This window comes from Lithobates pipiens, unplaced genomic scaffold (genome assembly GCF_037356315.1).
Source record: "Lithobates pipiens isolate NorthernLeopardFrog02 unplaced genomic scaffold, aLitPip1_a1.2 Scaffold_66, whole genome shotgun sequence".
In the NCBI taxonomy this organism is placed as follows: domain Eukaryota; kingdom Metazoa; phylum Chordata; class Amphibia; order Anura; family Ranidae; genus Lithobates; species Lithobates pipiens.
The window spans coordinates 1,777,895-1,839,472 of NW_027507888.1; the positions used below are offsets into that span (position 1 = coordinate 1,777,895).

A 61,578-nucleotide genomic window follows, 5' to 3' on the forward strand; every position below is an offset into this window, starting at 1 on the left:
GCCGACTATTGCCGCTGTTCGCCCGGCGGACTTACGTGTTTACTGTGTAAAAGAACTTTGACCTATGATGACACATCCATCATGGGGTACAGGACAGCCAATTGAGACATTACAGCACATGGACACTTGGACATTCCCCCTAACTTATTAATAGACCCGATCCGGTGGCCATTTTACATTCTTTCTTCTGTCACTATAGGGAGAGGTTGCTGTGTGGAGCAGGGAGAGACAGCAGTGACCCAAATCACTAGCTATTAGGTCCACAAAAGTTCTATTAAGGACTGGTATGGTATAGGTGTAGTTCAGGATATAGGTTTGAGGCACTGCTATTCAAGTCATTGTTGCTGCAGATTGTCTTTTGTCAGGGCTGAGAGAGGGACAGGATGCTGTGTGCAGCAGGGACAGTCAGTTTAATCATTAGCTGTTACTATTAGGTCCACAAAAGTCCTTTTCAGAACTGATATGGTAAAGTAGTACAGGATATAGTTTTGAGTGCTATTCAAGTTATTGTTGCAGGAGCCTGTGTTTTGTCAGTTTAAATAGGGACAGGCAGGAAGCTGTGTGTGGCAGTGAGGGACAGTCAGTTTAATCAGTAGCTGTTACTGTTAGGTCCACAAAGGTTCTTTTCAGGACTGGTATGGTAATAGGCTTGTACACGTATAATATTCTTTCTTCCAAATATAGAAAGAATATTATACTTGACTGCTGCCCTTCTGCTGCAGTAGTCCTTTATATATATTGTATAAATTCAGATATATCTGGAATCAATTCTCGAAGGACAAATAAAACCACACACACACCATGGCGTCCTTCAAGAACTAATTGTATTGAGTTATTACAAAGCGATTGATATAGTAAATTTCACGTCATACAGAATAAGACATGCGCAGAAGACATCAAGACGATTACAGCTGGTCAAGACAAAACGCTATTGTTCTTTGTTCTAAACTAGCTGAATTAATATAAGAAAAAGATACATAATTCCTTCTGTAGCTAAAAGAATGCTGAGAAACAGTGTGAAGGTTATAGATAAGTGTGTGAGAACACATGAGTTAGAAGAATCTCATGTTGAGACAGTTATCTGAGAAGTTAAAGGGGTGTTCAAACTGTACATATTGTAAAATGGAAGTTTGTGAATATTAAGATGGCTGACAGAAACAAGATGGATGCTTAACATAACCTTTCAACCCCCTCTTAAGTCATGGAATGACTTCTACAGATCCGCAGCCTCCTGAAATCTACGGTTCTTGCTACGTTTGTTATATTCATTTACATAAAGCTGCAGATATTGTGTATATGCGTGAGAAGGTTGGTCTGGTGTAGTACATTTGCTAATACAAAGTAGAATAAGCTTGAAAATCAGGTAGCCTATCAATCCTAACAATAGTACTATGATAATCATAATCACTATGTCCTTTAACCATGAAAACATTCCACCTAAACCCAAACTAGAAAAGGGGTTCCATCCATAATTACCTATGTCCCTTGCTTGTTTCATTAATTCATTTACCTGTGTTCGGTGTTGACTAATAACATCATAGTAGTCTGGGATTTCCAGGCTGGTATTGTGAAACCATGTACAACATTCATAATCTTGGGTCATTTCGCATAAACCTGTCAGAGCTGCACTCATGCTTTCAATAGCCAATTCGTGTAACTCTAGTTGTCTTCTAATTGCTTTGAGCTCGACATTGAGTAGTCCTATATCTTGGGAGTTTTTTTCCATAACATAATTTATTAAACTAGTGTAGTTATTTAATTTGTCCATCATAGTTATGCCCCATCCTGTCCAGGATGGAAACCATGTCCATGACTTATCTGAAGTAGAAAACATAGGTGGGGTTTCTCTCTTGTATTCATAAGTTAACCTATGTACTGGACTTGAAGTCACTTGTATGTGATGTTCCTGATTCTGGCCTAGGGCTGACATGACTGGTACCAACTGTGCTAAATAACACCATCCTTTCACTCCTGCGGGGATCCATGGGTAACAAATTTTAGCACAGCATACATATGTATTGTTTCCCAATGAAAAACTTCTTAGAGAACTACGTTGGGGCTCAGTTCCAGCCTCAAATGCAGCACTAACAAGTTTACTCACAAGTATCCCAGAGGTTGTGTTCCTGTATGTAGTAAGTTCACTAATGGTGTTGTTAAGGGATTGATTTTTGTAACTACACATATGATCCATGATAATGTTACTGGTGTGGAAGGGAATACCCTTTGAAATGTTAAATACAGACTTGGAACACATACCTATTCCGTTGGATGTATTGCCTAGCTGAACACACCACTCAGGTTCATGTGTCTTTCCTAAAGTGTAAAACATAATACTCTGATTGCGGTACCCTTCCGAGACATTCTTAATACTTAAGACTAGAGTATTTTCCAATAATGACTTGAGGTTTAGAGGGACAGCTAAAAGTGGGATTTTAGCAGTTTCTGGGTGCAACTTACTACAAATCCAGCATTTTTCATATCCTGACTTTCTAGCATAAGCATATTTAAATTTTAACAGTAACATTTTTCCAGAAAAACTTGTTTCTTTGATCAATTCATTAGAGACATCTCTTTTACTGCCATTTCTGAGGTGAAAGTCAGTATGGTTGGTGTGTATTTCGCTTTTACCACATATGAGTTTTAAGGCACCTAAGTCGTCAGGATGAAAGATACAGTTAGTTATTATCCACACTGGGACAAAGATCAGAAGTAGAAACATCCAGAAGGCAAAAGGCCTTCCCAGAAGTCTGTGGTGAAATGAGTGACATCACTGTCCTTTATGTCTGTGCTTGTCTTTTGAGGACTTAAAACACCTGCTTCACCTCTTTTCAGCCTTTCTTGAATTCCTGGGCTTAGATCAACCTTCTTTACTCTGCTGGCATGGATCCAAGTAGGACTTTCCTCTGTAAGGATGGCGGTCCTGGTGACGGCTACCACTTTGGTCACTGGTCCGAATGGAACCTCTTGCGGCTTTCGACCTTTCTGAAGCCTCTGGACCACAACTTGATCACCGACCTGGAACGGGTGGGTTGGTACCTGTGAAGAAGAAGGAGAGGTGCGAGCAACTCTTCTTTCAACAATATCAAGAGTTTCAATCAGTTTTTTTACATATTCCTCCTGTATTTGTTCCAAATCACCTTTCTCTACCATCAAGGGATGATTAGCCCACGGTGTGGGGAATGGCCTACCCATGAGTACCTCGAAGGGGGAATAACCCGTCACACTGTGAGGGGTCATTCTGATTTCAGCTAATACAGCTGGGAGAACTTTTTTCCACTTGCCAAAATTCCCCCCGTAGCTTTCCTTCTCCTGTCTTTAATTGTTCTATTCATTCTCTCTACAATTCCTGAACTCTGTGGATGGTAGGGGAGGTGAAATTTCCAGTCTATTTTTAGTACTTTTACAAGATCTTGGCAGATTTTAGCTGTGAAAGCTGGGCCATTGTCTGAATTTATTTGCAATGGACACCCCCATCAAGTCTGTATTTAACATTTCAAAGGGTATTCCCTTCCACACCAGTAACATTATCATGGATCATATGTGTAGTTACAAAAATCAATCCCTTAACAACACCATTAGTGAACTTACTACATACAGGAACACAACCTCTGGGATACTTGTGAGTAAACTTGTTAGTGCTGCATTTGAGGCTGGAACTGAGCCCCAACGTAGTTCTCTAAGAAGTTTTTCATTGGGAAACAATACATATGTATGCTGTGCTAAAATTTGTTACCCATGGATCCCCGCAGGAGTGAAAGGATGGTGTTATTTAGCACAGTTGGTACCAGTCATGTCAGCCCTAGGCCAGAATGAGGAACATCACATACAAGTGACTTCAAGTCCAGTACATAGGTTAACTTATAAATACAAGAGAGAAACCCCACCTATGTTTTCTACTTCAGATAAGTCATGGACATGGTTTCCATCCTGGACAGGATGGGGCATAACCATGATGGACAAATTAAATAACTACACTAGTTTAATAAATGATGTTATGGAAAAAAACTCCCAAGATATAGGACTACTCAATGTCGAGCTCAAAGCAATTAGAAGACAACTAGAGTTACACGAATTGGCTATTGAAAGCATGAGTGCAGCTCTGACAGGTTTATGCGAAATGACCCAAGATTATGAATGTTGTACATGGTTTCACAATACCAGCCTGGAAATCCCAGACTACTATGATGTTATTAGTCAACACCGAACACAGGTAAATGAATTAATGAAACAAGCAAGGGACATAGGTAATTATGGATGGAACCCCTTTTCTAGTTTGGGTTTAGGTGGAATGTTTTCATGGTTAAAGGACATAGTGATTATGATTATCATAGTACTATTGTTAGGATTGATAGGCTACCTGATTTTCAAGCTTATTCTACTTTGTATTAGCAAATGTACTACACCAGACCAACCTTCTCACGCATATACACAATATCTGCAGCTTTATGTAAATGAATATAACAAACGTAGCAAGAACCGTAGATTTCAGGAGGCTGCGGATCTGTAGAAGTCATTCCATGACTTAAGAGCGGGTTGAAAGGTTATGTTAAGCATCCATCTTGTTTCTGTCAGCCATCTTAATATTCACAAACTTCCATTTTACAATATGTACAGTTTGAACACCCCTTTAACTTCTCAGATAACTGTCTCAACATGAGATTCTTCTAACTCATGTGTTCTCACACACTTATCTATAATCTTCACACTGTTTCTCAGCATTCTTTTAGCTACAGAAGGAATTATGTATCTTTTTCTTATATTAATTCAGCAAGTTTAGAACAAAGAACAATAGCGTTTTGTCTTGACCAGCTGTAATCGTCTTGATGTCTACTGCGCATGTCTTATTCTGTATGACGTGAAATTTACTATATCAATCGCTTTGTAATAACTCAATACAATTAGTTGAAGGACGCCATGGTGTGTGTGTGGTTTTATTTGTCCTTCGAGAATTGATTCCAGATATATCTGAATTTATACAATACATTGGATCTAAGGTCTGAGAGGTTGAAGGGACCACCCTAGACACAGGATTAACTCTTTCAGTTTGGGCCTGGTTAGTACCTGGATGGGAGACCTTCTGGGAATACCAGGCGCCGTAGGCTTTATTTTAATATGTTGTTGGCGTGGACGACCTGTTTTAATTAAGCCTGGTTGCTAGGTTTACAAAAAGTTGTCACTAAATGATATATTGCTCACAAAAGCCATAGTTATATGTGGAATTGCACCCCAAAATATATTCTGCTGCTTCTCCTGAGTACGGGGATACCACATATGTGGGACTTTTTGGGAGTCTAGCCGCGTACGGCACCCCGAAATCCAATCACTGCCTTCAGGATTTCTAAGGGTGCAAATTTTTGATTTCACTCCTCACTACCTATAACAGTTCCGAAGGCCATAAAATGCCAAAAAAACACAACCCTCCCCCCCAAATGACCCCATTTTGGAAAGTAGACACCCCAAGGAAATTGTTGAGGGGCATGTTGAGCCCATTGAAAAAAAATATTTGTCCCAAGTGATTGAATAATGATACAAAAAAAAAAAGTTTACAAAAAAGTTGTCACTAAATGATATATTGCTCACACATGCCATAGTTATATGTAGAATTGCACCCCAAATATATATTCTGCTGCTTCTCCTGAGTACGGGGATACCACATATGTGGGACTCTTTGGGAGCCTAGCCACGTACGGGACCCTGAAAACCAAGCACTGCCTTCCGAATTTAAATATAAAACGCTACCAAAAAAAACTGTTACCAATCGCAGGGATCAGGCCTGACTCTGCGAACGCTGCAGTTATGTGTTTAGTGTTTTGTAAGTGACAATGATCGATCGATACTGCACTTGGGTGGGCTGGGCGGAGGGGCAAAACGCAGGTGCTAGCAGGTATCTGGGCTGATCCCGCTAACAATATGTTTTTTTGGAACCCTAAACTGCTGGGGACGTTAGTATAGATCTGATCAGTCAGATATTGATCTGTTCAGATTCTATACCACTACGGGAGGTTTATGCTGTGCGCGTGGGTGTTAGCGGTACTGGCACTAACCTAGCGCTACCTGGGGCGACGCAGACCCTGACCCTAAAACCTAATTGATATCACCCGCCGGGTGATCAGGGGCTTAAACCTTTATTAGGTAATAAATGGTGGGTGCCCTGATGCTATAAAAAGCAAACTAACTAACCAGATTCACCCATAACACTTATACGGAGATCACTGGTGAAAGGGTTAACTAGCGGCAACCAGGGGGTTAAAATCTTTATTAGGTAGTATATGGGGGTCCCTGGCGCTATATAAAAACCTGACGGGGAACCTAAATAAGTAACTGGCTAACCAGCGTCACCAGTGACACTTATACGGTGATCGCTGGTGAAAGGGTTAACTAGGGGCAATCAGGGGGTTAAAACCGTTATTGGGTAGTATATCGGGGTACCTAGCGCTATAAAAACCTGGCGGTGAACCAAAAAAAATAACTAGCTACTTAGCGGCACCAGTGACACTAATGCAGCGATCAGAAAAACGATTGCTTAGTGACACTGGCAAAAGGGGGTGAAAGGGTTAACTCTAGGGGCAATCAGGGGGTTAAACCTTTATTTGGGGGGGTAGGGGGCTACCCTGGACCTAACATTAACTGCCCTGACAGCTTTTACTGTCACAACTGACACTAAATGCAGTGATCAATAAATAAATGATCACTGCAATCAGTGACACTGTGACTGGGAGGGGGAGGGGGGGTTTGTGCGTCTATGTGTGCCTACATGTCAGTGTAGTGTTGGTGCACACTTACTTTCACTGTTCTCCTCGTAGTCTGGTAAATAAGACCGCCCCGAGGAGAATGACATCCCTGCCTGTGTTTACTATACACAGCGGGGGAAGCTTCTCATTCGCCAGGAGCGATCGAGAGGGGGTGGCCAGAAACCAACGACCATCCCCTCATCCCGGATCGCTCCTGAAGCGAAACGGACTGCCGCATCCAGTGGGAGGGGGGTTCCATCGGACCCCCCACCCGCTGGAAGGCGAGCATGTACATGTACGTGCTTTCATAGTTTCATAGTTAGTTAGGTTAAAAAAAAGACACCAGTCCATCCAGTTCAATCTGAGTGAGTGTCTACAATTGTCCCCATTCCTGTACATTGCACACTCACATTGGTCCCTACCCTCAAGGAGCCCACAATCCAAGGTCCCTATGCATATACTAGGGCCAATTTTGAACAGAGGCCAATTAACCTACCTGCATGTCTTTGGATTGTGGGAGAAAACTGGAGTACCTGGAGGAAACCCACGTAGGCACAGGGAGAACATGCAAACTCCAGGCAGGTAGTGTTGTGGTTGGGATTTGAACCAGTGACCCTTCTTACTGCTAGGTGAGAGTGCTAACCACTACACCACTGTGCTGCCCTTGTGCCTGTCGGTGCCATTGCACCGATGTACATTGCCATGCGGCGGTCCTTAAGTGGTTAAGGATGATAAAATAAATTGTCTAACATGCTATAGAAGCAGTGTCAGAGTTATGAGCTTTAATCATAACTCATTGCTTGGGTTCATCACTGAATTTTGTGGACCCAAAAATATTGCTTGACTGCGTTAGGAATGAAAAAGTATATAGCTCAATCAACTGCCTGAGTTATGAGCTTTAATCAGAACTCATTGCTTGGGTTTACCCACTGAATTTTGTGGATCCAAAAATATTGCTGGATGGAGTTAGGAATAAGAAAGAGAGCAGGGATTTCAGTCTGATCCCTCTTGGGAAAGTCTACAGAGAGCCCCCGCTCTCTGGAAGTAAAGGGCGGCTGTTGGAAGACCATCTTACATTTCAATTGTAAGCTATAATTAAGCCTCTAGTCTGGTTGCCAAGTTGTTCTGAAGTAGAAGGCTGAGGGACTGGGTCAATCTCAGTTCGTGCTGGACTTGCGGAAGAGTGCTCATTCCTCTGAGAAGGCCGGGCTAGATCTGATTCAGTCTCTCTTCCAACTGCTTCTAGGGCAACATGGCAGGCAGTCCAAATGTTTGGTTATGGCCTATGAAGTGAATGGCAGATCCTATTCTAACTATTCATCCTTTCTTCCTGGGAATTCGGTGTTTTGATCTTGGAATGGTTCTTAGCTTTTCTTGGTTAGAGTATGAGGGCACCATACTACAGCCAACAAACTTTGGCCAGGCCAAAATCAATGTGCCCTATTCTTGGTTCAGACTTTAGGGACTGGGTCAAGATGTCTTCTCCCCATAGGGGAAAAGGTATGACACATGCCATTCCCACACAAATAGGTTTAAACGTCCATAATTTAAACCATATGAAAGTTTTCAATTAAAACTATTCATTAATGTCCATGTATAGTGTAGCCAGTAGCAAGCAAAAACAGAGTAGGGTTCAGGCACAATGCACATAGATATCACTTGCTGCCCATTTGCTAGAGCGGGATTTAGACAGGACCCCCTCCCAAGCCCACTGTAGCATTGTTTGTATATAATGCTGTTAACTACCCGTTTGCTGCTCATTAGTATGCCCACCTTGGAGCAGTGTAGAATGCATTGCCAGTGATTTCCCCTTGCGCATATGCTCTGTGGTCCCAACAGAGCAGATTTCATAGGCAATGTAAATAGTAAATGGCTGCTCTACTAGAGCCGGCCTTTGGTTTATATGAAATTCAAATGATGTGTTGTGCAATCAAGCCCACTGAAGCATTGTTTGTTTACAATGCCATTATTTCCCCTCCACTACTCATTTATATGCCCAACTTGGAGCAGTGTAGAATGCATTGCAAATGATTTCACCTTGCGCATATGCTTTTTGTGGTCCCAACAAAGCAGCATTCATAAGCAATGCAGATAGTGATTGGCTGCTCTAGGGGAGCCAGTTATATGAAATGCAAATGATGTGTTGCACAATCAAGCCCACTGTAGCATTGGTTTAATACAATGCCATTAATTCGCCCTTTGCTGCTGATTCATACCCAGTCTGGCGCAGCATAGAATGTATTGCGCCTGATTTCCCTTTTCAGGCTCTCTGTGGTCCCAACAGAGCAGTGTTCAGATGCAATGCACATAGATTTCTTGCTGCCCATTTGTTGCAGCTAGGCTTTCGACAGGACCCCCTCCCAAGCCCATGGTAGCATTGTTTGTATACAATGCCATTAATTTGCCCTTTGCTGCTGATTCATGCCCAGCCTGGCGCAGCATAGAATGCATTGCGATTGATTTCCCGTTGGTTTCCAGCTCTTTGTGGTCCCAACAGAGGAGTATTCAGACACAATGCACATAATTGATTTATTTTTATTTTTTTGTTAGGCTTTAGTACGGTTATTAGTTAGCATTAGAACCATATTGTTTAACCACTTAATAACCGGCCTATAGCCGATTAACGGCTATAGGTCGGTTTGCTATCTCTGAGAGGCCGTTAATTAACGGCCTCCCGGAGAATCGTTCGTGCGCGCCCCCTGGGGCGTGCACGCCGGAACATCCGTGCTCGCCGAGTTCACGGGACCCGGCGCAACACGGATCGCGGTAAAGGACCAATGGCAGCGGTCCTTTACCACGTGATCGCTCCGTCCAATGACGGAGCGATCACAAATGTAAACAATTCGGCTTGCCGGGTCAAGCTAAGGTCATCAGTCTCCTCTCCTCACACCGATGCAGCGTGAGAGGAGAGGAGAACATTCCAGTGAAACTAAAAAATAACCGTGAGTGCCCAGCAGTGCCCAGCAGTGCCCAAATAGTGCCACAACAGTGCCAGAACAGTGCCAGACCAGTGCCAGACCAGTGCCATCTATCACCTGTGCCACATCTGTGCCACCTGTGCGACCTGTGCCACCTTTGCCACCTCTGTGCCACCTCTGTGCCACCTCTGTGCCAGCAGAGCCACCCCAGTGCCACCCCAGTGCATACCAGTGCATACCAGTGCCACTACAGTGCATACCAGTGTCATACCAGTGCCACACCAGTGCCACACCAGTGCCACCTGTGCCCATCAGTGCCACCTGTGCCCATCAGTGCCACCTGTGCCCATCAGTGCTCATCTGCGCCACTGCAGTGCCACATCAGTGCCGTCTGTGCCCACCAGTGCCGCCTGTGCCCACCAGTGCCGCCTGTGCCCACCAGTGCCGCCTGTGTGCTAATCAGTGCCACCAGAGCCACACCAGTGCCACCAAAGTCACTATAGTGCCCATCAGTGCCACCTGTGCCCATCAGTGCCACCTGCGCCCATCAGTGCCACCTGCGCCCATCAGTGCCACCTGTGCCACTGCAGTGCCCCATCAGTGCCGCCTGTGTCCATCAGTGGCGCCTGTGTCCATCAGTGCCCACCTGTGCCCATCAGTGCCCACCTGTGCCGCCTGTGTCCATCAGTGCCCACCTGTGCCGCCTGTGCCATGACAGTGCTCTGCAGTGCAGCCTCACCAGCCACAAGAATGGCAAAAAAATATTTTACTAGTGAGGAAGCCTACAAGCTTCTAGGTGGTTGAGGTATTAGATGTGTAATTTATGCTCCTAGAACGCCTGAAGTTGCTACTTCAATGTTGGACTTGTGTATGTGGCCAGGCTGTGTAAAAGTCTAACACATGTGGTATCACCGTACTCAGGAGGAGCAGCAGAATGTATTTTGGGGTTTAATTTGTGGAATGTATATGCCGTGTGAGAGAAATAGCCTGGTAAAATGACAATTTGGTGTGAAAAAAAATTAAAATAAAAAAAATCTTTATTTTGCAAAGAATTGTGGGAAAAAATTACAACTTCAAAAAACTAACCGTGCCACGTACTAAATACCTTGGAATGTCTACTTTCCAAAAAGGGGTCATTTGGGGGGTTTTTGTACATTACTGGCTTGTTAGGGTCTCCAGAAATGAGATAGACTGTCAGTACATCAGCTGTGATCAAATTGATACATTTTCAGTGATTGGCACCATAGCTTGTAGACCCTATAACTTTCACGCAGAATAAATAATATCCACTAATTTGGGTTATTTTTACTAAAGACATTTAGCAGTATACATTTTTGGCCAAATTTATGAAGAAAAATTACTTATTTGCAAAAAATTTTAATAGAAATGAAGAAAAATGCTTTTTTTTACAAAATTTTCGGTATTTTTTCATTAATAGCACAAAAAATAAAAAACGCAGAGGTGATCAAATACCACCAAAAGAAAGCTCTATTTGTGGGAAAAAAAGGACGAAAATTTCAGATGGGTACAGTGTTGCATGACCGAGTAATTGTCATTCAAATTGTGAGAGCACTGAAAGCTGAAAATTGGTCTGGTTATTAAGGGTGTTTAAGTGCCCAGTGGTCAAGTGGTTAATGTGAAAATGATGTATATTTTTACTGCTGAATGCTTTATTTTTTTAGAAGCCAGGAAAGCATTTTATTGTTTTAAAATGCCTAGCTTGTCAATATTACAATTGAGTGCAGTGTGTTTTAACCACTTGCTTACTGGGCACTTAAACCCCCCTCAGTCCCAGACCAATTTTCAGCTTTCAGCGCTGATGCACTTTGAATGACAATTGCGCGGGCATACAACACTGTACCCAAATGAAATTTTTATCATTTTTTTCCCACAAATAGAGCTTTCTTTTGGTGGTATTTAGTTACAGCTCGGAATTTTATTTTTTGCTAAACAAACAAAAAAAGATGCAAAAAAAAAAAAAAAAAAAATCATGTTTTAATAGTTTGTTATAAAATTTTGCAAACGGGTCATTTTTCTCCTTCATTGAAGTGCGCTGATTAGGCGGCACTGATGGCTGCATTGGTGGGCACTGATGGGCTGCATTGGTGGGCACTGATAGGCTGCACTGGTGGGCACTGATAGGCATAGTTAAGGCGGCACTAATAGGCACAGATAAGGCGGCACCGATGGGCACAGATAAGGCGGCACTGATGGGCAAAGATGGGCACAGATAAGATGGCATGGATGGGTGGCACGGATAAGTGGCATGGATGGGTGGCACGGATGGGCACTGATAGGTACCACTGATAGATGGGACTGATGGGCACTGATAGGTGGCACTGATAGGTGGCTCTGATAGGTGGCACTGCTGGGCACTGATGGGCGGCACTGCTGGGCACTGATGGGCGGCACTGCTGGGCACTGATGGGCGGCACTGGGTCGCAGCACCTTTGAGGCAGATTGTGGGCACTGTGGGTGGCACTGTTGGTGGCACTGCTGGATGGCACTGTGGGTGGCATTGTGGGTGGCACTGTAGGTGGCACTGTGGGCACTATGGGCACTGATGGGGGCACTGATGGGGGCACTGATGGGGGGCACTTACTTTTATTCAGGATGGCACGGCGGTGGGCAGGTGGGCACTGGCAGGGGGCAGGTGGTCAGCTGTATTGCTGGCCGTGATCGGGACTGATGTCCCGATCACGGCCGCCGGTGATCGGCTTTTTTTTTCTCTCCTCGCGCTGTCAGCGCGAGGAGGAATAATAGCCGATTACCGGCTCCGTTCTATCACATGATCAGCTGTCATTGGCTGACAGCTGATCACGTGATAAGGGGTCGGGATCGACCCCTTGCACGGATCGGTGATCAGGCGAGTCTCACGGACTCGCCGATCACAGAGCGCGCCGCGCGCGCCCCTCAGGGGGCGCGCAGGCCGCTCGTATCCGGGACGACGTCAATAGACGTAGTCCCGGAAATGTGGGTCCGCGCTGTTGCCGTCATTTGGCAATAGCGCGGTACCCAAGTGGTTAAAGGTTGTTAATGCAATAATTGGGCCCAAAGCCCCATATCATCCTCCTTGTGTTTTTTAATGTTACCAATATCTCGTTGCAGATGACTAGAATGAGCACAAGATGTATGTGTGAAATGCGTCCACATGACCATAGTTTGGTGTCTTTGGTGTTATCTTTGTGAAACAATATAAAAGGCAATCGGAAGTTCTGGATCTGCAGTCATTTCTTTCTTCCTTCTGACTGGAATGATCCAGTATGGCTGGGCTGCTGTTCGATCTAAAGTAAGTGAAGGGTACACATTTTTTTTTCATTTTATACATTTATTTTTCTTTAAAGATGCATTTAGCCTTTAACTCCAGGGCACGTTCATCCCATTGGTGGTCAATGGGCAGCATGTCTCCCCTTGGTGGTCAATGGGCAGCATGTCTCCCCTTGGTGGTCAATGATGGGCAGCATGTCTCCCCTTGGTGGTCAATGATGGGCAGCATGTCTCCCCTTGGTGGTCAATGATGGGCAGCACGTCTCCCCTTGGTGGTCAATGATGGGCAGCACGTCTCCCCTTGGTGGTCAATGATGGGCAGCACGTCTCCCCTTGGTGCTCAGTGATGGGCAGCACGTCTCCCCTTGGTGGTCAATGAGGATTCACTATTGAGTTGGCCCACCCTTTTACAGCTACAACAGCTTCAATTCTTCTGGGCAGGCTGACCACAAGGTTTAGGTGTGTGTCTTTGGGAATGTTTGACCATTCTTCTAGGAAGAGCATTTGTGAAGTCAGGCACTGATGTGGACGAGTAGGCTTGGCTCGGGATTCTCTGCTCTAATTCATCCCAAATGTGTTCTATTGGGTTGAGGTCAAGAATCTGTCCAGCCCAGTAAAGCTCCTCCATCCCAAACTCGCTCATCCATGTCTTTTATGGATTATGCTTTGTACACTGGTGCACAGTCATGTTGGAACAGAAAGGGGCCTTCCTCAAACTTCCCACAAAGTTGAGAGCATGAAATTGTCCAACATTTCTTGGTATGCTGACACCTTAAGTGTTACCTTCACTGGAATTTAGGGGCCAAGCCCAACCCCTGAAAAACAACACCACACCATAATCCCCCCTCCACCAAGTGATTTGGACCAGTGCACAAAGCAAGATCCATAAAGACATGGATGAGTGTGTTTGGGGTGAAGGAACGTGACTGGAATGCAGAGTCCTGACCTCAACCCAATAGAATACCTTTGGGGTGAAATAGAGTGAAGGCTGAGAGATGGGCCTTTCTCGTCCAACATCAGTGCCTGACCTCACAAATGTACTATTGGAAGAATGGTCAAATATTCCCATAGACACACTCCTAAAACTTGTAGACAGCCTTCCCAGAATAGTTGAAGCTGTTAGAACTGCAAAGAGTGTGCCAACTAAATATTGAACCCTATGGACGAAGACTGATATTCCATTAAAGTTTGTGTGTGTTCGTGTGTAAAGGCAGGTGTCCCAATACTTTTGACAATATAGTGTATGTGTAGGGGGCACTCTGCCACACTCTGATGCAAGGGGGCGATACTCTGCTATAAAGTGGGACTCTGATGTAAGGTGTTGTGGGTGATGCAATGGGCTTTGGGGAGATTCGATATTCTGGGGAGATGCGATTGGGCGATGGGATTCGATGTGTTGGGGCGAAGCGATTCGATGTGCTGATGTGATTCGATGTGATGCGATGTGCTGCGATGTGCTGGGGGCGATGCGATGTGATGTGCTGGGGGCGATTTGAAGTTCTGGGGATATGTGATGCGATTGGGCGATGGGATTCTAGGTGTTGGGGTGAAGCGATTCGATGTGCTGATGCAATTCGATGTGTTGGGGGTAATGCAATGTGCTTTGGGCGATGCAATGTGCTGGGGGTGATTCGATGTTCGTGGGAGATGTGATTCGATGTGCTGGGGGAGATGCAATTTGATGTGCTGAGGGTGATGCGATTTGATGTGCTGGGGGAGATGCGATCCTATGTGCTGGGAGCAATGTGGTGCGATGTGCTGGGGGGCGATGCGATGTGCTGGGGCGATGCGATTCGATGTGATGTGCTGGGGGCGATGCGTTTCGATGTGTTGCGGGTGATGCAATGTACTTTGGGAGATGCGATGTGCTGGGGGTGATTTGATGTGCTGGGGAGATGTGATTCGATGTGCTGGGGGAGATGCGATTCGATGTGCTGGGGGAGATGCAATTCGATGTGAGGCCAAGTGCTGGGGGGCGATGCGATGTGCTGGGGTGATGCGATTCGATGTGATGAACTGGGGCGATTCGATGTTCTGGGGAGATGTGATGCGATTGGGCAATGGGATTCGAGGTGTTGGGGTGAAGCGATTCGATGTGCTGATGCGATTCGATGTGTTGGGGGTGATGCAATGTGCTTTGGGCGATGCATTGTGCTGGGGGTGATTCAATGTGCTGGGGGAGATGCGATTCTATGTGCTGGGGGAGATGCGATTCTATGTGCTGGGGGCAATGTGATGTAATATGCTGGGGGCGATGCGATGTGATTTGATGTGATGTGCTGCGGGCGATGCGATTCGATGTGTTGCGGGTGATGCAATGTGCTTTGGGGAGAGTCGATGTTCTGGGGAGATGCGATGCGATTGGACGATGGGATTCGATGTGTTGGGGCGAAGCGATTCGATGTGCCGATGCGATTCAATGTTTTGGGGGTGATGCAATGTGCTTTGGGCGAAGCGATGTGCTGGGGAGATGCGATTCGATGTGCTGGGGCCAATATGATGTGCTGGGGGCGAATTGATGTGCTGGGGTGATGCAATGTGCTGGGGGTTATGCGATTCGATGTTCTGGGGAGATGCGATTCGATGTGCTGGGGCGATGCGATGTGCTTGGGTGATGTGTTTCGATGCGATGTGGTGGGGCAAAGCGATTTGATGTGCTGATGTGATTCGATGTGTTGGGGGTGATGCAATGTGCTTTGGGCGATTTGATGCGCTGGGGCGATTCGATGTGCTGGGGGAGATGCAATGTGCTGGGGGAGATGCGAATCGATTTGCTGGGGAGATGTGATGTGCTGGGGGCGATGAGATGTGCTGGGGCTATGCGATTCGATGTGCTGATGCAATTCGAAGTGTTGTGGGTGATACAATGTGCTGGGGTGATGCGATTCAATGTTCTGGGTGAGATGCAATTCGATGTGCTGGGGCGATTCAATGTGATGTGCTTGGGTGATGCGATTCGATGCGATGGGTGATGCGATTTGATGTGCTGGGGCGATGCGATGTGCTTGGGCAATGCGTTTTGATGCTATGTGGTGGGGCAAAGCGATTTGATGTGCTGATGCGATTCGATGTGCTGGGAGATGCAATGTGCTGGGGGAGATGTGATTCGATTTGCTGGGGCGATGCGATGTGCTGGGGCGATGCGATTCGATGTGATGATGCAATTCGATGATTCAATGCGATTCGATTTGCTGGGGTGATGCAATGTGCTGGGGTGATGTGATTCGATGTTCCGGGGAGATGCGATTCGATGTGCTGGGGCGATTCAATGCGATGTGCTTGGGTGATGTGATTCGATGCGATGTGTTGGGGGCGGCGCGATTCGATGTTCTGATGCGATTTGATGTGTTGGGGTGATGCAATGTGCTTTGGGCGATGCAATTTGCTGGGGGCGATTCAATGTGCTGGGGGAGATGCGATTCGATGTTCTGGGGAGATGCGATTCCATGTGCTTTGGGCATTTCGATGCGCTGGGGGTGATGCAATGTGCTGGGGAGATTCAATGTGATGGGGAGATGCGATTCGATTTGCTGGGGCGATGAGATGTGCTGGGGTGATGCGATTCGATGTACTGATACAATTCGAAGTGTTGAGGGTGATGCAATGTGCTGGGGGTGATGCGATTCGATGTTCTGGGGGAGATGTGATGCGATGTGCTTGGGTGTTGCGATTTGATGTTCTGGGAGAGATGCGATTCAATGTGCTGGGGCGATTCAATGCGATGTTCTTGGGTGATGCGATTTGATGCAATCTGTTGGGGGCGACGCGATTCGATGTTCTGATGCGATTTGATGTGTCGGGGTGATGCAATGTGCTTTGGGCGATGCGATGAGAAGTGTTGGGGGAGATGCGATTCGATGTGCTGGGGGCGTTGTGATGCAATGTGCTGGGGCGATGCGATTTTACGGGGGGGGTGATGCGATGTGCTGGGGGAATATTTTCTTATTTTTAACCCGATTATCTATGTAACCTAGAGAAAGTTGTTTGTGCAAATAGTTGTAAATAAGCAGTTTTTTTAAATACTCCCACCATCCCATCTAAGGCCCCATTCACACATGCGGACATTATGTGCGTATTTCATCCATCCGTTTACGGATGAAGTACGGACATGCATGCATTCCTATGGGATAGCGGGAGTCGGCGGATGAAAATCCGCAAACACCCGATATCGTCCACTTCCGCAATTGTCCGATTCTGCAGACGGAGGAAAATCTTATTTTTCTATCCGTCTGCAGAGCGGATCGGATGAACATGGACAGACGATCCCCCATAGAGGAGAGCGGAGAGCTGACAGGGCGGTCCATGCACAGTGTACTGGGACCGCCCTGTTATCCTCCGGCTCAGCGGGGACAACAGAGCGATCCCCGCTGAGCAAGCTGATCATCACGGGGCGGATCATTACTAAAACATCCCGTGTGAAAGGGGCCTAACACCAAAACACAAGCACAATTTTTCAAAATTAATATGCACAGTTTGAACTTCATAAAGTCGTCTTCAATACGTCTAGATGCATAAATGAATTGTGTTGCTGACATTATTATTTTTTTAATTTTTTTTTTCTTTTTAAATGAAAAGCTGTACAGAAAAAAGTATCAGCTGAGTGTAGATATGTGTGTGTGTGTATATGTACAGAACACGATATATATATATATATATATATATATATATATATATATATATATATATATATATATATATATATATAGTGTGTGTGTGTGTTTCTTGAATAATATTTCTTGTACATGCAGTATATTTACTGGTTCCTGGAGGGAGGAGGGGTTTGCATAGATATGGGTGGCAACTTCCTCTAACACTGCCGTTGCCATGGAAACCTGACCTGAAACTTATTTCACCGCTTGTGCAGCATTGAGCATGTGCGAGATCTGCAAGGCTGAAATCCAGGAAGAAATACAGTCTGGCTTCAGATGCCCACACCTAAGATGGCCACAGTCTGCTGCTAGTTTATAAACTTTCAAAATGCTGTAAAAACCTAACAAAGCGGACCTTGCGATGCCGAAAAGGCGTTCGATCGGGTGAACTGGATGTTTCTCCAGGCCTCCCTGCAGCAAATAGGTTTGGGTCCACGAATGCTCGCCAAAATTATGGCTCTTTACAAGAATCCATCTGCCAGGGTCCTGGCTAACGGGGAAACGTCGGAGGCTTTTGGGATCCGGAACGGCACCAGACAGGGGTGCCCCCTATCGCCTCTTTTGTTTGCGATTACTGTCGAACATTTGGCTCAAGCCATCAGAAATAATCATTCTATTCATGGGATCGACACCCCTTCGGCTCCCCGTAAGCTATCTCTCTACGCAGATGATTTACTATTGTATGTTACTCGACCCCGTCTTAGCCTCCCTGCCATACTCGAGGAGCTTGATCGGTTTGGAGCTTATAGTAATTTCAAACTGAATCTGCACAAAACGGAAGCTTTAAATGTATCTTTACCACCGGCTGACCTAAAATTTGTTCAGCAACGCTTCTCCTTTAAGTGGCAATCTCGGTCGATCAAATATCTCGGTACGGAAATCCCTGCTAACTTTCATGACGTGTACGCTCTCAACTTTAGCCCTTTGTTGACTTCCATTAAGCGCTCTCTTGAGAATTGGCACACTCTCAAGCTATCATGGTGGGGGAGGATGAGTGTCATTAAAATGGATGTCCTTCCGAGGGCGTTATATCTGTTCCAGACTCTTCCCATCCTTCTACCGACTTCCTTTTTTTTAGCTTTGCGAGCCATGGTGGGCAGGTTTGTGTGGCAACACCACCCCTCTAGACTTAAACATAAGGTTTTAAATGCCCCCAAACTCAGAGGGGGAGCAGGCCTCCCTGATTTCCGACTGTACCACACATCCGCGATACTATCCCGACTCTTGGACTGGTTCCCGAGACCTCGCATTAAACCCTCCACCTTAATTGAACAAGACATGGTCCCGGTGGACCTACGGGCCCTAATGTGGGGGCATCATGCCGGGTTCCGGATGATGCAGGGGATCTCCCCTCTGACAAGGGCGGCTCTCACATTGTGGTATGTTAAGGCTGTCACTTATGCTCTGTCCACAGATCCTGGTCCGTTAACACCCCTATTCGACAATCCGGTCCTCCCAGCCCTTGCTGCTAAGCAACATTGTGGGAACTATACCCGTGAACATTGGCCCACAGCCAATCAATTTGTTCATCCTACTACTGGTCAGTTCCGCCCCCCTCCACATCCCCAGTCCAATGTAAAGACTGACTGGCTCACTACTATCTCGCTGACCCAGATTTGCAGAGATCTCCATCTCTCCGGTAATACACATAGACCGCTCACACCATTTGAGGATCTCTGCAGTCTGGCTCAAACCCCAAGACATACCCTATCGTTCATCTATAAAGATGTCCAAACCCGATTGTATGCTACTCTCCCTGCATTCACAGACAACTGGTCCAGAGACCTGCACTTAGAGATCTCCCCCGCACAGTGGTCTACCTCCTTTACCCATACGCATCAATCCTCCAGGTCAGGATTTACACAGGAGAAGAATTATAAACTACTTTCGAGGTGGTACAGGGTCCCGGTCTCAGTACACAGGATGTTTCCGTCAACCACTGATGTGTGTTGGCGCTGTCACGGAGCACAGGGATCATACGTTCATATTTGGTGGGAGTGTGATAGAATACGCCCTTTTTGGGGTAAGATTTTTGCGATTTATAATGACATGTATCAGACCTCTTTGCCTCCATCGCCTCTGTCTGCACTTTTATCCATTCTCCCTGGGTCGATACGGTCGCAGAAACGCAGTCTCCTGAACTTTTTTCTCTCAGCGGCTCGTCATGCCATCTCCCTATACTGGAAAAAGGACTCCACCCCCCCTGTTTCAGCGTGGGTGGATATCCTTAATGACACTATGCTCATGGAGGAATTGGCGAAGGCGGATGACGCTTATGAAAGGTTTACCATGTTGTGGTCCATCTGGCGACACCACTCGCAGACGGAATTATTCCTAAACAACCTTACATTCTCATGAGCAGGCTGCCTGCCGTGATCGGATGGAGGAGGGTGTCGTTATTTTGACCATCGGTGGCCTAGCGGCCAAACCTTAACTGATTACCGCTAACTTTTGTGCTAAACATTTCTGATGTGAAGTGAGTGCATAACAATAATGCGTAATTTGTACATGTTTGTTTCTATTAATGCGGATGCTGTGCTGCCCCCTGTTCTTCCCCACCCTACTCTTCTCTCTTTCTACTCTTAATGGCTTTCTATGCCTCCCCCCTTGCCCCTTCTCTCCTTTTCCCTGATGTACCCGCTTCTTCTGCTTCCCCCCCCCCTTTTTTTTTCTTCATCCTGTTTATAATGCTGTGCCTTATTTGATGTCAAGGCGACGTATATGATGCAATTGCCTGTTTACAAATCTGTTATTTTTTCCTGTCTGGCACACAATAAAAATATATTCAACCTTAACAAAACGGACCTTAGTTTACAGACCAACTTTACTGAATACATTAAGCTTGTGTATTATAGGGGTATTTTTATTTAAAAAGTGTAATTTTGGCCTGAGCACCACTTTAACCACTTGCTTACTGGGCACTTAAAGCGGAGGTCCACCCTAAAGTGGACCTCCGCTCATCGGAACCCTCCCCCCCTCCGGCGCCACAATTGGCACCTTTCGGGGGGGAGGGGGGTGCAGATACCTGTACAGTACAGGTATTCTGCACCCACTTCCGGGATAGCTCTCTGCAGAAAGGGGCGTAGGTTACGCCCCTTTCCGCAAGTGCCCGCCCCTTTCCGCAAGTGCCCCGCTGCCTGCTGGGAAACACACAGATCACAGAGGCAGCGGGGACCATCCTTATTGCGCAGCGCGATTCGCGCATGCGCAGTAGGGAACCGGGAAATGAAGCCGAAAGGCTCCATTTCCTGATTCCCATACCCAAGATGGCGGCGGCAGCACCCGACAAGACGATCTAGAGATCGGCTTCGGGTGCCGACATCGCGGGCGCGCTGGGCAGGTAAATGTCCTTATTTTAAAAGTCAGCAGCTGCAGTATTTGTAGCTGCTGGCTTTTAACAAAAAAAATAAAACGCGGAGTCCCGGCGGACTCCCGCTTTAAACCCCCCTCCTGCCCAGACCAATTTTCAGCTTTCAGCGCTGATGCACTTTGAATGACAATTGCGCGGTCATACAACACCGTACCCAAATGAAATTTTTATAATTTTTTTCCCACAAATAGAGCTTTCTTTTGGTGGTATTTAATTACAGCTGGGAGTTTTATTTTTTGCTAAACAAACAAAAAAAGATGCAAAAAAAATAAAAAAATCATGTTTAATAGTGTTATAAAATTTTGCAAACAGGTCATTTTACTCCTTCATTGAAGTGCACTGATGAGGCGGCACTGGTGGGACTGATAGGCATAGTTAAGGCGACACTAATAGGCACAGATAAAGTGGCACCGATAGGCACAGATAAAGTGGCACCGATAGGCACAGATAAGGCAGTACTGAGGGGCACAGATAAGGCGGCACTGATGGGCAAAGATGGGCACAGATAAGATGGCACGGATGGTTGGCACTAATAGGTACCACTGATAGATGGGACTGATGGGCACTGATAGGTGGCACTGATAGGTGGCATTGCTGGGCACTGATGTGCAGCACTGATGGGCACTGGTAGATGACACTGATGGGCACGGATATGTGGCACTGGGGTGCAGCACCGTTGTTGAGGCAGATTGTGGGCACTGATGGGTGGCACTGTGGGCACTGATGTGTGGCACGGTGGGTACTGATGTGTGGCACTGTGGGCACTGCTGGGTGGCACTGTGGGCACTGCTGGGTGGCACTATGGGCACTGCTGGGTGGCACTGATGGAGGGCCCCTTTTTTATTACAGAGGTGGCACTGGCAGGGGGCAGGTGGGTACTGGTAAGCTGGCCGTGTTCGGGACTAATGTCCCGATCATGGCCACCGGTGATCGGCTCTTTTTTTTTCTCTTCGCGCTGTCAGCGCGAGGAAGAAAAATAGCCGATTACCGGCTCCGTTGTATCACATGATCAGCTGTCATTGGCTGACAGCTGATCACGTGGTAAGGGGTCGGGATCGACCCCTTGCTCGGATCCGTGATCAGGCGAGTCTTGTAGACTCGCCGATCACAGAGCGCGCCGCGTGCTCCCCTCAGGCTGCTCGTGCAGGGGACGACGTCAATAGACGTCGTCCCAGCAAAGGAGGTCCACGCTGTAGCCGTCATTTGGCTATAGTGCGGGTCTCTACTGGTTAAACTGAGCCGCAGATCTAAACCATTCTGCAGAAACTCCAAAACTACTGAGGTGGACGGAGTGGTGGGGTCCCACTGCTTACTTTCTGCAAATGTTTTAAATGTATTCCATATTTTAGAATAGATAAAGTTCGTGGAAGGTTTCCTAGCCTTTAGGAGAGTAGAAATCACCCCCACTGAGAATCCTAATGACTGGAAATTCTGCCGCTCAAGATCCAAAGATGTAGATTCAGTTTGTGAGGAGCTGGGTGCACCAATTTCCCCTGTGAGAGAAGCTGCGGGAACACTGGGATCTTGAACGGCGGGGCATACGCTGAGGTTTACTGCCCAAGAGAACCACGGCCTCTTCGGCCAGTACGGCAGAATAGCTATCACTCTGACTGGCTCCATTGATAATCTGATTAAAAACTTTGCGATCAAGGGTCTGGGGGGAAACGCATATGCGGTCTCGCATCGCCACGGACTCGAGAGGGCATCTACTGCTTCTGCACGGGGATGAGGCAGACGGGATGGAAATCTCGGCAGCTTCGCATTCATTGGAGAAGCAAAGAGATCTATTTCTGGTGGCTTCTGCAGACTCATGATCCAACTGAACTCTGATGGGTGCACTGCCCACTCGTTGCTGTCTGAAATGAGGTCTTCCTTTGACCCCCCAGAGGAGACTTCTCTTCATAGAAGCTGAAATTGATATTCTCTGACATAGGGACTTCTTCCTCCACTGCGTCAAAAAGCCCCATTGAAAAGTCCTCAGATGCCAATGAGCCCAAGGTAACATTGGAAGGCAAGCCGCCATGGTCCCGATTAAACTCAAGCAATTTGAGGCTGACAGGTGGGAGAGAGATCTGACGTGGACCATCTTCTGAACAATCGCCTTCACCTTCTGGGGAGGGAGGCGCACTGTACCAGCCTTGGTGCTGAATAGAGCACCCAGGTAAATCATCACCTGAGTAGGGGTTAGGAGGCTCTCTGTATTTACTAACCATCCAAACTCTCTCAGAGTCCTCAGAAGAATCTCCTTGTGGTCCCGTAGCTGGGCTTGATCGGACGCTAGCAGTAGAATGTCATCCAAAAAGTGAAAGACTCGAAGGTGCCAGGGCTGAAATTGCATAGGCCAAAAGGCAGGCATTGAAACTGGAGATGTGTTGAGCCTATTGCCACTCTCAAAAATCTTTGGAACGCTGGTAACACGGGAACATGGAAATAAGCATCTTGCGAGTCTACCTATACCATCCAGTCTCCTGGTTGGACCATCTGGATGATCGTCTGCAAGGATTCCATCTTGAACGAGTCGAGCTGTATGAAACGATTTAACCTCTTCAGATCCACCACTGGTCTCCACTCTCCACTCTTCTTGGGGATGAGGAAGAGAGGAGAATAGAATGCCATGAATCTCTCGGAGGGAGGGACCGGTAAAACTGCCTGTTGTACTACAAGAAGGTGAAGATATTTCTGCAGAGCTTCCGCTTTCTTTTTTTTTCTTTTTTTTTTAAACTTTCTTTATTCATATCACATGAGTCCAGAGGGGTGGAACAACAATTACGGGGAGCAAAGACATTCATTTCTCACATAAATATATCTTATATCCTATAGAGCATAATCCATTTTCCTCTTCTTTTATATAAATAAAACCAAATTATTTCATTTACACATTACATATTCCAATTTATATATATTATCTATCTATTCCATTCTTATCCATTATAATTCTTATTTCCCCCAGTTATAACTCCCCCAGACGTCCCTCATCTTTTATCTATTTTCCCGTTGCCCAACTAACGGAAAGGAAAAGAAAAAAAAAAATATATATATATATATAAAAAAAAAAAAAAAAAGAAATTATTATTATTGTTTACCCCCATCCCCCCCCCCTCCCTCCTCCCTCCTCCTCTCCCTCTCCTCTATCCCCTCACCCCCCCACAAGAGACAAGTACTTCCCAGCCCCCATAGGGGGGTTCAAACGCATTCAAGTACGTGCGGACTCACTCCTCTGCTATGTTCCCCATAAGATTCTTCCCTTCCTCAGAATTCATAAAAGAGTTCCAAGATCTCCAAGTTTCATTATATTGATCCTTTCTATCTTGGGCAGAGAGAATTAAGTCCTCTATGGCACCTACATTTCTTACTCTATTTAGCCACATTGCAATTGAAGGTGGTCTGGGGTCTTTCCATCTGAGTGCAATGCCTACCTTAGCTGCATTAACTAGATGGCATATCACCGATTTCCTATATGTTTGTAAAGGTATTTCTGTACAGTGAAGCAAAAAAAAGGCCGGATCTTCTGGGATCTGGTATGATGTAAATTTTTGAGAGATCTTTTGTACTTCTAGCCAATATTGTCTTATCTTAGGGCATTGCCAAAATATATGCATCAAAGTCCCCCGTTCCTTTTTACACCGCCAACAACAGTCAGAAGCCTCTGGAAAGAACTTACAGAGTTTTGACGGGGTATAATACCACTGCGTCAATATCTTATAATTAGATTCCTGAGTCCGCGAACAGATCGATGAGTTCAATGCCAGATATATAATCTTCTGCCGTTGTGTGGGTGAAAAAGTCTTTCCCAGGTCTTTCTCCCATTTCTCAATTCCAGGCATTTTAAAACCTTCTGGAGGGGCATTCAGCAATTCATATATCTTAGAGATTACCCGTGAAAGGGGCTCTTTCTCCTCAAAATATATCTCAAACTTTGTCAGTTGTCTTTGATAGTTCGTCGCTGGTCCTAGTGTTTGAAGAAAATGTCGCAACTGTAATGCCTCCCAAAAATGTATTTCATATCGACCTCCTTGTTGCGTCAATGTGGCGATCGAAGGCCATGTTTCCAATTGTAGAAAGTGCGATGCTTGTGTATAGCCCCTTTCTATAAGCCCCTGAAATGCTCCTGGTTCCATTCCCGGTAAAAAACTAGGGTTACCCAGAATGGGAAATAGTGGTGAATTTGTTGTAGAGAATTGAGGATTTCGACAGATCTTAGCCCCTATCCGCAACGTTGGACCTATAAGTGGGTGTTTTTTAAGCGATTCTGGTAATGTTGTATAACACCAGATTGCTCTGCGTAGGGGTATTGAACTGCATTTTTGTTCTATTTCTGTCCATAATTTAGATTCTGTATGTCTACACCAGTCTATCGCTCTGCCAATGTGTACTGCCTGGTAATATTTAAACATATCTGGTACTGCCAGGCCGCCGTAGCCTTTAGGAGCTCTCATGATGTTTCTATTGATCCTTGGACGTTTGTTTGCCCATATAAATTTAGTGAAAAGAGTATCTATCTGGCGGAAAAAAGGTGTTGGAATATCTATAGGTAAGGTCTGAAATAGATATAACAGTTTTGGCAGTATGTTCATTTTTATAATATTACATCTGGCGAACCACGAGTGTAATCCCTGTTTCCATTTGTCTAATAGTACCCGAATTTCCTGTAGTAACGGGGGGAAATTTACTTTAAAAGTCTTTTCCATCTTATCTGGTATATATGTACCTAAATACTTAAGTGCTACATTCACCCATTTAAAGCTATAATTAGGCCGTATAGTCTGTTGTACCCCTATAGGCAGAGCTACCCCCATTGCCTCCGATTTTGTATAATTTATTTTTAGATTTGATATCTCCCCATATCTTACGATTTCCTCCATAAGGTTTGGTAAGGAGATGTGTGGTCTGGATAGGGAAAACAAAAGGTCATCCGCATATGCTGATATTTTGTAGTTATGCCCCCCTATTTGGAGTCCCTGGATATCTGGGTTTTGTCGGATTTTATTCAATAGTGGTTCTAATGAAAGGACAAACAATAGGGGTGAGAGAGGGCAGCCCTGGCGGGTTCCATTTGAGATCTTAAATGGTTCTGAAAAAACTCCATTTACCTTCACTAAAGCCTGTGGGGAGGCATATATCCCAGCAATCCACCGTAGCATAACCTCTCCCACCCCCATGTGTCTTAATACCGCAAACATAAATCTCCAATTGACTCGGTCAAATGCCTTTTCTGCATCCGTACTTAAAAAGACACTCAGGGTTTTTGTTAGGTTGGAAAAATGTACCAAGTTTAATACTTTGATTACGTTATCTCTCGCTTCACGTGAGGGGATAAACCCTACTTGGTCCAAATGTACCAGCTGATGTAAGTGCGATTGTAGACGGGAGGCCAATATTTTAGTGAAAAGTTTTAAATCCACGTTTAGCAATGAGATCGGCCGGTAACTGCCGCACTCCGCCGGGTCCTTCCCTTCCTTTGGAATAACCGAAATATGTGCCCTAAGCATATCCGGAGGGGGTGCGGCAGTCCGGCCAAGCGCATTGAAAACCTTTACCATATGTGGGCCTAATATTGAAAAGAAGTTCCTATAATATTGTATTGTATATCCGTCCGGACCTGGTGTCTTCCCTTTTTTGACTGATTTTATTGCTACACTTAGTTCTTCAACAGTTATTGGGATTTCTAAGCTGTTACGGACCGGAGAGGGCAATCTATGAAGACCTGCTGAGGCTAAATAGTCCTCCACTTTGGCCATGGGGAAGGAAGGGGATGTCAGATTATAGAGGGCCGCATAGTATTCTTTGAACCTCTGCGCTATATCTTTGGGCATTGTAATTAGCTGTCCATTTCTTCCCTTTATATTGGGTACATAGATTGTCCTCCCCTTCTCCTTAAGCTTCCCCGCTAACACTCTACCACACTTATCTCCTAGTTCATACCCTGTTCTCTTCCCTGCCTGTATCACCGCTTTCGCCTTATAGCGGTGAAGGTCTGTCATCTGCCTCCTCAAATGTGCCAAATCTTTCCCTAGGAGTGGTGTCTGTACTTTCTTATGTTGCGTTTCAAGTTTTTGAATTTCTTCCGATATTTTTATTATCTGCGCTTCTCGTGCTTTTTTCATTTGGGAGCCATGTTTAATCAAAATCCCCCGCATGACCACCTTATGTGCCTCCCATATCATGCCCGGGTCGCTCCCCGGGGTGTCGTTGGTCTGAAAGTATGCCATCATTTCCTTTATAATATCCTCCTGTATATCTGCTTTCTGTAGCAGACTTTCATTCAAACGCCAACTACGTCCCGAGGAGCGAGCCGGGCTAGACAGGGAGATCTGCAATGTAACCGGTGCATGGTCTGACCAGGTTATATTTCCTATCGTCACCTCTATTACCGACGTGAGTAGATAGTGTGGCACAAGAAATAGATCAATACGGGAGTATTGTTGATGCGGGTTGGAAAAAAAAGTATAATCCTTTTCTCCTGCGTGGAAAATCCGCCATACATCTACCAACTGCATCTCCTGCATCTCCCGTTTGACCCTCTTCCTAACACCGTCTGGGGTTGAGGATGAGCCCATAGAGGTATCCATTCCGGGGTCCAAGGAGACATTAAAGTCTCCTCCCAGAATCAACTTTCCTTCTACAAATTCTGCTAGTTTTCTCAAAATTTTATTTAAGAAAGCATCTTGTTGTATGTTTGGTGCATATATCGTAGCCAAAGTTACTTTTACTCCATCAATATGGCCTTTAAGAAATAGGAAGCGTCCATTCCCATCCACTTGTTTGTCCAAAAGGGACCAAGATATCCGATTAGATATGAGAATGGACACCCCCTTAGATTTTGCTTCTTGATTGTGTGCGTGATAAACACAGGGAAAAAATCTGTTCTGAAGTAAGGGGAGTCCACCTGTCCTAAAATGCGTTTCCTGTACAAATGCTACATCTGTACGATGACGTTTCAAATCATTTAATAACATCCTTCTTTTTTCAGGGACATTAAGTCCCTTAACATTCATAGAGGTCACCCTTATCCCCTCCATCCTGGGGGAGGGGAGGAGAGAGAGGGAGAGAAGAAAAAAAAAAAAAAAAAAAAAAAAAACCCCACAGAAAAACAAAAACACACAAAAAAAAAAAAAGGGGGGAAATACCCCTAAGAGAGACACCCCCCTCTGAGCCTCCGACCGTCTGGCTCAGGTGGGTGTAAACCTAATTTGGGGTTCGGCCTGGATTTGGCACAGAACCGAGAGCTCTGTTCCCAGTCCCCTCCACCCAGTCCTATAGCCCCCATCTAGGGCTACCTTTCCATGTTACCTCGCCTTTTTACCTATACCTACATGCCTTCCTTCCTTCCCCTCCTCCCATTGCATCTTCCATCCCACCATCCCCCAAGGGGTAGTGATAATCTTCTCCCACATTCCTCATTCTTACCCTTTCCCCTTTCTAACTCTCTCTTGCTTCCTCCTAATTACCGTTACCGTGTGTTCCATCTTAGATTCCCTAAAGTTCCCATCTTGTTTAAGCTGTCGGTATGAACAGATCTGGTATGTTCTCCCCTCTTATTTATTATTTATATCTTCCCTCCAGATTTTCCTGTTTTTCCCGTTTATTCCATATATTTCAAAACTTTATCAGAATATTCCCCCCTAATATTCCATATACACATACCAAGTTGTATAGTGCCACCTAAATTATGCAAAAAATAAAATAAAATACAGTGCTAGTTTTCTTATTTCATAACATAATTACAATCTAATAATATAATTACAATAGAAACAATAATATCACTCCTCTTATATTTTTCCATTGCACTCTGTAATTTTTTCTTTCCCCGTGTATATAAACCAACCTATCCGTTCCTATAAACACACATCTGTGTGTGCGCACTCATTGACATAAAAAAAAAAAACCCACCACCCCTCTTTACCCATTGCCTTCTCCCCCCCCCACCTCCTAAACCCCCCCCCCCAAAAAAAACATGTGTTTTTAAATAGGGGTGCCATTTCTATTAGACACCATCGAATTGTACAGTGATACCACAGTAATATAATATTAATTTTCACGGCAAACAAACACAAAAAAAAAAAAAAAACATTCCTCAAATGTGTCCCTGTTATATCTTCCCCAAATACCCTATATACTCCCCCTTCCAGTGTAACCACCTCCCACCTCTCCCTCTTAAAAAACTCTCTGTGCGCCTACTACCTCCATTTTCCTGCCCCAAATGAACCAAACCCCCCATACCAAAAAAAAAAAAAACACACAACACACCAAAAAACCAACCCCCCCCCCCCCCAAAAAAAAGGGAATACAATGCTAGTTTCCTTATTTCATAACATAATTACAATCTAATAATATATTTACAATAGAAACAATAATACCACTCCTCTTATATTTTCCATTACACTCTGGAATTTTTTCTTTCCCCGTGTATATAAACCAACCTATTCATTCCTATAAACACACATCTGTGTGTGCGTACCCACTGACATCAATAATAAAAAAAAAAAAAGAAAAAAAAAGCGGGTTCCTTCCTTCATCTCGGGTATATAAAGGGGTGATATCTGAATTCAGGGAGAGCCCGGGTGAACACCCCGAGTGCCCCCCCGGGGGGGGGACAAAGGAGAGAAAAAATCCCCCCCTTAACCCCCCCCGAGACACCCGCTCCACCCAGCCCTCCCCAAGGGGAAAAAAAAACGGGGAAAGGGGAAGTCAAAAAAAATAAAAAAAGGGTGGGGTCCGGAGGGAGCAACCCCTTTTAGCTAAAAAAAAGGGGACCATAATAGAGAGGCATCCCGTCAGAATCCCATATCTTCCCTTCTATTTAAAGTGAGATTGTCCTTTCTCTTGTCAGTCCATCTTTTTCTGGAATACATGGTCTTCCTTCTCTACTAGCGACCTTATTTCTTAAAGTGTTTACTATTGGCTGCAGCCAGTTCTGTATCCCAAACGTCTCCACTTCAAGGAAGGCAAATAATTCCGGGAGTTCCGACGGGTATCGCAAGGTAAATGTCTTTGAATTTTTTTTTATAATTAACGCGATGGGGTAACCCCACCTATAGGACCCCCCCATCATCTTGATTTTATCCAAAAGTGGGCGCAACATTGCCCTGCGCTGCAGGGTGGCCCGTGAGAGATCAGGCAGTATTTTCACCAAGGCCCCGTTCTGTTCTAAATCTCCACTTTCCCAAGCCTTACGGCTTATTAACTCCTTCTGTGCAAAACGGAAAAAACGACATATCACATCCCTTGGTCTATTTGTGTTTGTCACCGGGGGACCCGGGGCTCTATGCACTCTTTCAAATTCCAAAGGTTGGGAGAGGGGACCAGCTAATTTTTCACATATTGAAGAAATTGTAGCCTGCAGCATATCCCGTCCTATAGCCTCCGGGACCCCCCTAAACCGTAAGTTCTGACGTCTACTGCGGTCTTCTAACTCTTCCAGCCGTAATTGCATAGCAGAGACCTGGGAGGATTGTACATTCTGTACCTGTTCTAGATGGTAAACTCGGTTTTCCAGGGAGGACCATGCGGTCTCCCCACTCACCAGTCTCTCTGTCAGCTGCTGAACTTCTGCCTGTACTGCCTTGAGCTCTCTGCAGTGCATCTCCTCCAAACGGGCCACCATCGCCTCCATGTCCGTTCGAGTTGGTAATGCCAGCAGGTCTGCACGGGTAGGGAGAGCTTGTAGTAATGTTCTCAGGTCCAGCTCTCCCACTCTCCCTCCTTTCTGTCCCTCGTGCTCAGCATGTTGTTCCTCCATGTCACACTCTGCTGATACAGTGGAGGAAGACCACACCGGCTCTCTCACTTCCTGGTGTGTCACGTGCACCACTCGTCCCTCAGCATTCTCTGTATCAGGCTCTGCTTGTCTCCGTGAGGCTCGTGTACGGGGGAAAAACAATTCAATCTCAGGCTGTGCTGTCTGTCTCCTCTGCCTCTCTCTTCTATTCATCCCTGTGCAGGTTACTGCATGTAGGCTACAGCCTCATGGCTTAGCACTCCAGGTAATCAATCACTGTCTAATGACCAGGTGGAGGGTCAGGGCTCCCAGAGCGTGTGTCTCACTCCTCCACCATCTCCAAGCTCCACCCTCGAGCTTCCGCTTTCTGCTGTGAAGTTGGACTTTTTGTTAGAACTAACGAGTCCTATGGGGGCACATCTTGGAAGGTCCAAAAATGGGTAAAACGGACTGTAGAAACCACCCACGGATCTTCGCAACGACTGCTTGATACCTCCGCAAACCTCTTCAACCTGGCTGCAGTGGCCTTTTGTCAAATGGACTTTGTCCCCTCCTGATTATTGGAGAGGCTTCTCTATTTGCCTTTAGAAACGTGGCCTGAGTACTCCTCCAATTCTTTTTGGGGTCTCTGCCTTGTCTAAAGTTGGAGAAATTCCTATTCCTGGAAGCTTGGAATTTTGTTGATACCACGTGTGAATGCCTCACCCTTCTATCCTGGGAAAGTAGCCCCAACTTCCCTCCTGTCACTAATCCATAAAAGACATGGATGAGCGAGTTTGGGATGGAGGAGCTTTACTGGGCTGGACAGATTCTTGACCTCAACCCAATAGAACACCTTTGGGATGAATTAGAGCAGAGAATCCCGAGCCAAGCCTACTCGTCCACATCAGTGCCTGACTTCACAAATGCTCTCCCTGGAAGAATGGTCAAACATTCCCAAAGACACACACCTACACCTTGTGGTCAGCCTGTCCAGAAGAATTGAAGCTGTTGTAGCTGCAAAAGGGTGGGCCAACTCAATAGTGATTGACCACCAAGGGGAGACGTGCTGCCCATCATTGAGCATCAAGGGGAGACATGCTGCCCATCATTGACCACCAAGGGGAGACGTGCTGCCTATCATTGACCACCAAGGGGAGACGTGCTGCCCATCATTGACCACCAAGGGGAGACATGCTGCCCATCATTGACCACCAAGGGGAGACATGCTGCCCATCATTGACCACCAAGGGGAGACATGCTGCCCATCATTGACCACCAAGGGGAGACATGCTGCCCATTGACCACCAAGGGGAGACATGCTGCCCATTGACCACCAATGGGATGAACGTGCCCTGGAGTTAAATAAATGTATAAAATGAAAAAAGAATGTGTACCCTTCACTTACTTTAGATCGAACAGCAGCCCAGCCATACTGGATCATTCCAGTCAAAAGGAAGAAAGAAATGACCACAGATCCAGAACTTCCAATTGCCTTTTATATTGTTTCACAAAGATAACACCAAAGACACCAAACTATGGTCATGTGGACGCATTTCACACATACATCTTGTGCTCATTCCAGTCATCTGCAACGAGATATTGGTAACATTAAAAAACACAAGGAGGATGATATGGGGCTTTGGGCCCCAATTATTGCATTAACAACCTTTAAAACACACTGCACTCAATTGTAATATTGACAAGCTAGGCATTTTAAAACAATAAAATGCTTTCCTGGCTTCTAAAAAAATAAAGCATTCAGCAGTAAAAATATACATCATTTTCACATTAAACAATATGGTTCTAATGCTAACTAATAACCGTACTAAAGCCTAACAAAAAAATAAAAATAAATCAATTATGTGCATTGTGTCTGAATACTCCTCTGTTGGGACCACAAAGAGCTGGAAACCAATGGGAAATCAATCGCAATGCATTCTATGCTGCGCCAGGCTGGGCATGAATCAGCAGCAAAGGGCAAATTAATGGCATTGTATACAAACAATGCTACCATGGGCTTGGGAGGGGGTCCTGTCGAAAGCCTAGCTGCAACAAATGGGCAGCAAGAAATCTATGTGCATTGCATCTGAACACTGCTCTGTTGGGACCACAGAGAGCCTGAAAAGGGAAATCAGGCGCAATACATTCTATGCTGCGCCAGACTGGGTATGAATCAGCAGCAAAGGGCGAATTAATGGCATTGTATAAAACCAATGCTACAGTGGGCTTGATTGTGCAACACATCATTTGCATTTCATATAACTGGCTCCCCTAGAGCAGCCAATCACTATCTGCATTGCTTATGAATGCTGCTTTGTTGGGACCACAAAAAGCATATGCGCAAGGTGAAATCATTTGCAATGCATTCTACACTGCTCCAAGTTGGGCATATAAATGAGTAGTGGAGGGGAAATAATGGCATTGTAAACAAACAATGCTTCAGTGGGCTTGATTGCACAACACATCATTTGAATTTCATATAAACCAAAGGCCGGCTCTAGTAGAGCAGCCATTTACTATTTACATTGCCTATGAAATCTGCTCTGTTGGGACCACAGAGCATATGTGCAAGGGGAAATCACTGGCAATGCATTCTACACTGCTCCAAGGTGGGCATACTAATGAGCAGCAAACGGGTAGTTAACAGCATTATATACAAACAATGCTACAGTGGGCTTGGGAGGGGGTCCTGTCTAAATCCCGCTCTAGCAAATGGGCAGCAAGTGATATCTATGTGCATTGAACCTGAACCCTACTCTGTTTTTGCTTGCTACTGGCTACACTATACATGGACATTAATGAATAGTTTTCATTGAAAACTTTCATATGGTTTAAATTATGGACGTTTAAACCTATTTGTGTGGGAATGGCATGTGTCATACCTTTTCCCCTATGGGGAGAAGACATCTTGACCCAGTCCCTAAAGTCTGAACCAAGAATAGGGCACATTGATTTTGGCCTGGCCAAAGTTTGTTGGCTGTAGTATGGTGCCCTCATACTCTAACCAAGAAAAGCTAAGAACCATTCCAAGATCAAAACACCGAATTCCCAGGAAGAAAGGATGAATAGTTAGAATAGGATCTGCCATTCACTTCATAGGCCATAACCAAACATTTGGACTGCCTGCCATGTTGCCCTAGAAGCAGTTGGAAGAGAGACTGAATCAGATCTAGCCCGGCCTTCTCAGAGGAATGAGCACTCTTCCGCAAGTCCAGCACGAACTGAGATTGACCCAGTCCCTCAGCCTTCTACTTCAGAACAACCTAGCAACCAGACTAGAGGCTTAATTATAGCTTACAATTGAAATGTAAGATGGTCTTCCAACAGCCGCCCTTTACTTCCAGAGAGCGGGGGCTCTCTGTAGACTTTCCCAAGAGGGATCAGACTGAAATCCCTGCTCTCTTTCTTATTCCTAACTCCATCCAGCAATATTTTTGGGTCCACAAAATTCAGTGGGTAAACCCAAGCAATGAGTTCTGATTAAAGCTCATAACTCAGGCAGTTAATTGAGCTATATACTTTTTCATTCCTAACGCAGTCAAGCAATATTTTTGGGTCCACAAAATTCAGTGATGAACCCAAGCAATGAGTTATGATTAAAGCTCATAACTCTGACACTGCTTCTATAGCATGTTAGACAATTTATTTTATCATCCTTAACCACTTAAGGACCGCCGCATGGCAATGTACGTCGGTGCAATGGCACCGACAGGCACAAGGGCAGCACAGTGGTGTAGTGGTTAGCACTCTCACCTAGGAATAAGATGGGTCACTGGTTCAAATCCCAACCACAACACTACCTGCTTGGAGTTTGCATGTTCTCCCTGTGTCTGCGTGGGTTTTCTCCGGGTACTCCGGTTTCCTCCCACAATCCAAAGACATGCAGGTAGGTTAATTGGCCTCTGTCCAAAGTTGGCCCTAGTATATGCATGGGGACCTTGGATTGTGGGCTCCTTGAGGGTAGGGACCAATGTGAGTGTGCAATGTACAGGAATAGGGACAATTGTAGACACTCACTTAGGTTGAACTGGATGGACTGGTGTCTTTTTTCAACCTAACTAACTATGAAACTATGAAAGCACGTACATGTACGTGCTTGCCTTCCAGTGGGTGGGGGGTCCGATCGGACCCCCCTCCCGCTGGATGCGGCGGTCCGTTTCGCTTCAGGAGCGATCCGGGATGAGGGGATGGCCGTTGGTTTCTGGCCATCCCCTCTCGATCGCTCCTGGCGAATGAGAAGCTTCCCCCGCTGTGTATAGTAAACACAGGCAGGGAGGAAGTGATGTCATTCTCCTCGGGGCGGTCTTATTGACCGGACTACGAGGAGAACAGTGAAAGTAAGTGTGCACCAACACTACACTGACATGTAGGTACACAACCCCCCCCCCCCATCTCCCCCCCTCCCAGTCACAGTGTCACTGATTGCAGTGATCATTTATTTATTGATCACTGCATTTAGTGTCAGTTGTGACAGTAAATACTGTCAGGGCAGTTAATGTTAGGTCCAGGGTAGCCCCCTACCCCCCCAATAAAGGTTTAACCCCCTGATTGCCCCTAGAGTTAACCCTTTCACCCCCTTTTGCCAGTGTCACTAAGCGATCGTTTTTCTGATCGCTCCATTAGTGTCACTGGTGCCGCTAAGTAGCTAGTTATTTTTTTTAGGTTACAAAAGAAATTAGAAATCTGCGCTTAGTAAAATAAAATAAAATAAAATGATATAAAAACAGCAGCTGAACACTATAACCTGGATACTGGGCACACAAAAGCAGAAAAAAGTAAAAGTGCTTTGCTTGGCCTCTTAAATATAAATGTGACTTAATAGGGAAAATGTGTGTGTATGGAAAATGTGAAAAACCTAAATAATGTGAAAAATCATTAGTGAAAAATACTTTGAAAACCCAAATTTCCAATGAAGTCAAAAGAAATGAATCTGTAATTCAAATGTCCATTAAAGTGAAAAACCAAATAATCATAAAAAATAATGTGACACAATATAAAGTCCCATGTGAAATATAAGACAAAAAATGATGATTGATCTTGTATGTTCAAAACAACAATAATAATGCTTGACCACGTGGACCCTTCACCTCTGTAAACCAATAATGAATGGAGGCTTACCAGATCTCCAGTGACCCCCTGTTAAGGGAGGTCAGTCTGCGCAGATACGATCACATAGACGTTTCGATAAGGAAGCCGAAAGCCGACCCAATCGTTTCGGTGCAAGAAGCCGGGAAACGACCCAATCCTTCGGATATCACGTAGTCTCCAAATACGCTCGGATCCTCTCTTAGGCCTCAAAACGTCATATCACTGGTGCTGCTCCTGGATAATGCTAATGCACCTGGGGTGATTAGGGTGTGTCCAGGCATGCTGCGTGCCTGGGCACACCCTAATCACCCCAGGTGCATTCATTATTGGTTTACAGAGGTGAAGGGTCCACGTGGTCAAGCATTATTATTGTTGTTTTGAACATACAAGATCAATCATCATTTTTTGTCTTATATTTCACATGGGACTTTATATTGTGTCACATTATTTTTTATGATTATTTGGTTTTTCACTTTAATGGACATTTGAGTTACAGATTCATTTCTTTTGACTTCATTGGACATTTGGGTTTTCAAAGTATTTTTCACTAATGATTTTTCACATTATTTAGGTTTTTCACATTTTCCATACACACACATTTTTTCTATTAAGTCACATTAATACACATTTATATTTAAGAGGCCAAGCACTGCACTTTTATTTTTTTTAGGTTCACCGCCAGGTTTTTATAGAGCTAGGTACCCCGATATACTGCCCAATAATGGTTTACGCTGCACTTAGGTCTAGGGACATTCAGGGTGACATGGTTAGCACCTGGATGGGAAACCGCCAGGGAATACCAGGTGCCGTATTCTTTTTTTTAATATGTTGTTGGCGTCGATGACCTGTTTTATTTTTCTGCTTGTTTGCCGAGGTGACCATCTTGGCATTTGTCAAGAGGGTTGAGAGTGGCCAGAAAGATCGCCTACGACCAAATCAGCCTGAATTTGCCAGATCTCATTTGATTTTGGATGCTAAGCAGGGTCGGGCCTGTTTAGTACCTGGGTGGGATTCCGCCTGGGAATTCCAGGTGCCGTAGACTTTTTCTTAATATGTTGTAGGCGTCGACGACCTGTTTTATTTTGCTGGTTGTTTGCCAAGGTGAATATGTTGGCGTTTGTCAAGAGGGTTGAGAGTGGTCAGAAAGATCGCTTACTGTACATCACCCTGAATGCGCCCGATCTCATCTGATCTCGGATGCTAAGCAGGGTCGAACCTGGTTAGTACCTGGATAGTACACCGCATGGGAATACCAGGAGCTGTAGGCTTTTTTTTAATATGTTGTTGATGTCGACAACCTCTTTTATTTTTCTGCTTTTTTGCCGAGGTGACCATCTTGGTGTTTTTCAAGAGGGTTGAGAGTGGCCAAAAAGATCGCCTACGGCCACATCACCCTGAATGCGCCTGATCTCGTCTGATCTCGGATACTAACCAGGGTCGGGCCTGGTTAGAGCCTGGATGGAAGACCCCCTGGGAATACATTCTGAAATGGTACATTTAGAATATTTATTTTATCATCATCCATGATTTTTATGTAGGTACCCACCATCTGCTAATGCTGCAGAAGCAGAAAAGGGATTCCGTCTTGCTTGGAGTGTGCCTGGCTTCCCATCTTGCTTTGAGAGATCATAGCTTCCCATCTTGCTTGAAGATTTCATGGCTTATCAAACAGTCATGAAAAAGAGAAAATTTACAATGGAATTATGCTTACTTATCCAGAGATAATGAAATCTGAGGTTTGGGTTAAAAATACAAAATCGAAACCATGGCACGATATACATTTTTTTTACTGTTAACCTAAAATGCTTACTTCATGGTTAAACCTGGCTTAACCCATTCATGACTAAGCCTATTTTTGGCATTTGGTGTTTACAAGTTAAAATCCATATTTTTTGCTAGAAAATTACTTGGAACCCCCAAACATTATATATATATATATTTTTTTTAACAGAGACTCTAGAGAATAAAACGGCGATTGTTGCAATATTTTATGTCACACGGTATTTGCTCAGCGGTGTTTTAAATGCAACTTTTTGGGAAAAGGGACACTTTCATGAATAAAAAAAAAAAAAACAGTAAAATTATCCCATTTTTTTTTTTTGCATAATGTGAAAGATAATGTTACGCCAAGTAAATAGATACCAAACATGCCACACTTTATAATTGCATGCACTTGTGGATTGACGACAAAGTACGGTACCTAAAAACCTCAATAGGCGACGCTTTAAACATTTTTTTACGGTTACCAGGTTAGAGTTTCAGAGGAGGTCTAGTGCTAGAATTAGTGCATCAGCGCTGAAAGCTGAAAATTGGTCTGGGCAGGAGGGGGGTTTAAGTGCCCAGTAAGCAAGTGGTTAAAGTGGTGCTCCGGCCAAAATTACACTTTTTAAATAAAAATACCCCTATAATACACAAGCTTAATGTATTCAGTAAAGTTGGTCTGTAAACTAAGGTCTGTTTTGTTAGGTTATTACAGCATTTTGAAAGTTTATAAACTAGCAGCAGACTGTGACCATCTGAAGTGTGGGCATCTGAAGCCAGACTGTATTTCTTCCTGGATTTCAGCCTTGCAGATCTCGCACATGCTCAATGCTGCACAAGCAGTGTAATAAGTTTCAGGTCAGGTTTCCATGGCAACGGCAGTGTTAGAGGAAGTTGCCACCCATATCTATGCAAACCCCTCCTCCCTCCAGGAACCAGTAAATATACTGCATGTACAAGGAATATTATTCAAGAAACACACACACACACTATATCTACACTCAGCTGATACTTTTTTCTGTACAGCTTTTCATTTAAAAAGAAAAAAATAATAATTAAAAAAATAATAATCTCAGCAACACAATTCATTTATGCATCTAGACGTATTGAAGACGACTTTATGAAGTTCAAACTGTGCATATTAATTTTGAAAAATTGTGCTTGTGTTTTGGTGTTAGGCCCCTTTCACACGGGATGGATCAGTAATGATCCGCCCGGTGATAATCCGCTTGCTCAGCGGGGATCGCTCTGTTGTCCCCGCTGAGCCGGAGGATAACAGGGCGGTCCCAGCACACTGTGCATGGACCGCCCTGTCAGCTCTCCGCTCTCCTCTATGGGGGATCGTCTGTCCGTGTTCATCCGATCCGCTCTGCAGACGGATTGAAAAATAGGATTTTCCTCCGTCTGCAGAATCCGACAATTGCGGAGGCGGACGATATCGGGTGTTTGCGGATGTTCATCCGCCGACACCCGCTATCCCATAGGAATGCATGTATGTCCGTACTTCATCCGCAAACGGATGGATGAAATACGCACATAATGTCCGCATGTGTGAATGGGGTCTTAGATGGGATGGTGGGAGTATTTAAAAAAACTGCTTATTTACAACTATTTGCACAAACAACTTTCTCTATGTTACATAGATAATCGGGTTAAAAATAAGAAAATATTCCCCCAGCACATCGCATCGCCCCCTCCCCGTAAAAACGCATCACAACGCCCCCAGCACATCGAATCGCATCTCCCCCAACACTTCTCATCGCATTGCCCAAAGCACATTGCATCACCCCCGACACATCAAATCACATCAGAACATCGAATCGCATCGCCCTCAACAGATCGCATCAAATCGCATCACCCAAGCACATCGCATTAAATCGCCCCAGCACATTGAATCGCATCTCTCCCAGAACATCAAATCTCAACACCCAAGCACATCGCATCACATCTCCCCCAGAACATCGAATCGCATCACCCCCAGCACATTGCATCACCCCCAACACTTCGAATTGCATCAGCACATCGAATCGTATCGCCCCAACACATCTCATCGCCCCAGCAAATCTAATTGCATCTCCCCCATCCCATTGCATCTGCCCCAGCACATTGCATCACCCCCAGCGCATCGAAATGCCCAAAGCACATTGCATCACCTACAACACATCGAATCGCATCAGCACATCGAATTGCTTCCCCCCACCTTATCGCATCAAAATGCATCACCCAAGCACATCGCATCGCCTCAGCACATCGAATCGCATCTCCCCAGAACATCGAATCACATCTCCCCCAGCACATCGAATCGCCCAAAGCACATTGCATCACGCCAACACATCAAATCACATCAGAAAATCGAATCGCGCTGCCCTCAACACATCGCATCGAATCACATCACCCAAGCACATTGCATTGAATGGCCCCAGCACATCGAATCGCATCTCCCCCAGAACATCGAATCACATCACCCCAGCACATTGCATCACCCCCAACACTTCGAATTGCATCATCACATCGAATCGCATCGCCCCAGCAAATCGAATCGCATCTCCCCCAGCACATTGCATCTCCCAGCACATCTAATCGCCCCAGCACATCAAATCGCCCAAAGCACATTGCATCACCCCCAAAACATCGAATCACATCAGCACATCAAATCGCATTGCCCCACCACATCGCATCGAAACACATCACCCAAGCACATCGCATCGCTGGTAGAAGGGAATTAATTAATTTACAGTTAAATGTTGTTAGAGTACTTACCTTTGATTGGTCCAGAGGCTTAGTAACGGTTGCCACAAACAGGAGACCCTATAAAAGAGAAAAAAGTGTGTCAGTTGCCGCAGTATAATGGACAAAGAAGATCAGAACACATCCCTGCTGTTTCGTTATGGAGTCCTTACTGCGACAGGTGATCGAACAGGCTGGTGCCGTGGATGGAGAGCGGTGGCTTCGTTCCTGTCTGTCGGCTTATCCGGTGGCTGGTTCTGGTAGTGTTCCGTCTGTGGATGTCCCTCTGGTGGAGCAGTTTGATTTCCTCAGTGCATTCTCTCGGGTACCCCAGGATCTTCCGGTTTCGGCGGCTTCCTCTTCCTCCCGGTCGGTCCCTCCTCTTGACACGGTGACGCAAGAACCTTTCGGAGATGTCCGCAGCTGTTCGGCCTATTCTCCGATCTCCGAGGACGGCACAGGTGCAGTGGACCATCGGGCTGCCCGGAAAAAAACGAGAAGGAGACCGCGAAGATTTGAATTGGTGGATTCACCCCTGCAAAACAAAAAAGGTACTGGGTCTGCTTGTTTGAAGAAAAAGAAAAAATCAAATCATTTGAATGTTACTGGGCATACTGTCACTGCTAGGGACAATGTCTATAGTGCTTTACATGTATCTGATGCGGTGGCTGCTACAGTTGATAATGCTTCACTGGTGCTTGATAACATTGCCATGGTGAATGCAGGGGCGGATCCAGGGGGGGGGGCAACGGGTCAATTGCCCCCCCCCAAGAATACTGGCAGGCTGGTTTCCGCGGGTCCAATCGCGGCCGGTTCCGCGGGTACCAGCGGCCCGGTTCCGCGGGTACCAGCGGGCCGGTTCCGCGGGTCCAATCGCGGCCGGTTCCGCGGGTACCCGCACGGCCGGTTCCGCGGGTCCAATCGCGGTCGGTTCCGCGGGTACCCGCGCTGAGTGGACGGTGAGGGGGGGCAGCTGGGCGGCTTAGGAGGGCTCCTGGCCAATCAGGAAGCCAGCAGGCAGGGGAGCAAGGAGATGACATCATCTCTCACTGCCCTGCATCCCTCCAGTTCCGCCCTCACTGTGTAGGAAGCTGTGTGCAGCAGAGAGATTGCAGAAAAGTGACACAGTAGGTGACAATCCGCAATGTGTGGCAGGCTACGTGGCAATCCGCAATGTGTGGCAGACTACGTGGCAAGTGGCAATCCGCAATCTGTGGCAGGTGACGTGGCAAGTGACAATCCGCAATGTGTGGCAGGCAACGTGGCAAGTGACAATCCGCAATGTGTGGCAGGTGACGTGGCAAGTGGCAATCCGCAATGTGTGGCAGGCAATGTGGCAAGTGACAATCCGCAATGTGTGGCAGGCTACGTGGCAAGTGGCAATCCGCAATGTGTGGCAGGCAACGTGGCAAGTGACAATCCGCAATGTGTGGCAGGTGATGTGGCAAGTGGCAATCCGCAATGTGTGGCAGGCAACGTGGCAAGTGACAATCCGCAATGTGTGGCAGGCAACGTGGCAAGTGACAATCCGCAATGTGTGGCAGGTGACGTGGCAAGTAACAATCCGCATTTGGTGACAAGTGACGTGGCAAGTGACAATCCACATTTGGTGGCAGGCGACATGGCAAGTGACATCCTCAGGGCTCCCACTGATTCTGCATTATGGTGAGTTGAACCATTTAATTTTATATTACAATGTATTAATAGAAATAATGCACTTCAATCATCCTGACACCATAACAACCATGGTGCCGTAATGATTGAAGCACAAATACCAGCCATTTCCCATATAAATTGCCCCCAAAAAAACATATTTTATAGCAGTGCCCCTCCCGAGATTAGACTCTGGATCCGCCCCTGGGTGAATGACAGAGCTCCTGTAATGGCTGCAGATTGCTCCATTTCTGAAGGATTTCAGCAGGCAGCTGTTCCTACTGCTCAAGAAGTTTCACGTTTAAATGGAGGTGAGTCGATTGATGCCTCTATTCTGCAAAACTTTATGATTAATGTCACAACTTTTATCGAATTTATTGCCTAAAACTGCTTCTTCTCGCTCTGCTGATGACGCTGCTCTTATGTCAGTTTCAAAAGATAGTGTTCATACTGCTTCAAATTCTTCTGTTTTACTTAATGTTGATTTGACTTCCTCTGGTTTATCATTAGTTCCCTCTTGTGCTACTGTTTCTAATGTTCTTGAACCTTACATTAAAGAAGTACTTACGTGTGAATTGTCTCCATTAGGTTTTCACTTACCTATTTCAGTTAAAGAAAAGATTTGGAAAGGGGATTATATTGAATTGCTTTCCTTATTGCCGTCATTTAAAGAATATAGGTTTGATAAAAAATATGGTGAGAAATCTGATGATGACAGGAGACGTTTAGGCACACGCAATTTTAATAATTGGTTACAATCTTTTTGTATTTATGCTAGTGTAATGGGCGAATGTCATCCTGAATTATGTAGCGGTATGTTTCATCATGTTGAAATAATTTTAGAAGCTTATAAAAATGTTCCAGGTTTAGCTTGGTTCTCTTATGATGAAGCCTTTCGACAGAAGCTTTCAGTTCATAAGTCTTCCTTTGGAGCAGGGAGAGACTGCAGTGACCCAAATCGCTAGCTATTAGGTCCACAAAAGTTATTTTAAGAACTGGTATGGTATAGGTGTAGTTCAGGATGGGTGGCACTAATAGGTACCACTGATAGATGGGACTGATGGGCACTGATAGGTGGCACTGATAGGTGGCTCTGATAGGTGGCACTGCTGGGCACTGATGGGCGGCGCTGATGGGCACTGGTAGATGACACTGATGGGCACGGATATGTGGCACTGGGGTGCAGCTCCGTTGTTGAGGCAGATTGTGGGCACTGATGTGTGGCACTGTGGGCACTGATGTGTGGCACTGTGGGCACTGCTGGGTGGCACTATGGGCACTGCTGGGTGGCACTGATTGGGGGCACTTTTTTATTACAGAGGTGGCACTGGCAGGGGGCAGGTGGGTACTGGTAAGCTGGTCGTGATCGTGACTGATGTCCCGATCACGGCCGCCGGTGATCGGCTCTTTTTTTTTCTCCTCACGCTGTCAGCGCGAGGAGGAAAGATAGCCGATTACCGGCTTCGTTGTATCACATGATCAGCTGTCATTGGCTGACAGCTGATCACATGGTAAGGGGTCGGGATCGACCCCTTGCTTGGATCTGTGATCAGGCGAGTCTCATAAACGGGCAGGGCGCTAGTGCACGGGACGATGTCGATAGACATCGTCCCGGCAAAGGAGGTCCGCGCTGTAGCCGTCATTTGGCTATAGCGCGGGTCTCTACTGTTTAAACTGAGCCGCAGATCTAAACCATTCTGCAGAAACTCCAAAACTACTGAGGTGGACGGAGTGGTGGGGTCCCACTGCTTACTTTCTGCAAATGTTTTAAATGTATTCCATATTTTAGAATAGATAAAGTTTGTGGAAGGTTTCCTAGCCTTTAGGAGAGTAGAAATCACCCCCACTGAGAATCCTAATGACTGGAAATTCTGCCGCTCAAGATCCAAAGATGTAGATTCAGTTTGTGAGGAGCTGGGTGCACCAATTTCTCCTGTGAGAGAAGCTGCGGGAACACTGGGATCTTGACCGGCGGGGCATACGCTGAGATGTTCTTAGATGTAGATGTTCTTTTAGACTCAGCAGAGCTAAATACACTGCTCGCAGCTCTAAGACGTTGGAGACTACCCCCGCCACAGGGACGTCCCATTTCCCTTGCACTGCCAGGTGATCTCAGTGTGCTCCCCACCCTTTCGAACTTGCGTTGGTGGTAAGAATGGTCCAGGAAGGGCATTGCAGGAGCCGAGGCTTTGAAATTAGGTCTTCCTTCGACCCCCAGAGGAGACTTCTCTTCATAGAAGCTGAAATTGATATTCTCTGACATAGGGACTTCTTCCTCCACTGCGTCAAAAAGCCCCATTGAAAAGTCCTCAGATGCCAATGAGCCCAAGGTAACATTGGAAAGGCAAGCCGCCATGGTCCCAATTAAACTCAAGCAATTCGAGGCTGACAGGTGGGAGAGAGATCTGACGTGGACCATCTTCTGAACAATCGCCTTCACCTTCTGGGGAGGGAGGCGCACTGTACCAGCCTTGGTATTGAATAGAGCACCCAGGTAAATCATCACCTGAGTTGGGGTTAGGAGGCTCTTCTCTGTATTTACTAACCATCCAAACTCTCTCAGAGTCCTCAGAAGAATCTCCTTGTAGTCCCGTAGCTGGGCTTGATCAGACGCTAGCAGTAGAATGTCATCCAAAAAGTGAAAGACTCGAAGGTGCCAGGGCTGAAATTAGAACTTTTGAGAATATCCTTGGTGATGTGCATAGGCCAAAAGGCAGGCATTGAAACTGGAGATGTGTTGAGCCTATTGCCACTCTCAAAAATCTTTGGAACGCTGGTAACACGGGAACATGGAAATAAGCATCTTGCAAGTCTACCGATAGCAAGCAGTCTCCTGGTTGGACCATCTGGATGATCGTCTGCAAGGATTCCATCTTGAACGAGTCGAGCTGTATGAAACGATTTAACCTCTTCAGATCCACCACTGGTCTCCACTCTCCACTCTTCTTGGGGATGAGGAAGAGAGGAGAATAGAATCCCATGAATCTCTCGGAGGGAGGGACCGGTAAAACTGCCTGTTGTACTACAAGAAGGTGAAGATATTTCTGCAAAGATTCCGCTTTCTGCTGTGAAGTTGGACTTTTTGTTAGAACTAACGAGTCTTGTGGGGGCACATCTTGGAAGGTCCAAAAATGGGTAAAACGGACTGTAGAGACCACCCACGGATCTTCGCAACGACTGCCCGATACCTCCGCAAACCTCTTCAACCTGGCTGCAGTGGCCTTTTGTCAAAAGGATTTTGTCCCCTCCTGAGTATTGGAGAGGCTTCTCTATTTGCCTTTAAAAACGTGGCCTGAGTACTCCTCCAATTCTTTTTGGGGTCTCTGCCTTGTCTAAAGTTGGAGAAATTCCTATTCCTGGAAGCTTGGAATTTTGTTGATACCACGTGTGAATGCCTCACCCTTCTATCCTGGGGAAGTAGCCCCAACTTCCCTCCTGTCACTCTCGAGATTGCCTTTTCCAGTCTTTCTCCAAAGAGTGCCTTCCCATCAAAAGGGATTTTGCACCAGTTTTGTTTTGATGCTGCGTCGGCTGCCCATGGCTTTTATAATGTTGTCCTTTGGTACATCTTCTCGGATAAATACTTCAATGTTTTCTGTCCAAACTTTAATGGCATTAGACACCAAGGCTAAAGCCACAGCCAGTCTACATGCTCCTCCAGCCAACTGATAGGCTTTTTTCAAATCCATCTATACGCCTGTCCAGAGGATCTTTAAAAGGAGGCCGAATCCTCCATAGGTAGGGTGATGTTCTTGGTTAAACGCACCACTGCTGCATCAACTACTGGAGGTGTATCCAGGAAGGCTGTATCTGACTTGGCCAGCGGGTACAACTTCTGGAGTCTATTTAGGGAGAAGCGTTTATCCGTCCTCTTCCATTCCCCTTCTATTAAATCCTTTAATTCTTCTAGAAAGGGAAAAAAATTAATTTCATTTTCAGAAATGGAAAAAAGGTTTTTGTCTTTTTAGGAGGCTCTTCCACCTCTTCCCAGCAGATAGCTGGTTTAACCGCCAAGACAAAAGGTTGTACTAATGAAAAATTAAACCCTGAGGGTTCTGATTCATCTGAGGAATCCTCCGACTCGGCACTGTCCCCAGCAGATAAGGGAGGCGGGGTTGAAGAAGTGCCTGCTGGGTCCGCGGATGATTGACCCTGGTTAGTCATTTCTGACGTTTGACCCCTAAGCGTGTCTTGCAGGGAGGGAGGTGTATGAATTAGCTCTGCTAATGAGTCTTTAACCACTTAACAACCAGCCCATAACCGAATGACGGCTACAGGGCGGTTGTTTAACTCTGGGAGGCCATCATATGACGTCCTCCCAGAATTCCGCTCTCGCGCGCCCCCTGGGGCGCGCACTCGAGAGCATCCTTGACTGCCGGGTCCACGTGATCGCTCCATCAAATGACGGAGTGATCACTTGTAAACAAACCGATCGGTACAGCGGAGGGGGAAGAGATCGGTGTCAGCAGCGCTGTGGGCTGCATCTGCAGTGCCCACATCGCTGCTCATCGAAAATTAACCCCATCATACCCTGCCATTACTCTGCAATACTCTGCTTCAATACTCTACAATACTCTGCTGCAATACTCTGCAATACCCTGCAACAACACTCTGCAATGCTCTGCGACACCCGCCAATACCCTGCAACACCCGCCAATACCCTGCAACACCCTGCAATGCTCTGCAACACCCTGCAATGATCTGCAATGCTCTGCAACACCCGCCAATACTCTGCAACACTCTGCAATGCTCTGCAACACCCGCCAATACCCTGCAACACTCTGCAACACCCTGCAATACCCTGCAACACCCTGCAACAACACTCTGCAATACCCTGCAACAACACTCTGCAATGCTCTGCAACACCGGCCAATACCCTGCAACACCCGCCAATATCCTGCAACACTCTGCAATACCCTGCAACACCCGCCAATACCCTGCAACACTCTGCAATGCTCTGCAACACTCTGCAATGCTCTGCAACACCCGCCAATACCCTGCAACACCCGCCAATACCCTGCAACACCCTGCAATACCCTGCAACACTCTGCAATACCCTGCAACACTCTGCAATGTTCTGCAACACCCGCCAATACCCTGCAACACTCTGCAATACTCTGCAACACCCGCCAATACCCTACAACACTCTGCAATGTTCTGCAACACCCGCCAATACCCTGCAACACTCGGCAATACTCTGCAACACCCGCCAATACCCTACAACATTCTGCAATGCTCTGCAACACCCACCAATACCCTGCAATGCTCTGCAATGCAATACTCTGCAACGCCATACTCTGAGATATCCAGTCATACTCTGAGATACCCAGTCATACTTGGAGATACCCAGTCATACTCAGAGATACCCAGCCATACTCAGAGATACCCAGCCATACTCAGAGATACCCAGCCATACCCAGCCATAGTCGGTGATACCCATAGACACCCCCCCTCCCGCCGCCCTCTGGTGCTTCTACCGACTCGCCAATACGATCAAAGCCAGAATCTTTTTTTTTTTTCAGGCTTCCCAGCCTAGAGGTGAGATGCGGGGTCTTATTGACCCCATATCTCACTGTAAAGAGGACCTGTCATGCCATATTCCTATTACAAGGGATGTTTACATTCCTTGTAATAGGAATAAAAGTGATCAAAAAATTTATTTTTGGGGAAAAAAAGTCAAACTAAAATAAATAAAGTAAAATGAACAATAACATTTTTTTTTTTTTAAAGCGCCCCTGTCCCCATGTGCTCGCATGCAGAAGCGAACGCATACATAAGTCCCGCCCACATATGAAAACGGTGTTCAAACCACACATGTGAGGTATCGCTGCGAACGTTAGAGCGAGAGCAATAATTCTAGCCCTAGACCTCCTCTGTAACTCAAAACATATAACCAGTAAAAAAAAATTAAATCATCGTCTAAAGTAAGTGAAGGGTACACATTTTTTCTTAATTTTATACATTTATTTTTCTTTAACCACTTGCTTACTGGGCACTTAAACCCCCCTCAGTCCCAGACCAATTTTCAGCTTTCAGCGCTGATGCACTTTGAATGACAATTGCGCAGGCATACAACACTGTACCCAAATGAAATTTTTATCATTTTTTTCCCACAAATAGAGCTTTCTTTTGGTGGTATTTAGTTACAGCTCGGAGTTTTATTTTTTGCTAAACAAACAAAAAAAGATGCAAAAAAAAAAAAAAAATCATGTTTTAATAGTTTGTTATAAAATTTTGCAAACGGGTAATTTTTCTCCTTCATTGAAGTGCGCTGATTAGGCGGCACTGATGGCTGCATTGGTGGGCACTGATGGGCTGCATTGGTGGGCACTGATAGGATGCATTGGTGGGCACTGATAGGCTGCACTGGTGGGCACTGATAGGCATAGTTAAGGCGGCACTAATAGGCACAGATAAGGCGGCACCGATGGGCACAGATAAGGCGGCACTGATGGGCAAAGATGGGCACAGATAAGATGGCATGGATGGGTGGCACGGATAAGTGGCACGGATGGGTGGCACGGATGGGCACTGATAGGTACCACTGATAGATGGGACTGATGGGCACTGATAGGTGGCACTGATAGGTGGCTCTGATAGGTGGCACTGCTGGGCACTGATGGGCGGCACTGCTGGGCACTGATGGGCGGCACTGCTGGGCACTGATGGGCGGCACTGGGGTGCAGCACCTTTGAGGCACATTGTGGGCACATTGTGGGCACTGTGGGTGGCACTGTTGGTGGCACTGCTGGATGGCACTGTGGGTGGCACTGTGGGTGGCACTGTGGGCACTATGGGCACTGCTGGGTGGCACTGCTGGGGGGCACTTACTTTTATTCAGGATGGCACTGCGGTGGGCAGGTGGGCACTGGCAGGGGGCAGGTGGTCAGCTGTATTGCTGGCCGTGATCGGGACTGATGTCCCGATCACGGCCGCCGGTGATCGGCTTTTTTTTTCTCTCCTCGCGCTGTCAGCGCGAGGAGGAATAATAGCCGATTACCGGCTCCGTTCTATCACATGATCAGCTGTCATTGGCTGACAGCTGATCACGTGATAAGGGGTCGGGATCGACCCCTTACACGGATCGGTGATCAGGCGAGTCTCACGGACTCGCCGATCACAGAGCGCGCCGCGCGCGCCCCTCAGGGCGTGCGCAGGCCGCTCGTACCCGGGACGACGTCAATAGACGTAGTCCCGGAAAAGTAGATCCGCGCTAATGCCGTCATTTGGCAATAGCGCGGATCCCAAGTGGTTAAAGATGCATTTAGCTTTTAACTCCAGGGCACGTTAATCCCATTGGTGGTCAATGGGCAGCATGTCTCCCCTGGGTGGTCAATGATGGGCAGCATGTCTCCCCTTGGTGGTCAATGATGGGCAGCATGTCTCCCTTTGGTGGTCAATGATGGGCAGCACATCTCCCCTTGGTGGTCAATGATGGGCAGCACGTCTCCCCTTGGTGCTCAATGATGGGCAGCACGTCTCCCCTTGGTGGTCAATGAGGATTCACTATTGAGTTGGCCCACCCTTTTGCAGCTACAACAGCTTCAATTCTTCTGGGCAGGCTGACCACAAGGTTTAGGTGTGTGTCTTTGGGAATGTTTGACCATTCTTCCAGGAAGAGCATTTGTGAAGTCAGGCACTGATGTGGACGAGTAGGCTTGGCTCGGGATTCTCTGCTCTAATTCATCCCAAAGGTGTTCTATTGGGTTGAGGTCAAGAATCTGTCCAGCCCAGTAAAGCTCCTCCACCCCAAACTCGCTCATTCATGTCTTTTATGGATTATGCTTTGTACACTGGTGCACAGTCATGTTGGAACAGAAAGGGGCCTTCCTCAAACTTCCCACAAAGTTGAGAGCATGAAATTGTCCAACATTTCTTGGTATGCTGACACCTTAAGTGTTGCCTTCACTGGAATTTAGGGGCCAAGCCCAACCCCTGAAAAACAACACCACACCATAATCCCCCTCCACCAAGTGATTTGGACCAGTGCACAAAGCAAGATCCATAAAGACATGGATGAGCGTGTTTGGGGTGGAGGAACGTGACTGGAATGCAGAGTCCTGACCTCAACCCAATAGAACACCTTTGGGGTGAAATAGAGTGAAGGCTGCGAGATGGGCCTTTCTCGTCCAACATCAGTGCCTGACCTCACAAATGTACTATTGGAAGAATGGTCAAATATTCCCATAGACACACTCCTAAACCTTGTAGACAGCCTTCCCAGAATAGTTGAAGCTGTTATAACTGCAAAGAGTGTGGCAACTAAATATTGAACCCTATGGACGAAGACTGATATTCCATTAAAGTTCGTGTGTAAAGGCGGGTGTCCCAATACTTTTGACAATATTGTGTATGCGGAAGGGGGCACTCTGCCACACTCTGATGCAAGGGGGAGATAGTCTGCTATAAAGTGGGACTCTGATGTAAGGTGTTGTGGGTGATGCAATGGGCTTTGGGGCGATTCGATGTTCTGGGGAGATGCGATTGGGCGATGGGATTCGATGTGTTGGGGGCGAAGCGATTCGATGTGCTGATGCGATTCGATGTGCTGCGATGTGCTGGGGGCGATGTGATGTGCTGAGGGCGATTTGATGTTCTGGGGATATGTGATGCGATTGGGCGATGGGATTCTAGGTGTTGGGGTGAAGCGATTCGATGTGCTGGTGCAATTCGATGTGTTGGGGGTGATGCAATGTGCTTTGGGCGATGCAATGTGCTGGGGGTGATTCAATGTGCTGGGGAGATGTGATTCGATGTGCTGGGGGAGATGCAATTCGATGTGCTGGGGGTGATGCGATTCGATGTGCTGGTGGAGATGCGATTCTGTGTGCTGGGAGCAATGTGATGCGATGTGCTGGGGGCGATGCGATGTGCTGGGGCGATGCGATTCGATGTGATGTGCTGGGGGTGATGCGATTTGATGTGTTGCGGGTGATGCAATGTACTTTGGGAGATGCGATGCGCTGGGGGTGATTCAATGTGCTGGGGAGATGTGATTCGATGTGCTGGGGGAGATGTGATTCGATGTGCTGGGGGAGATGCAATTCGATGTGATGCCATGTGCTGGGGGGCGATGCGATGTGCTGGGGTGATGCGATTCTATGTGATGTGCTGGGGGCGATTCGATGTTCTGGGGAGATGTGATGCGATTGGGCGATGGGATTCGAGGTGTTGGGATGAAGCGATTCAATGTGCTGATGCGATTCGATGTGTTGGGGGTGATGCAATGTGCTTTGGGCGATGCAATGTGCTTTGGGGGATGCGTTGTGCTGGGGGTGATTCAATGTGCTGGGGGAGTTGCGATTCGATGTGCTGGGGGAGATGCGATTCTATGTGCTGGGGGAGATGCGATTCTATGTGCTGGGGGCAATGTGATGTGATATGCTGGGGGCAATGCGATGTGCTGGGGCGATGTGATTCGATGTGATGTGCTGTGGGCGATGCGATTTGATGTGTTGCGGGTGATGCAATGTGCTTTGGGGAGAGTCGATGTTCTGGGGAGATGCGATGCGATTGGGCGATGGGATTCGATGTGTTTTGGAGCGAAGCGATTCGATGTGCTGATGCGATTCGATGTTTTGGGGGTGATGCAATGTGCTTTGGGCGATGCAATGTGCTGGGGGTGATTCAATGTGCTGGGGAGATGTGATTCGATGTGCTGGGGGAGATGCAATTCGATGTGCTGGGGGTGATGCGATTCGATGTGCTGGTGGAGATGCGATTCTGTGTGCTGGGAGCAATGTGATGCGATGTGCTGGGGGCGATGCGATGTGCTGGGGCGATGCGATTCGATGTGATGTGCTGGGGGTGATGCGATTTGATGTGTTGCGGGTGATGCAATGTACTTTGGGAGATGCGATGCGCTGGGGGTGATTCAATGTGCTGGGGAGATGTGATTCGATGTGCTGGGGGAGATGTGATTCGATGTGCTGGGGGAGATGCAATTCGATGTGATGCCATGTGCTGGGGGGCGATGCGATGTGCTGGGGTGATGCGATTCTATGTGATGTGCTGGGGGCGATTCGATGTTCTGGGGAGATGTGATGCGATTGGGCGATGGGATTCGAGGTGTTGGGATGAAGCGATTCAATGTGCTGATGCGATTCGATGTGTTGGGGGTGATGCAATGTGCTTTGGGCGATGCAATGTGCTTTGGGGGATGCGTTGTGCTGGGGGTGATTCAATGTGCTGGGGGAGTTGCGATTCGATGTGCTGGGGGAGATGCGATTCTATGTGCTGGGGGAGATGCGATTCTATGTGCTGGGGGCAATGTGATGTGATATGCTGGGGGCAATGCGATGTGCTGGGGCGATGTGATTCGATGTGATGTGCTGTGGGCGATGCGATTTGATGTGTTGCGGGTGATGCAATGTGCTTTGGGGAGAGTCGATGTTCTGGGGAGATGCGATGCGATTGGGCGATGGGATTCGATGTGTTTTGGAGCGAAGGGATTCGATGTGCTGATGCGATTCGATGTTTTGGGGGTGATGCAATGTGCTTTGGGCGATGCGATGTGCTGGGGAGATGCGATTCGATGTGCTGGGGCCAATGTGATGTGCTGGGGGCGATTCGATGTGCAGGGGTGATGCAATGTGCTGGGGGTTATGCAATTCGATGTTCTAGGGAGATGCGATTCGATGTGCTGGGGCGATGCGATGTGCTTGGGTGATGCGTTTCGATGCAATGTGGTGGGGCAAAGCGATTTGATGTGCTGATGTGATTCGATGTGTTGGGGGTGATGCAATGTGCTTTGGGCGATTTGATGCGCTGGGGCGATTTGATGTGCTGGGGGGGATGCAATGCGCGGGGGGAGATGCGATTCGATTTGCTGGGGAGATGTGATGTGCTGGGGGCGATGAGATGTGCTGGGGCTATGCGATTCGATGTGCTGATGCAATTTGAAGTGTTGGGGGTGATGCAATGTGCTGGGGTGATGCGATTCGATTTTCTGGGGGAGATCCGATTTGATGTGCTGGGAGCGATTCAATGCGATGTGCTTGGGTGATGCGATTCGATGCGATGGGTGATGCGATTTGATGTGCTGGGGCGATGCGATGTGCTTGGGCAATTCGTTTTGATGCTATGTGGTGGGGCAAAGCGATTTGATGTGCTGATGTGATTCGATGTTTTGGGGGTGATGCAATGTGCTTTGGGCGATTTGATGTGCTGGGGCGATTAGATGTGCTGGGAGATGCAATGTGCTGGGGGAGATGCGATTCGATTTGCTGGGGCGATGCGATTCGATGTGATGATGCAATTCGAAGTGTTGGGGGTGATGCAATGTGCTGGGGTGATGTGATTCGATGTTCTGGGGGAGATGCGGATCGATGTGCTGGGGCGATTCAATGCGATGTGCTTGGGTGATGTGATTCGATGTTCTGATGCGATTTGATGTGTTGGGGTGATGCAATGTGCTTTGGGCGATGCGATGTGCATTCTAAGGAAAGAGCAAGATCCAAAAGGCATCGGTCAGCTAGCCCTCCCAGGCAGGTAAAGATGGTAAAGAGGGAATGTAGGGAGTGATGAACAGATAAACTGACAGCAACTGATGACAGCATCAGAAACCTGTTTCGCTAAACCTTTAAATTCTAATGTACTTTCATCAGCTAAAACATCTACAAATTCCATATTACTTTTCTACTCACCAAATATAAAACTCGTCAGTTTTCCCGCTGTCCACCGTCTTTCAAGACTTCTGTATATCTGAAATTCTCCGGTCTTTCACAATCAATCGATCAAATTTTCTTCTAGGTTCAATATCACCCTGAATGCGCACGATCTCGTCTGATCTCGGATGCTAAGCAGGGTCGGGCCTGCTTAGTGCTTGGATGGGAGACCTCCTGGGAATACCAGGTGCCGTAGGCTTTTTTTAAATATGTTGTTAGTGTAGACGACCTGTTTTATTTTTCTGCTTGTTTGCCAAGGTTGATCATCTTGACGTTTGTCAAGAGGGTTGAGAGTGGCCAGCAAGATCGCCTATGGCTACATCACCCTGAATACTCCCGATCTTATCTTATCTCGTCTGATCTCGAATGCTAAGCAGTGTCGGGCCTGGTTAGTACCTGGATGGAAGACCGCTTGGGAATACCAGGTGCCGTAGGCTTTTTTTTAATATGTTGTTGGTGTCGACAACCTGTTATATTTTTCTACTGATTTGCAGAAGTGACCATCTTGGCGTTTGTCAAGAGGGTTGAGAGTGGCCAGCAAGGTCGCCTACAGCCACATCACCCTGAATGCTCTTGATCTTGTCTGATCTCGGATGCAAAGCAGGGTCGGGCTTGGTTAGTACCTGGATGGGAGACCGCCTGGGAATAACAGGTGCCATAGGCTTTTTTGTAATATGTTGTTTGTGTAGACGACCAGATTTAATTTTTCTGCTTGTTTGCTGAGGTGATCATCTTGACGTTTGTCAAGAGGGTTGAGAGTGGACAAAAGTGATCAGATTTTTTTTTTTTAAAGGGACAATGCAAAAAAAGAAAAAAAAATAAGATTTTTTTTTAAAGCACCCCCCTCCCATCTTCGCATGCTTGCGCAGCAAAGAAAACGCTTACGTAAGTCACACCTCATATATAAATGGTGTTCAAATCACACATAAGGTATTGCCACAAACTAGATCTCCTCTGTAACTTTAACCTGGTAACCGTTACATTATTTTTAAAAGCGCTGTCTATGGAGATTTATTAAGTTCCTTAGTTTGTCGTCATTCCAGTAATGTTCACAAGCATGACATTGACATTAACTATCTATTTACTTGGCATAACATCATCTTTTACATTATAGAAAAAAATTTGGCTAACTTTATGGGTTTTTTTTTTTCATAAAAGTGTATTTTTCCCCCCAAAAATGTGTTTGAAAGAGCACTGCGCAAATATCATGAGACAAAAAAAATGATTTCAACGATCACCAATTTATTCGCTAGGGTCTATGCTAAAAAAAAAAAATATATATATATATATATATATATATATATATATATATATATATATATATATATATATATATATATATATATATATATATATATATATACAGTAGGTGCCGCCATTTTCCTATAGGAGCGAGAGAGCGGCGATAATGTCTCGGGGGCATACCAGGCCCTTAGGTCCGGTAGGAATTTTAAGGGGAATCCCCTACGCCAAAAAAAGGCATGGGGTCCCCCTCAAAATCCATACCAGACCCCTATCCGAGCACGCAGCCGGCCGGTCAGGAAAGGGGGTGGGGACGAACGAGCGCCCCCCCCCTCCTGAACCATACCAGGCTCAACATGGGGGGTGCCTTGGGGAAGGGGGGGCGGCACGGCGCGGCCCCCGCACCCCAAAGCACCTTGTACCCATGTTGATGAGGACAAGGGCCTCTTCCCGACAACCCTGGCCGTTGGTTGTCGGGGTCTGCGGGCGGGGGGCTTATCGGAATCTGGGAGCCCCCTTTAATAAGGGGGCCCCCGGATAGCGTCCCCCCACCCTATGTGAATGAGTATGGGGTGCAATGTACTTTTAAGATCAGCCTAACTTCCTTATCCTTTGGATTACAAATTATAAAGGACCATCATAGCTAGCAGAAGAAAAGAAGATTAAAGAATGTTTACTATTAACAAGATCTTGCAACTAGCTATTAAAGTAGGGGGAGCTCCCTTGTGGTTTCACCTTGTAAAATTGTTGTTTTGCATTCATTGTTCTGTCATTTTACGTTAGGATGACAGTACAATTATTCTAACCACCTGTTTATCATAATTACAGTAAAGTATATTTATGGTTAAGTACTTCAATTGTGTGGAGTATTGTTTTCTCTCAGCAGGTGGAGCCATCGGGTGTCCTGGTAATAATACAGGTATATTATATTGTATTGTGGCGTTACCTCTCACCATTTCATTACACATTCATATTGCACCACAGCTGTGTCAAGGGGACTGAGTCAAGTCAAGAGGGGTTCATTAGCAAAGTGCAGGTGCAAATAAAACCAGCAGCTCCTTCAGGGGTTAGTGCTACATGGTAATGGGGGGAAAAAAAATCAAGCCATTTTTGTTCAACCCACTGGTTGAGCACAAAGAAACATTCTGATGTATGGACTGAGCTTACATGAAAGAAGAACTTAATTAAAACCAGCAACAGTTTAGACAATGAACACCTTGGTCAGGTCTATGTACAGTATATCTATGCATATTGTATAGAGTACAGGGATTAAGAGCAAGCAATAAACAAAACAGAGTACAGCAGTAAGGATAACTGCCACATTCACAACAGGGTTCTCCTTTACATCCATGTCTCTAAAGTCCCACCCAGTAGTGCACCTCACCCCTATATATTGTGGACCTATACCAGTCCTTAAGGATTAGCAGACTGTACCTCACTCAACCCAATATACTGTAGTACGCTATACCTTACCAGTCCTTAGAAGGACCTTTGTGCAAATAGTAGGTTGTGATTAGCAGACTGTACCTCAGTCCCTATACTCATAAAGGACTGCTGCAGAATAGGGCAGTAGTCAGCAGTAGTGCACCTCAATCCTATATATTGTGGACCTATACCAGTCCTTAAGGATTAGCAGACTGTACCTCACTCAACCCTATATATTGTAGTACGCTATACCTTACCAGTCCTTAGAAGGACCTTTGTGGAACTAGTAGGTTGTGATTAGCAGACTGTACTTCAGTCCCTATACTCATAAAGGACTGCTGCAGAATAGGGCAGCAGTCAGCAGTAGTGCACCTCAACCCTATATATTGTGGACCTATACCAGTCCTTAAGGATTAGCAGACTGTACCTCACTCAACCCTATATACTGTAGTACGCTATACCTTACCAGTCCTTAGAAGGACCTTTGTGCAGTGAATCTGGGATCGATAACTACAAGCATTCTTTTTTTATATGTGAAATTCTGACAATTCAGGACTCTTGAGACAATGGAGGCGAGGGAAGGTCAGGGTAGGCAAAGAAGAGGGTGCAGGAGATGATCACCAGCACCGTGATATAGAGCACTGACACCTGCACCGTGATAGAGCGATATGACACCAGCACCGTGACATAACACATGTATGAGGTGAATCTGGGATCGACAACTACAAGCATTCTTTTTTTATATGTGAAATTCTGACAATTCAGGACTCTTGAGACAATGGAGGCGAGGGAAGGTCAGGGTAGGCAAAGAAGAGGTGCAGGAGATGATCACCAGCACCGTGATATAGAGCACTGACACCTGCACCGTGATAGAGTGCACTGACACCAGCACCGAGATAGAGAGCACTAACAGCAGCACTGATACCAGCAACTTGCTGCTGGGCCCCAAAAATATGACACCGCTCAACCTCTTCAAACAGGAGGGTACGGGCATATAGTACGGTGTGCTTTTTAGGTTGTGATTAGCAGACTGTACCTCACTGAACCCTATATACTGTAGTACACTATACCATACCAGTCCTTATAAGGACCTTTGTGGAACTAGTAGGTTGTGATTAGCAGACTGTACCTCAGTCCCTATACTCTTAAAGGACTGCTGCAGAATAGGGCAGCAGTCAACAGTAGTGCACCTCAACCCTATATATTGTGGACCTATACCAGTCCTTAAGGATTAGCAGACTGTACCTCACTCAACCCTATATACTGTAGTACGCGATACCTTACCAGTCCTTAGAAGGACCTTTGTGCAAATAGTAGGTTGTGATTAGCAGACTGTACCTCAGTCCCTATACTCATAAAGGACTGCTGCAGAATTGGGCAGCAGTCAGCAGTAGTGCACCTCAACCCTATATATTGTGGACCTATACCAGTCCTTAAGGATTAGCAGACTGTACCTCACTCAACCCTATATACTGTAGTACGCTATACCTTACCAGTGCTTAGAAGGACCTTTGTGGAACTAGTAGGTTGTGATTAGTAGACTGTACCTCAGTCCCTATACTCATAAACGACTGCTGAAGAATAGGGCAGCAGTCAGCAGTAGTGCACCTCAACCCTATATATTGTGGACCTATACCAGTCCTTAAGGATTAGCAGACTGTACCTCACTCAACCCTATATACTGTATTACGCTATACCTTACCAGTCCTTAGAAGGACCTTTGTGCAAATAGTAGGTTGTGATTAGCAGACTGTACCTCAGTCCCTATACTCATAAAGGACTACTGCAGCAGAAGGGCAGCAGTCAAGTATAATATTCTTTCTATATTTGGAAGAAAAAATATTATACGTGTATAAGCCTATTACCATACCAGTCCTGAAAAGATCCTTTGTGGACCTAATAGTAACAGCTACTGATTAAACTGACTGTTCCTCACTGCCACACACAGCTTCCTGCCTGTCCCTATTTAAACTGACAAAACACAGGCTCCTGCAACAATAACTTGAATAGCACTCAAAACTATATCCTTTACTACTTTACCATACCAGTCCTGAAAAGGACTTTTGTGGACCTAATAGTAACAGCTAATGATTAAACTGACTGTCCCTGCTGCACACAGCGTCCTGTCCCTCTCTCAGCCCTGACAAAAGACAATCTGCAGCAACAATGACTTGAATAGCAGTGCCTCAAACCTATATCCGTGCCACCCATCCGTGCCATCTTATCTGTGCCCATCTTTGCCCATCAGTGCCTCCTTATCTGTGCCCATCAGTACTGCCTTATCTGTGCCTATCGGTGCCACTTTATCTGTGCCTATTAGTGCCGCCTTAACTATGCATATCAGTGCCCACCAGTGCAGCCTATCAGTGCCCACCAGTGCTGCCTCATCAGTGCACTTCAATGAAGGAGAAAAATTACCTGTTTGCAAAATTTTATAACAAACTATTAAACATGATTTTTATTTTTTTTTGCATCTTTTTTTGTTTGTTTAGCAAAAAATAAAACTCCCAGCTGTAATTAAATACCACCAAAAGAAAGCTCTTTTTGTGGGAAAAAAATGATAAAAATTTCATTTGGGTACGGTGTTGTATGACCGCACAATTGTCATTCAAAGTGCATCAGCGCTGAAAGCTGAAAATTGGTCTGGGCAGGAGGGGGGTTTAAGTGCCCAGTAAGCAAGTGGTTAAAGTGGTGCTCAGGCCAAAATTACACTTTTTAAATAAAAATACCCCTATAATACACAAGCTTAATGTATTCAGTAAAGTTTAATGGTTAATACAGCATTTTGAAAGTTTATAAACTAGCAGCAGACTGTGGCCATCTTAAGTGTGGGCATCTGAAGCCGGACCGTATTTCTTCCTGGATTTCAGCCTTGCAGATCTCGCACATGCTCAATGCTGCACAAGCAGTGTAATAAGTTTCAGGTCAGGTTTCCATGGCAACGGCAGTGTTAGAGGAAGTTGCCACCCATATCTATGCAAACCCCTCCTCCCTCCAGGAACCAGTAAATATACTGCATGTACAAGGAATATTATTCAAGAAACACACAATATATATACATCGTGTTCTGTACATATATACACACACATATCTACACTCAGTTGATACTTTTTTCTGTACTGCTTTTCATTTAAAAAGAAAAAAAAATAATTAAAAAAATAATAATCTCAGCAACACAATTCATTTATGCATCTAGACGTATTGAAGACGACTTTATGAAGTTCAAACTGTGCATATTAATTTTGAAAAATGGTGCTTGTGTTTTGGTGTTAGGCCCCTTTCACACGGGATGGATCAGTAATGATCCACCCCGTGATGATCCGCTTGCTCTGCGGGGATCGCTCTGTTGTCCCCGCTGAGCCGGAGGATAACAGGGCGGTCCCAGCACACTGTGCAGGGACCGCCCTGTCAGCTCTCCGCTCTCCTCTACGGGGGATCGGATGAGCACGGACCGTCTGTCCGTGTTCATCCGATCCGCTCTGCAGACGGATAGAAAAATAGGATTTTCCTCCGTCTGCAGAATCGGACAATTGCGGAGGCGAAAGATATCGGGTGTTTGCGGATGTTCATCCGCCGACACCCGCTATCCCATAGGAATGCATGTATGTCCGTACTTCATCCGCAAACGGATGGATGAAATACGCACATAATGTCCGCATGTGTGAATGGGGCCTTAGATGGGATGGTGGGAGTATTTAAAAAAACTGCTTATTTACAACTATTTGCACAAACAACTTTCTCTATGTTACATAGATAATCGGGTTAAAAATAAGAAAATATTCCCCCAGCACATCGCATCGCCCCCCCTCCCAGTAAAATCGCATCGCCCCAGCACATTGCATCACAACGCCCCCAGCACATCAAATCGCATCTCCCCCAACACTTCTCATCGCATCGCCCAAAGCACATTGCATCACCCCCGACACATCAAATCACATCAGAACATCGAATCGCCTGAGATCACCTGGCAGTGCAAGGGAAATGGGACGTCCCTGTGGCGGGAGTAGTCTCCAACGTCTTAGAGCTGCGAGCAGTGTACTTAGCTCTGCTGAGTCTAAAATAACATCTATGGCAGAAACAAGTGCTATTGCGGCTAGACAACAGAGCAGCAGTTTCATATATATAACGGCAGGGGTGAACGCACAGCATCACATTATTAAAGGAAGTAGAGCCCATTATGTTATGGGCGGAAAGAAATTTGTTGGATTTAAAGGCAGTTTACCTTCCGGGCCGTTTGAACCAGCAGGCGGATCGCCTATCAAGTTGTTTTCCAGACAGCAACGAGTGGGCAGTGCACCCATCAGAGTTTAGTTGGATCATGAGTCTGCAGAAGCCACTAGAAATAGATCTCTTTGCTTCTCCAATGAATGTGAAGCTGCCGAGATTTCCATCCCGTCTGCCTCATCCCCGTGCAGAAGCAGTAGATGCCCTCTCGAGTCCGTGGCGATGCGAGACCGCATATGCGTTTCCCCCCAGACCCTTGATCGCAAAGTTTTTAATCAGATTATCGATGGAGCCAGTCAGAGTGATAGCTATTCTGCCGTACTGGCCGAAGAGGCCGTGGTTCCCTTGGGCAGTGAACCTCAGCGTAGTCCCCGCCGGTCAAGATCCCAGTGTTCCCGCAGCTTCTCTCACAGGGGAAATTGGTGCACCCAGCTCCTCACCAACTGAATCTACATCTTTGGATCTTGAGCGGCAGAATTTCATTAGGATTCTCAGTGGTGGTGATTTCTACTCTCCTAAAGGCTAGGAAACCTTCCACGAACTTTATCTATTCTAAAATATGGAATACATTTAAAACATTTGCAGAAAGTAAGCAGTGTGACCCCACCACTCCGTCCACCTCAGTAGTTTTGGAGTTTCTGCAGAATGGTTTAGATCTGCGGCTCAGTTTAACCAGTAGAGACCCGCGCTATAGCCAAATGACGGCAACAGCGTGGACCTCCTTTGCCAGGACGATGTCTATTGACGTCGTCCCATGCACGAGCGGCCTGCGCGCCCCCTGAGGGGCACGCGTGGCGCGCTCTGTGATCGGCGAGTCTACGAGACTCATCTGATCACGGATCCGAGCAAGGGGTCGATCCCGACCTCTTACCACGTGATCAGCTGTCAGCCAATGACAGCTGATCATGTGATACAACGAAGCCGGTAATCGGCTATCTTTCCTCCTCGCGCTGACAGCGCGAGGAGAAAAAAAAGAGCCGATCACCGGCGGCCGCGATCGGGAGATCAGTCCCGATCACGGCCAGCTTACCAGTACCCACCTGCCCCCTGCCAGTGCCACCTCTGTAATAAAAAAGTGCCCCCCATCAGTGCCCATAGTGCCACCCAGCAGTGCCCATAGTGCCACCCAGTAGTGCCCACAGTGCCACACATCAGTG

General features: G+C 46.2%; 1 long non-coding RNA gene and 4 pseudogenes across 1 annotated transcript; 4 read left to right on the forward strand and 1 right to left on the reverse strand.

Moving 5' to 3' along the window:
• Positions 1 to 32,103: 32,103 nt before the first annotated feature.
• On the reverse strand, positions 32,104 to 40,656 carry LOC143958952 (uncharacterized). The gene is made up of 4 exons (XR_013270162.1): positions 40,385 to 40,656; positions 40,245 to 40,292; positions 37,270 to 37,383; positions 32,104 to 32,221 (listed from the first exon to the last, which is right to left on the reverse strand). It is a non-coding gene; the product is annotated as an uncharacterized LOC143958952 (long non-coding RNA).
• Positions 36,874 to 36,991, forward strand: LOC143958978 (5S ribosomal RNA; annotated as a pseudogene).
• Positions 40,657 to 53,609: 12,953 nt separating the features above from the next.
• Positions 53,610 to 53,729, forward strand: LOC143958993 (5S ribosomal RNA; annotated as a pseudogene).
• A 109-nt stretch (positions 53,730 to 53,838) lies between these two features.
• On the forward strand, positions 53,839 to 53,967 carry LOC143958981 (5S ribosomal RNA; annotated as a pseudogene).
• Positions 53,968 to 54,075: 108 nt separating this feature from the next.
• On the forward strand, positions 54,076 to 54,194 carry LOC143959093 (5S ribosomal RNA; annotated as a pseudogene).
• The last annotated feature ends 7,384 nt before the right edge of the window (positions 54,195 to 61,578 follow it).